Source organism: Orcinus orca, chromosome 1, assembly GCF_937001465.1.
Source record: "Orcinus orca chromosome 1, mOrcOrc1.1, whole genome shotgun sequence".
NCBI classification, from domain to species: domain Eukaryota; kingdom Metazoa; phylum Chordata; class Mammalia; order Artiodactyla; family Delphinidae; genus Orcinus; species Orcinus orca.
Genome location: NC_064559.1, coordinates 101,969,399 through 102,041,487, shown reverse-complemented (window position 1 = coordinate 102,041,487; position 72,089 = coordinate 101,969,399). Strand labels below are relative to the sequence as shown.

The following is a 72,089-nucleotide window of genomic DNA, read 5'->3' as shown; positions in this document are numbered from 1 at the left end:
AACATTGGAAACCCCAGTGTACCTCACAAGTGGGGTCAAATCAGTCAAAAAAGTAATTTCAGATGTGAAAAAATATAATAAGACACTGAGGTTGTTGAGTTTTGCAGTAAGAAGAACGTGTTGTGCACATGGAGAGCAGGCAGCACTTTGCCTGGTAAGGACCGTTTAAACTTCCCTTTATTTGTACTACCCATGAATTCAGAACTACTATAATTTTATGCAGAATATTCCAATAATTTCCCAAAGCTTTTAATGTGTCACATGACATTATAAATATGGTTAAGTTGGAAAAGAAAAGGAACACAGTATATGAAAGTGTAATATACTTTAAGAATCTCCGTATGTGCTGTACTAGGTATGTCTGAGCCTCTTACCTGCTAGAGCAAACATGGTGGTGCCGGTGATGGTGGTGACAGTGATGATGACAGAGACAATGATAATTGGCCACCTTACAAAGTGCCAATTATGTGTCTGGCATCGTGGCAACTGAATTACACACATTCATGTAAATTTTATGCCTAATCAAGTTGGCACTGTAAAGGTGATTTTCCCCACATTTTAGTAAAGGGATTGAACTTCTGAGGAGTTAAATAATTTGTTCCTCAAATCAATGAAGCGATAATTAAGAAGATAACCTGGATTTGAATTTACATACAAGTAATCATCGATATAACTCAAAATTCACATACCACTGGTTGTGAGAGCCTGAAATTTGGATCGAAGAAGGGTAGAAATCAACCAAAATTATGATATGATATGATATTGCTAAAAGCAGGGTTTCAAAGAAAGAAAATACTTTTACTATCACACAAAAGAAGTGTATTTTATTCAAGAAATGGAGGATAAGTAACAATTGCTCATCTGGCAGAAACCACTGCCCAGGTGACAGACACACACAGAAGACACTGAGAGAATCCTCAGAGGGCGCTCAGGAGGAGAGATACTGCCCTTCCCTCTGAGGCTCTGGGATGCTTTTTCGGATACCTCCCAGAGGGAGGCAGCATAGCAGACTCAGATAGGAAACCTCTGACCGTCAGGAATCCCCACACGCACACTGCAGGCTGAAGGGTGGAAAGCTTCTTCTGTATCCATGATAGGCTTTGAAGAGAAGATGAAGATGGAGCTGTGGAACTAGATGAGCTGATTGTCCTTATCCTTTCCAGGGGCAGATAAAACCTGAAGCTGTTACTTGTCCTTGGGTGGGCACTTCTGCTGGCATTGCTGGGGAGGTGGCACAGGAGTGCATTTCTCAGTGCACTTTATAGGTGGGCAAGGGTCTGTACCCTTGGTAGGTGAGCAAGGATCAGGGCACTTAGTTGGGCATACTGGAGGTAGCTTGCACTGCTCCTTGCACTGCTGCTTGCACTGCTGCTCTTGAGAAGACATCTTTCTGGAGTCTTAATATCTGAAAGAAAGTATATGACATCGTTCACCAGAAGGAATTCCTTCAGAGAGAAGACCCAAAGCTTTGACAACTCAAATAGACAGGATCTCGCCAATCTCAAAATATGGGTGTTAATCTCTTTAATACCTTTTAATGAATTTCTGACTTCTCTCTCGTTCTTTAGCAAATCTATTCATCAGCCCAGAGACAACCTTCTCTTCTCATACAACATTTCCAAAGAAAATATCTTTTTTAAAAGAAACCAGCAGTGTTTTCTCTTTTGGTTTCTTTCCTTTTTTGTTTTTTTGAAAACGTCATCTTCAAAAAAGGCCGTCACAAGTTCTAAAATCCTCGCCAAGCTCACAAGCAAGATCTATCACCATTTTTTCTCATGAGGTCCCGACAGCATTACTTATGTGCAAAGCAAAGGGCAATCAGGATGAATGTAAGGGCATCACACCTTCTAAGATTAATGCCTCTGAAATCACAGCAGAGGTCCAAGAGAAAGGCACAGAAAAAGGTAAATACTTTACTCTTTATCCCTTCACGTCAAAATTTCCTTTTAATTTCTTGTTCAATAGAGGAATTCAAACTAGGTGTCAGAAATCTAGTAAATACAATATAACATTGTGCCCAGATTCCAAGTTCCCATCCACTAAGTAACATTATACCCTTGATCATAACTTTGGACCCATCAAATTTGCGGTCTCCAGCATAAACTCAACATTCGGGGGCCCGAGAACAAAGTTGAACTGAAGCATCAGACTCACCAGGTTCTCCAAAGTCAATCGGAACTCGAGTAGCAGGAGGATAGCTGTCGTGCAGTAGAGGCCCTTTTTATTGGGGTTTGCTGCCCCACCCAGGGGGAAGCGGAGCTACCAAAACCGGCCTGGTTCAGTCATTTCCGAACCCAATGCAAATCCATCCATAACTGGCTTGGCAGGGACTCTGAAAACAGGAAATGTCCTGCGCCAGGATCTCCTCACTAGATTATGTTCTCATGACTCACAGAGTCCATGCCTTAGCTCTCCGTTTCAGCAGTTTATGGCAGTGGGAGGATTTTGAAGCTTCTCTAACTTGCAGACAAACGTTCCGTTTCTTGATTGGGGAAGATGACCCTTTTCTATCTTTCACCTTCCTTGACTTCTAAAACTGCCTGCCTAGTTGCACTTGAACTGGTGGCCATTTTAGTGCACATACTGGTTTGAGAAAGGCCTGGCTACCTGGTGACACCGTTCTCTTTATCTCAAGCCCCTCTTATAATGCATTTCCTCTTGATCCATGGCTTGCTAAGTGAAGTCTCTTCTCCTCTTCTAAAATGGACTGAGGGAAGGTTGCGGATCATCTCCGATGACTTCCCACCGTGATACTTAAATACGTTTAGTAAAGTGGTCACCTCTAGGGACCCCCTTTCACTGCTTTGCTCCTTCAAATTAAGAACATCCAGCAGTGACATTCTTATGAACTTTGTAAATCTGTTTCACTTCCGGCCACAAGGAATTCACTAGGAGCGTAGTTTCGTCTACCATAATTCCAAGCAGCTGGCAGATCAGAACCTAGACTTACAATACAAACCAAACCTTCTACTCATACCTCCCAAACGTGACATACCACCTGCTCTTACCTAACTTCTCCCAAAGGACCTCTTTGGATTTCTTCAACTTTTGAAGAAAGCTCAGAGGAGTGTTTAAATATGCTGGCTTCCTGTCCCTTTGAAATTTTTGGAAAACCCTATCTAATATACAATGCCATTCATGTCACTAATTTTATATGTATTTAATAGTTACAAATTATTTAAATACATGTTTTGTTTCACAACAAATCTAGGGGTAAATTCCAGAGAAAGTTGATATCCCTTTGTTAAAAATGCAGTCACTGAAGTTCATTGCCATTCATATACAACTTCTTAATGATTAATAATAAGTTTGTTAAAATTTTAACCTACGTTTTACACTTTCCATTTTGCTCACTAGGAAAGTAGAGCCTATTTCCTGCTCTACTTTCTTCATAGAATTTGTCAGTGTGCTGGAAGGAAGGTTTGGTGGTTGATTTATGGGTCAGCTTCCCTGGCATATGGACCCCGGTTATCTGGTCAAATATTATTCTGCGTGTTTCTGTAAGGATGCTTTTGCATGAGACTATTATTTACATCAGTGACCCGAGTAAAGGCGGTTGCCTTCTATAAGGTGGGAATTCCTCTTCCAATCCATGGACTGCCTCAATATAGCAAGGCTGACCGTCACCGAGGTAAAAGACGATTACCCTGTTGGATGGGCTTCCAGCAGGCTTTCAGCTCTGCAGATTTTGAGTTTGCCAAACTTTGTAATCTCTCAATCTCTCTCAATCTCTCTCTCTCTCTCTCTTTCCCTCTCTCTCTCACTCTCTCTCACTTTCTGTAACATATTTCTGTATGTATATATATATATATATATTTATATATTGAAATATTTAATTTGAATATTCCATCTGACTTATCATGTACATGATTACCTGTGGGCAATTAAAATAAAACATTTCAAAGTTATTATAAAGTGAAGTTAAAGTAAAAAATACTAATGTGACATGACACATCTGATGTGGAATTATGACAAATATAATGAACTTTTTAGAAAATAACTGAAGTTCAGGAAACAGTGCCCTAGCATGTTCTCCAAATACCTTATTTCTACCTTTTCAGAGATTCAGCTGTCAACAGTTCTTCTACAGTTCCTCTCTTCTCTCCAAGACCTGAACACTACACTTTTCTCTGCTGTCCCCTTGGGCACTAAAGCTTCTCGTGATGGGCCATGGCTGGTGAAGGGCCGTGTCTGGTTTAGAAATAAAGTTGCAACTCTCACTTTATATTACTGTGGAATGTGGGAACACATGTTTCATGGAATCAGGATGTCCCTCTCACCTAACATGAACACTTCCCTAGAGTGCCGTCGTGTGCTTAAAATTCCTTTATCAGGAAATAAATCCCTTGTACTCCATAAGTAAATATCAGGTTTCAATTGTGTGAAACCAAAAATAGATATAAGATACCACTTAAGACTCACAGCATCACATATAAGTGATTGAGAGCTGGGTTGGGAGTGGAGAGAAGATCAGAGCACTAAGATCTGAAATCTATATGAAATATGGACTTAGGGCTCATCTGATATACTTGCTTTCTTCTGCTCTTTCCAAACATGTTTTATGGCTTTGAAGACAGTAATACGAAAAGTTTTTCACTGTTTATTCTCGGTCTTCCTTTTCAACCCTCCAGAACCCTCAACCTGCCATATTACCTTCACTGCCCCATATATACAACATAACTGTCCAAGTTGGTGCTTTGACATGTTGCCCGTACATTTAGTAATAATCCTTTCCTATCTTTCATAATTCTACCTGCAGTCTGAAGGAAGAACTGGCCTAGTAACGTGTCTTGGGCAATTAATCAGGAAGCTTCTTAGGAATGTCATTTTATAATAGAAAAGGAGGAAGAAGAGGAGAATGAAGAGGAGAGGAAGAGAAAGAGGAGACACTTGAGACTTGAGAAGAGTCACCAGATAAGCATGTGCCAGAAGAACAGGACCTAACGTTTCCCTCAAGCTCAGCCACATCTTCACTACTATAAATTATTTAAATATTATAATAAATTGGTATAAAAATGAAATTACAGTATATAATATATAATTGAGAAAACATAAAGTTGTTTAAAAATGAACACATCTAATAAACTGCTAAGAAAAATCACTGCTTCTATTTTGCCCTATTTAGTGTTAGGAGTCTTCTATTTTCATAAACCCACAGACATGCATACATGTCTTTCAGGGTACTGATCTGAGATCTTTTATCTTTTGCAACATAGATGCTTCCAGCCATAAGTTGCTCTCTATGCGCTGCATTACATTTTTCCCTAAAGGTCTTCTATGCTTTATTTGCCTTTTCATTCATCCCATCGTATTTTCTATTTCTTTGTTATTTCTTCTTCGAGCCATTGTTTATTTAGGAATCTGTTTCCAAACTCATAGATGTCACAGAAACAGAGACTAGAATGGTGGTCAGCAGGGGCTGAGGGATTCGGCAAAAGAGGAGATGTTGAGCAATGGGTACAAGACTGCATCATACGATGAAGAAGCTCTAGGAGTCTATGGAACATCATGGTGAGTCTAGTTAATAACACTCGGTCGTGTAGTTGAAACTTGCTCAGAAAATAGACCTTAAGCATTCTCATCACACAAACACACACACACACACACACACACACACACACACAAATACACAGACATACACATATTTAAATGGTTAATGTTGAAGTGATTAATGTGTTAATTGACCGATGGTGATAATCACTGCACAAAGTACACATATGTCAAATCATCCCACTATGCACCGTAAATATGTCCAATTTAATTTGTTCATTATACCTCAGAAATACCAGATGGAAAAGATGAAAGAAGAACCATCCTACGAAACAGTAACAAAGTTTGAGAATCTTTGTGTTCCTCCTCCTCCTTGCCTCTCTTAGGCTCTGATACTACTCTCTGAGAGAGCTTCCCTTAACAATTCTTCTCTGCGGGCCTTGTATCCACCTCACAGTGGATAATCCCTTCTTGTCACCTATACTGACCACATCTGAAGTAGGTAGTGTGGAAAGGGGTGAAAGGAGGGCTGGAAAGTCATTACAATTCTTGAAAAATCAGTCTTTTTTGTTTTGGCACATAGTTTATTTAGTTGTCAATTCCCTCAAAAACTTATTAGACACCCGACATAATTCATTCTTCCAATCATTTCTCTGTCCCAGGGACCTCACTCAGGTCCTTTTCTGGAAGTAATTTTCTGGCCTGATTAAATTTCTGCCTTGATCCCTGAACATAATTCAACTACCATGAGGCTCCCTGACACACAGGTGGATAGACTACAACTTCTGTCTCTTTTCTCTCTTGTTACAGTCAACTGAAATTGGACTTCGAGTTCAAAACCACCTCTAATCTCATATCTTACTCTTTAGGGATTACAAGTGTTGAGTTTCCTAATTCAACAAGGTTTTGAATATCTGGTCTGTATTTCTCTCTTTCCATTATTTTTTTTATTTCTGACCTGCCCGCCAGAAATTTTTTTCTCAACGTACATTTATTGAAATTCCCTGGTCAAATCAACAAGTGACCAATATTTGGTCTGCATCTCAGAATATCATGGACAACCATTACTGCAAACATTTTGCCATTGAATAAAATGTATCACCACATTTATGGCTTCCAATATCAGACTCCTTGCCAACCACCTCCAGACTCTAAGCCAATGCCATAATTTTAAGATTTGTTACAGAAGCATCCCACCTCAAAGACTAATTTCTGTGTCAGGTCAAATAACACTAGGTAGAGGAGAGACAACTCCCAAATATCAGTGTTGATTTCTCACTCAGGTACTAGTGTGATAAGGGTTGGGCAGTAATCTGGACATCTTTTTTTTCTTGCAGTTCTGACATCTTGGACTACTTTACTTCTAGGACCACAAGAAGAGATATGCTTAAAGAACACATCCCTTTTCACGGCTTACTGGACCTGTAAGCTACGCACTTAGAAAACAAGCTGCATAGCAACAGTCGTTTTGTAAATCTAGATAAACATTGGAAACCCCAGTGTACCTCACAAGTGGGGTCAAATCAGTCAAAAAAGTAATTTCAGATGTGAAAAAATATAATAAGACACTGAGGTTGTTGAGTTTTGCAGTAAGAAGAACGTGTTGTGCACATGGAGAGCAGGCAGCACTTTGCCTGGTAAGGACCGTTTAAACTTCCCTTTATTTGTACTACCCATGAATTCAGAACTACTATAATTTTATGCAGAATATTCCAATAATTTCCCAAAGCTTTTAATGTGTCACATGACATTATAAATATGGTTAAGTTGGAAAAGAAAAGGAACACAGTATATGAAAGTGTAATATACTTTAAGAATCTCCGTATGTGCTGTACTAGGTATGTCTGAGCCTCTTACCTGCTAGAGCAAACATGGTGGTGCCGGTGATGGTGGTGACAGTGATGATGACAGAGACAATGATAATTGGCCACCTTACAAAGTGCCAATTATGTGTCTGGCATCGTGGCAACTGAATTACACACATTCATGTAAATTTTATGCCTAATCAAGTTGGCACTGTAAAGGTGATTTTCCCCACATTTTAGTAAAGGGATTGAACTTCTGAGGAGTTAAATAATTTGTTCCTCAAATCAATGAAGCGATAATTAAGAAGATAACCTGGATTTGAATTTACATACAAGTAATCATCGATATAACTCAAAATTCACATACCACTGGTTGTGAGAGCCTGAAATTTGGATCGAAGAAGGGTAGAAATCAACCAAAATTATGATATGATATGATATTGCTAAAAGCAGGGTTTCAAAGAAAGAAAATACTTTTACTATCACACAAAAGAAGTGTATTTTATTCAAGAAATGGAGGATAAGTAACAATTGCTCATCTGGCAGAAACCACTGCCCAGGTGACAGACACACACAGAAGACCCTGAGAGAATCCTCAGAGGGCGCTCAGGAGGAGAGATACTGCCCTTCCCTCTGAGGCTCTGGGATGCTTTTTCGGATACCTCCCAGAGGGAGGCAGCATAGCAGACTCAGATAGGAAACCTCTGACCGTCAGGAATCCCCACACGCACACTGCAGGCTGAAGGGTGGAAAGCTTCTTCTGTATCCATGATAGGCTTTGAAGAGAAGATGAAGATGGAGCTGTGGAACTAGATGAGCTGATTGTCCTTATCCTTTCCAGGGGCAGATAAAACCTGAAGCTGTTACTTGTCCTTGGGTGGGCACTTCTGCTGGCATTGCTGGGGAGGTGGCACAGGAGTGCATTTCTCAGTGCACTTTATAGGTGGGCAAGGGTCTGTACCCTTGGTAGGTGAGCAAGGATCAGGGCACTTAGTTGGGCATACTGGAGGTAGCTTGCACTGCTCCTTGCACTGCTGCTTGCACTGCTGCTCTTGAGAAGACATCTTTCTGGAGTCTTAATATCTGAAAGAAAGTATATGACATCGTTCACCAGAAGGAATTCCTTCAGAGAGAAGACCCAAAGCTTTGACAACTCAAATAGACAGGATCTCGCCAATCTCAAAATATGGGTGTTAATCTCTTTAATACCTTTTAATGAATTTCTGACTTCTCTCTCGTTCTTTAGCAAATCTATTCATCAGCCCAGAGACAACCTTCTCTTCTCATACAACATTTCCAAAGAAAATATCTTTTTTAAAAGAAACCAGCAGTGTTTTCTCTTTTGGTTTCTTTCCTTTTTTGTTTTATTGAAAACGTCATCTTCAAAAAAGACCGTCACAAGTTCTAAAATCCTCGCCAAGCTCACAAGCAAGTTCTATCACCATTTTTTCTCATGAGGTCCCGACAGCATTACTTATGTGCAAAGCAAAGGGCAATCAGGATGAATGTAAGGGCATCACACCTTCTAAGATTAATGCCTCTGAAATCACAGCAGAGGTCCAAGAGAAAGGCACAGAAAAAGGTAAATACTTTACTCTTTATCCCTTCACGTCAAAATTTCCTTTTAATTTCTTGTTCAATAGAGGAATTCAAACTAGGTGTCAGAAATCTAGTAAATACAATATAACATTGTGCCCAGATTCCAAGTTCCCATCCACTAAGTAACATTATACCCTTGATCATAACTTTGGACCCATCAAATTTGCGGTCTCCAGCATAAACTCAACATTCGGGGGCCCGAGAACAAAGTTGAACTGAAGCATCAGACTCACCAGGTTCTCCAAAGTCAATCGGAACTCGAGTAGCAGGAGGATAGCTGTCGTGCAGTAGAGGCCCTTTTTATTGGGGTTTGCTGCCCCACCCAGGGGGAAGCGGAGCTACCAAAACCGGCCTGGTTCAGTCATTTCCGAACCCAATGCAAATCCATCCATAACTGGCTTGGCAGGGACTCTGAAAACAGGAAATGTCCTGCGCCAGGATCTCCTCACTAGATTATGTTCTCATGACTCACAGAGTCCATGCCTTAGCTCTCCGTTTCAGCAGTTTATGGCAGTGGGAGGATTTTGAAGCTTCTCTAACTTGCAGACAAACGTTCCGTTTCTTGATTGGGGAAGATGACCCTTTTCTATCTTTCACCTTCCTTGACTTCTAAAACTGCCTGCCTAGTTGCACTTGAACTGGTGGCCATTTTAGTGCACATACTGGTTTGAGAAAGGCCTGGCTACCTGGTGACACCGTTCTCTTTATCTCAAGCCCCTCTTATAATGCATTTCCTCTTGATCCATGGCTTGCTAAGTGAAGTCTCTTCTCCTCTTCTAAAATGGACTGAGGGAAGGTTGCGGATCATCTCCGATGACTTCCCACCGTGATACTTAAATACGTTTAGTAAAGTGGTCACCTCTAGGGACCCCCTTTCACTGCTTTGCTCCTTCAAATTAAGAACATCCAGCAGTGACATTCTTATGAACTTTGTAAATCTGTTTCACTTCCGGCCACAAGGAATTCACTAGGAGCGTAGTTTCGTCTACCATAATTCCAAGCAGCTGGCAGATCAGAACCTAGACTTACAATACAAACCAAGCCTTTTACTCATACCTCCCAAACGTGACATACCACCTGCTCTTACCTAACTTCTCCCAAAGGACCTCTTTGGATTTCTTCAACTTTTGAAGAAAGCTCAGAGGAGTGTTTAAATATGCTGGCTTCCTGTCCCTTTGAAATTTTTGGAAAACCCTATCTAATATACAATGCCATTCATGTCACTAATTTTATATGTATTTAATAGTTACAAATTATTTAAATACATGTTTTGTTTCACAACAAATCTAGGGGTAAATTCCAGAGAAAGTTGATATCCCTTTGTTAAAAATGCAGTCACTGAAGTTCATTGCCATTCATATACAACTTCTTAATGATTAATAATAAGTTTGTTAAAATTTTAACCTACGTTTTACACTTTCCATTTTGCTCACTAGGAAAGTAGAGCCTATTTCCTGCTCTACTTTCTTCATAGAATTTGTCAGTGTGCTGGAAGGAAGGTTTGGTGGTTGATTTATGGGTCAGCTTCCCTGGCATATGGACCCCGGTTATCTGGTCAAATATTATTCTGCGTGTTTCTGTAAGGATGCTTTTGCATGAGACTATTATTTACATCAGTGACCCGAGTAAAGGTGGTTGCCTTCTATAAGGTGGGAATTCCTCTTCCAATCCATGGACTGCCTCAATATAGCAAGGCTGACCGTCACCGAGGTAAAAGACGATTACCCTGTTGGATGGGCTTCCAGCAGGCTTTCAGCTCTGCAGATTTTGAGTTTGCCAAACTTTGTAATCTCTCAATCTCTCTCAATCTCTCTCTCTCTCTCTCTTTCCCTCTCTCTCTCACTCTCTCTCACTTTCTGTAACATATTTCTGTATGTATATATATATATATATTTATATATTGAAATATTTAATTTGAATATTCCATCTGACTTATCATGTACATGATTACCTGTGGGCAATTAAAATAAAACATTTCAAAGTTATTATAAAGTGAAGTTAAAGTAAAAAATACTAATGTGACATGACACATCTGATGTGGAATTATGACAAATATAATGAACTTTTTAGAAAATAACTGAAGTTCAGGAAACAGTGCCCTAGCATGTTCTCCAAATACCTTATTTCTACCTTTTCAGAGATTCAGCTGTCAACAGTTCTTCTACAGTTCCTCTCTTCTCTCCAAGACCTGAACACTACACTTTTCTCTGCTGTCCCCTTGGGCACTAAAGCTTCTCGTGATGGGCCATGGCTGGTGAAGGGCCGTGTCTGGTTTAGAAATAAAGTTGCAACTCTCACTTTATATTACTGTGGAATGTGGGAACACATGTTTCATGGAATCAGGATGTCCCTCTCACCTAACATGAACACTTCCCTAGAGTGCCGTCGTGTGCTTAAAATTCCTTTATCAGGAAATAAATCCCTTGTACTCCATAAGTAAATATCAGGTTTCAATTGTGTGAAACCAAAAATAGATATAAGATACCACTTAAGACTCACAGCATCACATATAAGGGATTGAGAGCTGGGTTGGGAGTGGAGAGAAGATCAGAGCACTAAGATCTGAAATCTATATGAAATATGGACTTAGGGCTCATCTGATATACTTGCTTTCTTCTGCTCTTTCCAAACATGTTTTATGGCTTTGAAGACAGTAATACGAAAAGTTTTTCACTGTTTATTCTCGGTCTTCCTTTTCAACCCTCCAGAACCCTCAACCTGCCATATTACCTTCACTGCCCCATATATACAACATAACTGTCCAAGTTGGTGCTTTGACATGTTGCCCGTACATTTAGTAATAATCCTTTCCTATCTTTCATAATTCTACCTGCAGTCTGAAGGAAGAACTGGCCTAGTAACGTGTCTTGGGCAATTAATCAGGAAGCTTCTTAGGAATGTCATTTTATAATAGAAAAGGAGGAAGAAGAGGAGAATGAAGAGGAGAGGAAGAGAAAGAGGAGACACTTGAGACTTGAGAAGAGTCACCAGATAAGCATGTGCCAGAAGAACAGGACCTAACGTTTCCCTCAAGCTCAGCCACATCTTCACTACTATAAATTATTTAAATATTATAATAAATTGGTATAAAAATGAAATTACAGTATATAATATATAATTGAGAAAACATAAAGTTGTTTAAAAATGAACACATCTAATAAACTGCTAAGAAAAATCACTGCTTCTATTTTGCCCTATTTAGTGTTAGGAGTCTTCTATTTTCATAAACCCACAGACATGCATACATGTCTTTCAGGGTACTGATCTGAGATCTTTTATCTTTTGCAACATAGATGCTTCCAGCCATAAGTTGCTCTCTATGCGCTGCATTACATTTTTCCCTAAAGGTCTTCTATGCTTTATTTGCCTTTTCATTCATCCCATCGTATTTTCTATTTCTTTGTTATTTCTTCTTCGAGCCATTGTTTATTTAGGAATCTGTTTCCAAACTCATAGATGTCACAGAAACAGAGACTAGAATGGTGGTCAGCAGGGGCTGAGGGATTCGGCAAAAGAGGAGATGTTGAGCAATGGGTACAAGACTGCATCATACGATGAAGAAGCTCTAGGAGTCTATGGAACATCATGGTGAGTCTAGTTAATAACACTCGGTCGTGTAGTTGAAACTTGCTCAGAAAATAGACCTTAAGCATTCTCATCACACAAACACACACACACACACACACACACACACACACAAATACACAGACATACACATATTTAAATGGTTAATGTTGAAGTGATTAATGTGTTAATTGACCGATGGTGATAATCACTGCACAAAGTACACATATGTCAAATCATCCCATTATGCACTGTAAATATGTCCAATTTAATTTGTTCATTATACCTCAGAAATACCAGATGGAAAAGATGAAAGAAGAACCATCCTACGAAACAGTAACAAAGTTTGAGAATCTTTGTGTTCCTCCTCCTCCTTGCCTCTCTTAGGCTCTGATACTACTCTCTGAGAGAGCTTCCCTTAACAATTCTTCTCTGCGGGCCTTGTATCCACCTCACAGTGGATAATCCCTTCTTGTCACCTATACTGACCACATCTGAAGTAGGTAGTGTGGAAAGGGGTGAAAGGAGGGCTGGAAAGTCATTACAATTCTTGAAAAATCAGTCTTTTTTGTTTTGGCACATAGTTTATTTAGTTGTCAATTCCCTCAAAAACTTATTAGACACCCGACATAATTCATTCTTCCAATCATTTCTCTGTCCCAGGGACCTCACTCAGGTCCTTTTCTGGAAGTAATTTTCTGGCCTGATTAAATTTCTGCCTTGATCCCTGAACATAATTCAACTACCATGAGGCTCCCTGACACACAGGTGGATAGACTACAACTTCTGTCTCTTTTCTCTCTTGTTACAGTCAACTGAAATTGGACTTCGAGTTCAAAACCACCTCTAATCTCATATCTTACTCTTTAGGGATTACAAGTGTTGAGTTTCCTAATTCAACAAGGTTTTGAATATCTGGTCTGTATTTCTCTCTTTCCATTATTTTTTTTATTTCTGACCTGCCCGCCAGAAATTTTTTTCTCAACGTACATTTATTGAAATTCCCTGGTCAAATCAACAAGTGACCAATATTTGGTCTGCATCTCAGAATATCATGGACAACCATTACTGCAAACATTTTGCCATTGAATAAAATGTATCACCACATTTATGGCTTCCAATATCAGACTCCTTGCCAACCACCTCCAGACTCTAAGCCAATGCCATAATTTTAAGATTTGTTACAGAAGCATCCCACCTCAAAGACTAATTTCTGTGTCAGGTCAAATAACACTAGCTAGAGGAGAGACAACTCCCAAATATCAGTGTTGATTTCTCACTCAGGTACTAGTGTGATAAGGGTTGGGCAGTAATCTGGACATCTTTTTTTTCTTGCAGTTCTGACATCTTGGACTACTTTACTTCTAGGACCACAAGAAGAGATATGCTTAAAGAACACATCCCTTTTCACGGCTTACTGGACCTGTAAGCTACGCACTTAGAAAACAAGCTGCATAGCAACAGTCGTTTTGTAAATCTAGATAAACATTGGAAACCCCAGTGTACCTCACAAGTGGGGTCAAATCAGTCAAAAAAGTAATTTCAGATGTGAAAAAATATAATAAGACACTGAGGTTGTTGAGTTTTGCAGTAAGAAGAACGTGTTGTGCACATGGAGAGCAGGCAGCACTTTGCCTGGTAAGGACCGTTTAAACTTCCCTTTATTTGTACTACCCATGAATTCAGAACTACTATAATTTTATGCAGAATATTCCAATAATTTCCCAAAGCTTTTAATGTGTCACATGACATTATAAATATGGTTAAGTTGGAAAAGAAAAGGAACACAGTATATGAAAGTGTAATATACTTTAAGAATCTCCGTATGTGCTGTACTAGGTATGTCTGAGCCTCTTACCTGCTAGAGCAAACATGGTGGTGCCGGTGATGGTGGTGACAGTGATGATGACAGAGACAATGATAATTGGCCACCTTACAAAGTGCCAATTATGTGTCTGGCATCGTGGCAACTGAATTACACACATTCGTGTAAATTTTATGCCTAATCAAGTTGGCACTGTAAAGGTGATTTTCCCCACATTTTAGTAAAGGGATTGAACTTCTGAGGAGTTAAATAATTTGTTCCTCAAATCAATGAAGCGATAATTAAGAAGATAACCTGGATTTGAATTTACATACAAGTAATCATCGATATAACTCAAAATTCACATACCACTGGTTGTGAGAGCCTGAAATTTGGATCGAAGAAGGGTAGAAATCAACCAAAATTATGATATGATATGATATTGCTAAAAGCAGGGTTTCAAAGAAAGAAAATACTTTTACTATCACACAAAAGAAGTGTATTTTATTCAAGAAATGGAGGATAAGTAACAATTGCTCATCTGGCAGAAACCACTGCCCAGGTGACAGACACACACAGAAGACACTGAGAGAATCCTCAGAGGGCGCTCAGGAGGAGAGATACTGCCCTTCCCTCTGAGGCTCTGGGATGCTTTTTCGGATACCTCCCAGAGGGAGGCAGCATAGCAGACTCAGATAGGAAACCTCTGACCGTCAGGAATCCCCACACGCACACTGCAGGCTGAAGGGTGGAAAGCTTCTTCTGTATCCATGATAGGCTTTGAAGAGAAGATGAAGATGGAGCTGTGGAACTAGATGAGCTGATTGTCCTTATCCTTTCCAGGGGCAGATAAAACCTGAAGCTGTTACTTGTCCTTGGGTGGGCACTTCTGCTGGCATTGCTGGGGAGGTGGCACAGGAGTGCATTTCTCAGTGCACTTTATAGGTGGGCAAGGGTCTGTACCCTTGGTAGGTGAGCAAGGATCAGGGCACTTAGTTGGGCATACTGGAGGTAGCTTGCACTGCTCCTTGCACTGCTGCTTGCACTGCTGCTCTTGAGAAGACATCTTTCTGGAGTCTTAATATCTGAAAGAAAGTATATGACATCGTTCACCAGAAGGAATTCCTTCAGAGAGAAGACCCAAAGCTTTGACAACTCAAATAGACAGGATCTCGCCAATCTCAAAATATGGGTGTTAATCTCTTTAATACCTTTTAATGAATTTCTGACTTCTCTCTCGTTCTTTAGCAAATCTATTCATCAGCCCAGAGACAACCGTCTCTTCTCATACAACATTTCCAAAGAAAATATCTTTTTTAAAAGAAACCAGCAGTGTTTTCTCTTTTGGTTTCTTTCCTTTTTTGTTTTATTGAAAACGTCATCTTCAAAAAAGACCGTCACAAGTTCTAAAATCCTCGCCAAGCTCACAAGCAAGTTCTATCACCATTTTTTCTCATGAGGTCCCGACAGCATTACTTATGTGCAAAGCAAAGGGCAATCAGGATGAATGTAAGGGCATCACACCTTCTAAGATTAATGCCTCTGAAATCACAGCAGAGGTCCAAGAGAAAGGCACAGAAAAAGGTAAATACTTTACTCTTTATCCCTTCACGTCAAAATTTCCTTTTAATTTCTTGTTCAATAGAGGAATTCAAACTAGGTGTCAGAAATCTAGTAAATACAATATAACATTGTGCCCAGATTCCAAGTTCCCATCCACTAAGTAACATTATACCCTTGATCATAACTTTGGACCCATCAAATTTGCGGTCTCCAGCATAAACTCAACATTCGGGGGCCCGAGAACAAAGTTGAACTGAAGCATCAGACTCACCAGGTTCTCCAAAGTCAATCGGAACTCGAGTAGCAGGAGGATAGCTGTCGTGCAGTAGAGGCCCTTTTTATTGGGGTTTGCTGCCCCACCCAGGGGGAAGCGGAGCTACCAAAACCGGCCTGGTTCAGTCATTTCCGAACCCAATGCAAATCCATCCATAACTGGCTTGGCAGGGACTCTGAAAACAGGAAATGTCCTGCGCCAGGATCTCCTCACTAGATTATGTTCTCATGACTCACAGAGTCCATGCCTTAGCTCTCCGTTTCAGCAGTTTATGGCAGTGGGAGGATTTTGAAGCTTCTCTAACTTGCAGACAAACGTTCCGTTTCTTGATTGGGGAAGATGACCCTTTTCTATCTTTCACCTTCCTTGACTTCTAAAACTGCCTGCCTAGTTGCACTTGAACTGGTGGCCATTTTAGTGCACATACTGGTTTGAGAAAGGCCTGGCTACCTGGTGACACCGTTCTCTTTATCTCAAGCCCCTCTTATAATGCATTTCCTCTTGATCCATGGCTTGCTAAGTGAAGTCTCTTCTCCTCTTCTAAAATGGACTGAGGGAAGGTTGCGGATCATCTCCGATGACTTCCCACCGTGATACTTAAATACGTTTAGTAAAGTGGTCACCTCTAGGGACCCCCTTTCACTGCTTTGCTCCTTCAAATTAAGAACATCCAGCAGTGACATTCTTATGAACTTTGTAAATCTGTTTCACTTCCGGCCACAAGGAATTCACTAGGAGCGTAGTTTCGTCTACCATAATTCCAAGCAGCTGGCAGATCAGAACCTAGACTTACAATACAAACCAAGCCTTTTACTCATACCTCCCAAACGTGACATACCACCTGCTCTTACCTAACTTCTCCCAAAGGACCTCTTTGGATTTCTTCAACTTTTGAAGAAAGCTCAGAGGAGTGTTTAAATATGCTGGCTTCCTGTCCCTTTGAAATTTTTGGAAAACCCTATCTAATATACAATGCCATTCATGTCACTAATTTTATATGTATTTAATAGTTACAAATTATTTAAATACATGTTTTGTTTCACAACAAATCTAGGGGTAAATTCCAGAGAAAGTTGATATCCCTTTGTTAAAAATGCAGTCACTGAAGTTCATTGCCATTCATATACAACTTCTTAATGATTAATAATAAGTTTGTTAAAATTTTAACCTACGTTTTACACTTTCCATTTTGCTCACTAGGAAAGTAGAGCCTATTTCCTGCTCTACTTTCTTCATAGAATTTGTCAGTGTGCTGGAAGGAAGGTTTGGTGGTTGATTTATGGGTCAGCTTCCCTGGCATATGGACCCCGGTTATCTGGTCAAATATTATTCTGCGTGTTTCTGTAAGGATGCTTTTGCATGAGACTATTATTTACATCAGTGACCCGAGTAAAGGCGGTTGCCTTCTATAAGGTGGGAATTCCTCTTCCAATCCATGGACTGCCTCAATATAGCAAGGCTGACCGTCACCGAGGTAAAAGACGATTACCCTGTTGGATGGGCTTCCAGCAGGCTTTCAGCTCTGCAGATTTTGAGTTTGCCAAACTTTGTAATCTCTCAATCTCTCTCAATCTCTCTCTCTCTCTCTCTTTCCCTCTCTCTCTCACTCTCTCTCACTTTCTGTAACATATTTCTGTATGTATATATATATATATATATTTATATATTGAAATATTTAATTTGAATATTCCATCTGACTTATCATGTACATGATTACCTGTGGGCAATTAAAATAAAACATTTCAAAGTTATTATAAAGTGAAGTTAAAGTAAAAAATACTAATGTGACATGACACATCTGATGTGGAATTATGACAAATATAATGAACTTTTTAGAAAATAACTGAAGTTCAGGAAACAGTGCCCTAGCATGTTCTCCAAATACCTTATTTCTACCTTTTCAGAGATTCAGCTGTCAACAGTTCTTCTACAGTTCCTCTCTTCTCTCCAAGACCTGAACACTACACTTTTCTCTGCTGTCCCCTTGGGCACTAAAGCTTCTCGTGATGGGCCATGGCTGGTGAAGGGCCGTGTCTGGTTTAGAAATAAAGTTGCAACTCTCACTTTATATTACTGTGGAATGTGGGAACACATGTTTCATGGAATCAGGATGTCCCTCTCACCTAACATGAACACTTCCCTAGAGTGCCGTCGTGTGCTTAAAATTCCTTTATCAGGAAATAAATCCCTTGTACTCCATAAGTAAATATCAGGTTTCAATTGTGTGAAACCAAAAATAGATATAAGATACCACTTAAGACTCACAGCATCACATATAAGTGATTGAGAGCTGGGTTGGGAGTGGAGAGAAGATCAGAGCACTAAGATCTGAAATCTATATGAAATATGGACTTAGGGCTCATCTGATATACTTGCTTTCTTCTGCTCTTTCCAAACATGTTTTATGGCTTTGAAGACAGTAATACGAAAAGTTTTTCACTGTTTATTCTCGGTCTTCCTTTTCAACCCTCCAGAACCCTCAACCTGCCATATTACCTTCACTGCCCCATATATACAACATAACTGTCCAAGTTGGTGCTTTGACATGTTGCCCGTACATTTAGTAATAATCCTTTCCTATCTTTCATAATTCTACCTGCAGTCTGAAGGAAGAACTGGCCTAGTAACGTGTCTTGGGCAATTAATCAGGAAGCTTCTTAGGAATGTCATTTTATAATAGAAAAGGAGGAAGAAGAGGAGAATGAAGAGGAGAGGAAGAGAAAGAGGAGACACTTGAGACTTGAGAAGAGTCACCAGATAAGCATGTGCCAGAAGAACAGGACCTAACGTTTCCCTCAAGCTCAGCCACATCTTCACTACTATAAATTATTTAAATATTATAATAAATTGGTATAAAAATGAAATTACAGTATATAATATATAATTGAGAAAACATAAAGTTGTTTAAAAATGAACACATCTAATAAACTGCTAAGAAAAATCACTGCTTCTATTTTGCCCTATTTAGTGTTAGGAGTCTTCTATTTTCATAAACCCACAGACATGCATACATGTCTTTCAGGGTACTGATCTGAGATCTTTTATCTTTTGCAACATAGATGCTTCCAGCCATAAGTTGCTCTCTATGCGCTGCATTACATTTTTCCCTAAAGGTCTTCTATGCTTTATTTGCCTTTTCATTCATCCCATCGTATTTTCTATTTCTTTGTTATTTCTTCTTCGAGCCATTGTTTATTTAGGAATCTGTTTCCAAACTCATAGATGTCACAGAAACAGAGACTAGAATGGTGGTCAGCAGGGGCTGAGGGATTCGGCAAAAGAGGAGATGTTGAGCAATGGGTACAAGACTGCATCATACGATGAAGAAGCTCTAGGAGTCTATGGAACATCATGGTGAGTCTAGTTAATAACACTCGGTCGTGTAGTTGAAACTTGCTCAGAAAATAGACCTTAAGCATTCTCATCACACAAACACACACACACACACACACACACACACACACACACACAAATACACAGACATACACATATTTAAATGGTTAATGTTGAAGTGATTAATGTGTTAATTGACCGATGGTGATAATCACTGCACAAAGTACACATATGTCAAATCATCCCACTATGCACCGTAAATATGTCCAATTTAATTTGTTCATTATACCTCAGAAATACCAGATGGAAAAGATGAAAGAAGAACCATCCTACGAAACAGTAACAAAGTTTGAGAATCTTTGTGTTCCTCCTCCTCCTTGCCTCTCTTAGGCTCTGATACTACTCTCTGAGAGAGCTTCCCTTAACAATTCTTCTCTGCGGGCCTTGTATCCACCTCACAGTGGATAATCCCTTCTTGTCACCTATACTGACCACATCTGAAGTAGGTAGTGTGGAAAGGGGTGAAAGGAGGGCTGGAAAGTCATTACAATTCTTGAAAAATCAGTCTTTTTTGTTTTGGCACATAGTTTATTTAGTTGTCAATTCCCTCAAAAACTTATTAGACACCCGACATAATTCATTCTTCCAATCATTTCTCTGTCCCAGGGACCTCACTCAGGTCCTTTTCTGGAAGTAATTTTCTGGCCTGATTAAATTTCTGCCTTGATCCCTGAACATAATTCAACTACCATGAGGCTCCCTGACACACAGGTGGATAGACTACAACTTCTGTCTCTTTTCTCTCTTGTTACAGTCAACTGAAATTGGACTTCGAGTTCAAAACCACCTCTAATCTCATATCTTACTCTTTAGGGATTACAAGTGTTGAGTTTCCTAATTCAACAAGGTTTTGAATATCTGGTCTGTATTTCTCTCTTTCCATTATTTTTTTTATTTCTGACCTGCCCGCCAGAAATTTTTTTCTCAACGTACATTTATTGAAATTCCCTGGTCAAATCAACAAGTGACCAATATTTGGTCTGCATCTCAGAATATCATGGACAACCATTACTGCAAACATTTTGCCATTGAATAAAATGTATCACCACATTTATGGCTTCCAATATCAGACTCCTTGCCAACCACCTCCAGACTCTAAGCCAATGCCATAATTTTAAGATTTGTTACAGAAGCATCCCACCTCAAAGACTAATTTCTGTGTCAGGTCAAATAACACTAGCTAGAGGAGAGACAACTCCCAAATATCAGTGTTGATTTCTCACTCAGGTACTAGTGTGATAAGGGTTGGGCAGTAATCTGGACATCTTTTTTTTCTTGCAGTTCTGACATCTTGGACTACTTTACTTCTAGGACCACAAGAAGAGATATGCTTAAAGAACACATCCCTTTTCACGGCTTACTGGACCTGTAAGCTACGCACTTAGAAAACAAGCTGCATAGCAACAGTCGTTTTGTAAATCTAGATAAACATTGGAAACCCCAGTGTACCTCACAAGTGGGGTCAAATCAGTCAAAAAAGTAATTTCAGATGTGAAAAAATATAATAAGACACTGAGGTTGTTGAGTTTTGCAGTAAGAAGAACGTGTTGTGCACATGGAGAGCAGGCAGCACTTTGCCTGGTAAGGACCGTTTAAACTTCCCTTTATTTGTACTACCCATGAATTCAGAACTACTATAATTTTATGCAGAATATTCCAATAATTTCCCAAAGCTTTTAATGTGTCACATGACATTATAAATATGGTTAAGTTGGAAAAGAAAAGGAACACAGTATATGAAAGTGTAATATACTTTAAGAATCTCCGTATGTGCTGTACTAGGTATGTCTGAGCCTCTTACCTGCTAGAGCAAACATGGTGGTGCCGGTGATGGTGGTGACAGTGATGATGACAGAGACAATGATAATTGGCCACCTTACAAAGTGCCAATTATGTGTCTGGCATCGTGGCAACTGAATTACACACATTCATGTAAATTTTATGCCTAATCAAGTTGGCACTGTAAAGGTGATTTTCCCCACATTTTAGTAAAGGGATTGAACTTCTGAGGAGTTAAATAATTTGTTCCTCAAATCAATGAAGCGATAATTAAGAAGATAACCTGGATTTGAATTTACATACAAGTAATCATCGATATAACTCAAAATTCACATACCACTGGTTGTGAGAGCCTGAAATTTGGATCGAAGAAGGGTAGAAATCAACCAAAATTATGATATGATATGATATTGCTAAAAGCAGGGTTTCAAAGAAAGAAAATACTTTTACTATCACACAAAAGAAGTGTATTTTATTCAAGAAATGGAGGATAAGTAACAATTGCTCATCTGGCAGAAACCACTGCCCAGGTGACAGACACACACAGAAGACACTGAGAGAATCCTCAGAGGGCGCTCAGGAGGAGAGATACTGCCCTTCCCTCTGAGGCTCTGGGATGCTTTTTCGGATACCTCCCAGAGGGAGGCAGCATAGCAGACTCAGATAGGAAACCTCTGACCGTCAGGAATCCCCACACGCACACTGCAGGCTGAAGGGTGGAAAGCTTCTTCTGTATCCATGATAGGCTTTGAAGAGAAGATGAAGATGGAGCTGTGGAACTAGATGAGCTGATTGTCCTTATCCTTTCCAGGGGCAGATAAAACCTGAAGCTGTTACTTGTCCTTGGGTGGGCACTTCTGCTGGCATTGCTGGGGAGGTGGCACAGGAGTGCATTTCTCAGTGCACTTTATAGGTGGGCAAGGGTCTGTACCCTTGGTAGGTGAGCAAGGATCAGGGCACTTAGTTGGGCATACTGGAGGTAGCTTGCACTGCTCCTTGCACTGCTGCTTGCACTGCTGCTCTTGAGAAGACATCTTTCTGGAGTCTTAATATCTGAAAGAAAGTATATGACCACGTTCACCAGAAGGAATTCCTTCAGAGAGAAGACCCAAAGCTTTGACAACTCAAATAGACAGGATCTCGCCAATCTCAAAATATGGGTGTTAATCTCTTTAATACCTTTTAATGAATTTCTGACTTCTCTCTCGTTCTTTAGCAAATCTATTCATCAGCCCAGAGACAACCTTCTCTTCTCATACAACATTTCCAAAGAAAATATCTTTTTTAAAAGAAACCAGCAGTGTTTTCTCTTTTGGTTTCTTTCCTTTTTTGTTTTATTGAAAACGTCATCTTCAAAAAAGACCGTCACAAGTTCTAAAATCCTCGCCAAGCTCACAAGCAAGTTCTATCACCATTTTTTCTCATGAGGTCCCGACAGCATTACTTATGTGCAAAGCAAAGGGCAATCAGGATGAATGTAAGGGCATCACACCTTCTAAGATTAATGCCTCTGAAATCACAGCAGAGGTCCAAGAGAAAGGCACAGAAAAAGGTAAATACTTTACTCTTTATCCCTTCACGTCAAAATTTCCTTTTAATTTCTTGTTCAATAGAGGAATTCAAACTAGGTGTCAGAAATCTAGTAAATACAATATAACATTGTGCCCAGATTCCAAGTTCCCATCCACTAAGTAACATTATACCCTTGATCATAACTTTGGACCCATCAAATTTGCGGTCTCCAGCATAAACTCAACATTCGGGGGCCCGAGAACAAAGTTGAACTGAAGCATCAGACTCACCAGGTTCTCCAAAGTCAATCGGAACTCGAGTAGCAGGAGGATAGCTGTCGTGCAGTAGAGGCCCTTTTTATTGGGGTTTGCTGCCCCACCCAGGGGGAAGCGGAGCTACCAAAACCGGCCTGGTTCAGTCATTTCCGAACCCAATGCAAATCCATCCATAACTGGCTTGGCAGGGACTCTGAAAACAGGAAATGTCCTGCGCCAGGATCTCCTCACTAGATTATGTTCTCATGACTCACAGAGTCCATGCCTTAGCTCTCCGTTTCAGCAGTTTATGGCAGTGGGAGGATTTTGAAGCTTCTCTAACTTGCAGACAAACGTTCCGTTTCTTGATTGGGGAAGATGACCCTTTTCTATCTTTCACCTTCCTTGACTTCTAAAACTGCCTGCCTAGTTGCACTTGAACTGGTGGCCATTTTAGTGCACATACTGGTTTGAGAAAGGCCTGGCTACCTGGTGACACCGTTCTCTTTATCTCAAGCCCCTCTTATAATGCATTTCCTCTTGATCCATGGCTTGCTAAGTGAAGTCTCTTCTCCTCTTCTAAAATGGACTGAGGGAAGGTTGCGGATCATCTCCGATGACTTCCCACCGTGATACTTAAATACGTTTAGTAAAGTGGTCACCTCTAGGGACCCCCTTTCACTGCTTTGCTCCTTCAAATTAAGAACATCCAGCAGTGACATTCTTATGAACTTTGTAAATCTGTTTCACTTCCGGCCACAAGGAATTCACTAGGAGCGTAGTTTCGTCTACCATAATTCCAAGCAGCTGGCAGATCAGAACCTAGACTTACAATACAAACCAAGCCTTTTACTCATACCTCCCAAACGTGACATACCACCTGCTCTTACCTAACTTCTCCCAAAGGACCTCTTTGGATTTCTTCAACTTTTGAAGAAAGCTCAGAGGAGTGTTTAAATATGCTGGCTTCCTGTCCCTTTGAAATTTTTGGAAAACCCTATCTAATATACAATGCCATTCATGTCACTAATTTTATATGTATTTAATAGTTACAAATTATTTAAATACATGTTTTGTTTCACAACAAATCTAGGGGTAAATTCCAGAGAAAGTTGATATCCCTTTGTTAAAAATGCAGTCACTGAAGTTCATTGCCATTCATATACAACTTCTTAATGATTAATAATAAGTTTGTTAAAATTTTAACCTACGTTTTACACTTTCCATTTTGCTCACTAGGAAAGTAGAGCCTATTTCCTGCTCTACTTTCTTCATAGAATTTGTCAGTGTGCTGGAAGGAAGGTTTGGTGGTTGATTTATGGGTCAGCTTCCCTGGCATATGGACCCCGGTTATCTGGTCAAATATTATTCTGCGTGTTTCTGTAAGGATGCTTTTGCATGAGACTATTATTTACATCAGTGACCCGAGTAAAGGCGGTTGCCTTCTATAAGGTGGGAATTCCTCTTCCAATCCATGGACTGCCTCAATATAGCAAGGCTGACCGTCACCGAGGTAAAAGACGATTACCCTGTTGGATGGGCTTCCAGCAGGCTTTCAGCTCTGCAGATTTTGAGTTTGCCAAACTTTGTAATCTCTCAATCTCTCTCAATCTCTCTCTCTCTCTCTCTTTCCCTCTCTCTCTCACTCTCTCTCACTTTCTGTAACATATTTCTGTATGTATATATATATATATATATATATTTATATATTGAAATATTTAATTTGAATATTCCATCTGACTTATCATGTACATGATTACCTGTGGGCAATTAAAATAAAACATTTCAAAGTTATTATAAAGTGAAGTTAAAGTAAAAAATACTAATGTGACATGACACATCTGATGTGGAATTATGACAAATATAATGAACTTTTTAGAAAATAACTGAAGTTCAGGAAACAGTGCCCTAGCATGTTCTCCAAATACCTTATTTCTACCTTTTCAGAGATTCAGCTGTCAACAGTTCTTCTACAGTTCCTCTCTTCTCTCCAAGACCTGAACACTACACTTTTCTCTGCTGTCCCCTTGGGCACTAAAGCTTCTCGTGATGGGCCATGGCTGGTGAAGGGCCGTGTCTGGTTTAGAAATAAAGTTGCAACTCTCACTTTATATTACTGTGGAATGTGGGAACACATGTTTCATGGAATCAGGATGTCCCTCTCACCTAACATGAACACTTCCCTAGAGTGCCGTCGTGTGCTTAAAATTCCTTTATCAGGAAATAAATCCCTTGTACTCCATAAGTAAATATCAGGTTTCAATTGTGTGAAACCAAAAATAGATATAAGATACCACTTAAGACTCACAGCATCACATATAAGGGATTGAGAGCTGGGTTGGGAGTGGAGAGAAGATCAGAGCACTAAGATCTGAAATCTATATGAAATATGGACTTAGGGCTCATCTGATATACTTGCTTTCTTCTGCTCTTTCCAAACATGTTTTATGGCTTTGAAGACAGTAATACGAAAAGTTTTTCACTGTTTATTCTCGGTCTTCCTTTTCAACCCTCCAGAACCCTCAACCTGCCATATTACCTTCACTGCCCCATATATACAACATAACTGTCCAAGTTGGTGCTTTGACATGTTGCCCGTACATTTAGTAATAATCCTTTCCTATCTTTCATAATTCTACCTGCAGTCTGAAGGAAGAACTGGCCTAGTAACGTGTCTTGGGCAATTAATCAGGAAGCTTCTTAGGAATGTCATTTTATAATAGAAAAGGAGGAAGAAGAGGAGAATGAAGAGGAGAGGAAGAGAAAGAGGAGACACTTGAGACTTGAGAAGAGTCACCAGATAAGCATGTGCCAGAAGAACAGGACCTAACGTTTCCCTCAAGCTCAGCCACATCTTCACTACTATAAATTATTTAAATATTATAATAAATTGGTATAAAAATGAAATTACAGTATATAATATATAATTGAGAAAACATAAAGTTGTTTAAAAATGAACACATCTAATAAACTGCTAAGAAAAATCACTGCTTCTATTTTGCCCTATTTAGTGTTAGGAGTCTTCTATTTTCATAAACCCACAGACATGCATACATGTCTTTCAGGGTACTGATCTGAGATCTTTTATCTTTTGCAACATAGATGCTTCCAGCCATAAGTTGCTCTCTATGCGCTGCATTACATTTTTCCCTAAAGGTCTTCTATGCTTTATTTGCCTTTTCATTCATCCCATCGTATTTTCTATTTCTTTGTTATTTCTTCTTCGAGCCATTGTTTATTTAGGAATCTGTTTCCAAACTCATAGATGTCACAGAAACAGAGACTAGAATGGTGGTCAGCAGGGGCTGAGGGATTCGGCAAAAGAGGAGATGTTGAGCAATGGGTACAAGACTGCATCATACGATGAAGAAGCTCTAGGAGTCTATGGAACATCATGGTGAGTCTAGTTAATAACACTCGGTCGTGTAGTTGAAACTTGCTCAGAAAATAGACCTTAAGCATTCTCATCACACAAACACACACACACACACACACACACACACACACACACACAAATACACAGATATACACATATTTAAATGGTTAATGTTGAAGTGATTAATGTGTTAATTGACCGATGGTGATAATCACTGCACAAAGTACACATATGTCAAATCATCCCATTATGCACTGTAAATATGTCCAAGTTAATTTGTTCATTATACCTCAGAAATACCAGATGGAAAAGATGAAAGAAGAACCATCCTATGAAACAGTAACAAAGTTTGAGAATCTTTGTGTTCCTCCTCCTCCTTGCCTCTCTTAGGCTCTGATACTACTCTCTGAGAGAGCTTCCCTTAACAATTCTTCTCTGCGGGCCTTGTATCCACCTCACAGTGGATAATCCCTTCTTGTCACCTATACTGACCACATCTGAAGTAGGTAGTGTGGAAAGGGGGGAAAGGAGGGCTGGAAAGTCATTACAATTCTTGAAAAATCAGTCTTTTGTTTTGGCACATAGTTTATTTAGTTGTCAATTCCCTCAAAAACTTATTAGACACCCGACATAATTCATTCTTCCAATCATTTCTCTGTCCCAGGGACCTCACTCAGGTCCTTTTCTGGAAGTAATTTTCTGGCCTGATTAAATTTCTGCCTTGATCCCTGAACATAATTCAACTACCATGAGGCTCCCTGACACACAGGTGGATAGACTACAACTTCTGTCTCTTTTCTCTCTTGTCACAGTCAACTGAAATTGGACTTCGAGTTCAAAACCACCTCTAATCTCATATCTTACTCTTTAGGGATTACAAGTGTTGAGTTTCCTAATTCAACAAGGTTTTGAATATCTGGTCTGTATTTCTCTCTTTCCATTATTTTTTTTATTTCTGACCTGCCCGCCAGAAATTTTTTTCTCAACGTACATTTATTGAAATTCCCTGGTCAAATCAACAAGTGACCAATATTTGGTCTGCATCTCAGAATACCATGGACAACCATTACTGCAAACATTTTGCCATTGAATAAAATGTATCACCACATTTATGGCTTCCAATATCAGACTCCTTGCCAACCACCTCCAGACTCTAAGCCAATGCCATAATTTTAAGATTTGTTACAGAAGCATCCCACCTCAAAGACTAATTTCTGTGTCAGGTCAAATAACACTAGGTAGAGGAGAGACAACTCCCAAATATCAGTGTTGATTTCTCACTCAGGTACTAGTGTGATAAGGGTTGGGCAGTAATCTGGACATCTTTTTTTTCTTGCAGTTCTGACATCTTGGACTACTTTACTTCTAGGACCACAAGAAGAGATATGCTTAAAGAACACATCCCTTTTCACGGCTTACTGGACCTGTAAGCTACACACTTAGAAAACAAGCTGCATAGCAACAGTCATTTTGTAAATCTAGATAAACATTGGAAACCCCAGTGTACCTCACAAGTGGGGTCAAATCAGTCAAAAAAGTAATTTCAGATGTGAAAAAATATAATAAGACACTGAGGTTGTTGAGTTTTGCAGTAAGAAGAACGTGTTGTGCACATGGAGAGCAGGCAGCACTTTGCTTGGTAAGGACCGTTTAAACTTCCCTTTATTTGTACTACCCATGAATTCAGAACTACTATAATTTTATGCAGAATATTCCAATAATTTCCCAAAGCTTTTAATGTGTCACATGACATTATAAATATGGTTAAGTTGGAAAAGAAAAGGAACACAGTATATGAAAGTGTAATATACTTTAAGAATCTCCGTATGTGCTGTACTAGGTATGTCTGAGCCTCTTTCCTGCTAGAGCAAACATGGTGGTGGTGGTGATGGTGGTGACAGTGATGATGACAGAGACAATGATAATTGGCCACCTTACAAAGTGCCAATTATGTGTCTGGCATCGTGGCAACTGAATTACACACATTCATGTAAATTTTATGCCTAATCAAGTTGGCACTGTAAAGGTGATTTTCCCCACATTTTAGTAAAGGGATTGAACTTCTGAGGAGTTAAATAATTTGTTCCTCAAATCAATGAAGCGATAATTAAGAAGATAACCTGGATTTGAATTTACATACAAGTAATCATCGATATAACTCAAAATTCACATACCACTGGTTGTGAGAGCCTGAAATTTGGATCGAAGAAGGGTAGAAATCAACCAAAATTATGATATGATATGATATTGCTAAAAGCAGGGTTTCAAAGAAAGAAAATACTTTTACTATCACACAAAAGAAGTGTATTTTATTCAAGAAATGGAGGATAAGTAACAATTGCTCATCTGGCAGAAACCACTGCCCAGGTGACAGACACACACAGAAGACCCTGAGAGAATCCTCAGAGGGCGCTCAGGAGGAGAGATACTGCCCTTCCCTCTGAGGCTCTGGGATGCTTTTTCGGATACCTCCCAGAGGGAGGCAGCATAGCAGACTCAGATAGGAAACCTCTGACCGTCAGGAATCCCCACACGCACACTGCAGGCTGAAAGGTGGAAGCTTCTTCTGTATCCATGATAGGCTTTGAAGAGAAGATGAAGATGGAGCTGTGGAACTAGATGAGCTGATTGTCCTTATCCTTTCCAGAGGCAGATAAAACCTGAAGCTGTTACTTGTCCTTGGGTGGGCACTTCTGCTGGCATTGCTGGGGAGGTGGCACAGGAGTGCATTTCTCAGTGCACTTTATAGGTGGGCAAGGGTCTGTACCCTTGGTAGGTGAGCAAGGATCAGGGCACTTAGTTGGGCATACTGGAGGTAGCTTGCACTGCTCCTTGCACTGCTGCTTGCACTGCTGCTCTTGAGAAGACATCTTTCTGGAGTCTTAATATCTGAAAGAAAGTATATGACCACGTTCACCAGAAGGAATTCCTTCAGAGAGAAGACCCAAAGCTTTGACAACTCAAATAGACAGGATCTCTCCAATCTCAAAATATGGGTGTTAATCTCTTTAATACCTTTTAATGAATTTCTGACTTCTCTCTCGTTCTTTAGCAAATCTATTCATCAGCCCAGAGACAACCTTCTCTTCTCATACAACATTTCCAAAGAAAATATCTTTTTTAAAAGAAACCAGCAGTGTTTTCTCTTTTGGTTTCTTTCCTTTTTTGTTTTATTGAAAACGTCATCTTCAAAAAAGGCCGTCACAAGTTCTAAAATCCTCGCCAAGCTCACAAGCAAGTTCTATCACCATTTTTTCTCATGAGGTCCCGACAGCATTACTTATGTGCAAAGCAAAGGGCAATCAGGATGAATGTAAGGGCATCACACCTTCTAAGATTAATGCCTCTGAAATCACAGCAGAGGTCCAAGAGAAAGGCACAGAAAAAGGTAAATACTTTACTCTTTATCCCTTCACGTCAAAATTTCCTTTTAATTTCTTGTTCAATAGAGGAATTCAAACTAGGTGTCAGAAATCTAGTAAATACAATATAACATTGTGCCCAGATTCCAAGTTCCCATCCACTAAGTAACATTATGCCCTTGATCATAACTTTGGACCCATCAAATTTGCGGTCTCCAGCATAAACTCAACTTTCGGGGGCCCGAGAACAAAGTTGAACTGAAGCATCAGACTCACCAGGTTCTCCAAAGTCAATCGGAACTCGAGTAGCAGGAGGATAGCTGTCGTGCAGTAGAGGCCCTTTTTATTGGGGTTTGCTGCCCCACCCAGGGGGAAGCGGAGCTACCAAAACCGGCCTGGTTCAGTCATTTCCGAACCCAATGCAAATCCATCCATAACTGGCTTGGCAGGGACTCTGAAAACAGGAAATGTCCTGCGCCAGGATCTCCTCACTAGATTATGTTCTCATGACTCACAGAGTCCATGCCTTAGCTCTCCGTTTCAGCAGTTTATGGCAGTGGGAGGATTTTGAAGCTTCTCTAACTTGCAGACAAACGTTCCGTTTCTTGATTGGGGAAGATGACCCTTTTCTATCTTTCACCTTCCTTGACTTCTAAAACTGCCTGCCTAGTTGCACTTGAACTGGTGGCCATTTTAGTGCACATACTGGTTTGAGAAAGGCCTGGCTACCTGGTGACACCGTTCTCTTTATCTCAAGCCCCTCTTATAATGCATTACCTCTTGATCCATGGCTTGCTAAGTGAAGTCTCTTCTCCTCTTCTAAAATGGACTGAGGGAAGGTTGCGGATCATCTCCGATGACTTCCCACCGTGATACTTAAATACGTTTAGTAAAGTGGTCACCTCTAGGGACCCCCTTTCACTGCTTTGCTCCTTCAAATTAAGAACATCCAGCAGTGACATTCTTATGAACTTTGTAAATCTGTTTCACTTCCGGCCACAAGGAATTCACTAGGAGCGTAGTTTCGTCTACCATAATTCCAAGCAGCTGGCAGATCAGAACCTAGACTTACAATACAAACCAAGCCTTTTACTCATACCTCCCAAACGTGACATACCACCTGCTCTTACCTAACTTCTCCCAAAGGACCTCTTTGGATTTCTTCAACTTTTGAAGAAAGCTCAGAGGAGTGTTTAAATATGCTGGCTTCCTGTCCCTTTGAAATTTTTGGAAAACCCTATCTAATATACAATGCCATTCATGTCACTAATTTTATATGTATTTAATAGTTACAAATTATTTAAATACATGTTTTGTTTCACAACAAATCTAGGGGTAAATTCCAGAGAAAGTTGATATCCCTTTGTTAAAAATGCAGTCACTGAAGTTCATTGCCTATCATATACAACTTCTTAATGATTAATAATAAGTTTGTTAAAATTTTAACCTACGTTTTACACTTTCCATTTTGCTCACTAGGAAAGTAGAGCCTATTTCCTGCTCTACTTTCTTCATAGAATTTGTCAGTGTGCTGGAAGGAAGGTTTGGTGGTTGATTTATGGGTCAGCTTCCCTGGCATATGGACCCCGGTTATCTGGTCAAATATTATTCTGCGTGTTTCTGTAAGGATGCTTTTGCATGAGACTATTATTTACATCAGTGACCCGAGTAAAGGCAGTTGCCTTCTATAAGGTGGGAATTCCTCTTCCAATCCATGGACTGCCTCAATATAGCAAGGCTGACCGTCACCGAGGTAAAAGACGATTACCCTGTTGGATGGGCTTCCAGCAGGCTTTCAGCTCTGCAGATTTTGAGTTTGCCAAACTTTGTAATCTCTCAATCTCTCTCAATCTCTCTCTCTCTCTCTCTTTCCCTCTCTCTCTCACTCTCTCTCACTTTCTGTAACATATTTCTGTATGTATATATATATATATATATATATATTTATATATTGAAATATTTAATTTGAATATTCCATCTGACTTATCATGTACATGATTACCTGTGGGCAATTAAAATAAAACATTTCAAAGTTATTATAAAGTGAAGTTAAAGTAAAAAATACTAATGTGACATGACACATCTGATGTGGAATTATGACAAATATAATGAACTTTTTAGAAAATAACTGAAGTTCAGGAAACAGTGCCCTAGCATGTTCTCCAAATATCTTATTTCTGCCTTTTCAGAGATTCAGCTGTCAACAGTTCTTCTACAGTTCCTCTCTTCTCTCCAAGACCTGAACACTACACTTTTCTCTGCTGTCCCCTTGGGCACTAAAGCTTCTCGTGATGGGCCATGGCTGGTGAAGGGCCGTGTCTGGTTTAGAAATAAAGTTGCAACTCTCACTTTATATTACTGTGGAATGTGGGAACACATGTTTCATGGAATCAGGATGTCCCTCTCACCTAACATGAACACTTCCCTAGAGTGCCGTCGTGTGCTTAAAATTCCTTTATCAGGAAATAAATCCCTTGTACTCCATAAGTAAATATCAGGTTTCAATTGTGTGAAACCAAAAATAGATATAAGATACCACTTAAGACTCACAGCATCACATATAAGGGATTGAGAGCTGGGTTGGGAGTGGAGAGAAGATCAGAGCACTAAGATCTGAAATCTATATGAAATATGGACTTAGGGCTCATCTGATATACTTGCTTTCTTCTGCTCTTTCCAAACATGTTTTATGGCTTTGAAGACAGTAATACGAAAAGTTTTTCACTGTTTATTCTCGGTCTTCCTTTTCAACCCTCCAGAACCCTCAACCTGCCATATTACCTTCACTGCCCCATATATACAACATAACTGTCCAAGTTGGTGCTTTGACATGTTGCCCGTACATTTAGTAATAATCCTTTCCTATCTTTCATAATTCTACCTGCAGTCTGAAGGAAGAACTGGCCTAGTAACGTGTCTTGGGCAATTAATCAGGAAGCTTCTTAGGAATGTCATTTTATAATAGAAAAGGAGGAAGAAGAGGAGAACGAAGAGGAGAGGAAGAGAAAGAGGAGACACTTGAGACTTGAGAAGAGTCACCAGATAAGCATGTGCCAGAAGAACAGGACCTAACGTTTCCCTCAAGCTCAGCCACATCTTCACTACTATAAATTATTTAAATATTATAATAAATTGGTATAAAAATGAAATTACAGTATATAATATATAATTGAGAAAACATAAAGTTGTTTAAAAATGAACACATCTAATAAACTGCTAAGAAAAATCACTGCTTCTATTTTGCCCTATTTAGTGTTAGGAGTCTTCTATTTTCATAAACCCACAGACATGCATACATGTCTTTCAGGGTACTGATCTGAGATCTTTTATCTTTTGCAACATAGATGCTTCCAGCCATAAGTTGCTCTCTATGCGCTGCATTACATTTTTCCCTAAAGGTCTTCTATGCTTTATTTGCCTTTTCATTCATCCCATCGTATTTTCTATTTCTTTGTTATTTCTTCTTCGAGCCATTGTTTATTTAGGAATCTGTTTCCAAACTCATAGATGTCACAGAAACAGAGACTAGAATGGTGGTCAGCAGGGGCTGAGGGATTCGGCAAAAGAGGAGATGTTGAGCAATGGGTACAAGACTGCATCATACGATGAAGAAGCTCTAGGAGTCTATGGAACATCATGGTGAGTCTAGTTAATAACACTCGGTCGTGTAGTTGAAACTTGCTCAGAAAATAGACCTTAAGCATTCTCATCACACAAACACACACACACACACACACAAACACACACACACACAAACACAAACACACAGATATACACATATTTAAATGGTTAATGTTGAAGTGATTAATGTGTTAATTGACCGATGGTGATAATCACTGCACAAAGTACACATATGTCAAATCATCCCATTATGCACTGTAAATATGTCCAATTTAATTTGTTCATTATACCTCAGAAATACCAGATGGAAAAGATGAAAGAAGAACCATCCTATGAAACAGTAACAAAGTTTGAGAATCTTTGTGTTCCTCCTCCTCCTTGCCTCTCTTAGGCTCTGATACTACTCTCTGAGAGAGCTTCCCTTAACAATTCTTCTCTGCGGGCCTTGTATCCACCTCACAGTGGATAATCCCTTCTTGTCACCTATACTGACCACATCTGAAGTAGGTAGTGTGGAAAGGGGGGAAAGGAGGGCTGGAAAGTCATTACAATTCTTGAAAAATCAGTCTTTTTTGTTTTGGCACATAGTTTATTTAGTTGTCAATTCCCTCAAAAACTTATTAGACACCCGACATAATTCATTCTTCCAATCATTTCTCTGTCCCAGGGACCTCACTCAGGTCCTTTTCTGGAAGTAATTTTCTGGCCTGATTAAATTTCTGCCTTGATCCCTGAACATAATTCAACTACCATGAGGCTCCCTGACACACAGGTGGATAGACTACAACTTCTGTCTCTTTTCTCTCTTGTTACAGTCAACTGAAATTGGACTTCGAGTTCAAAACCACCTCTAATCTCATATCTTACTCTTTAGGGATTACAAGTGTTGAGTTTCCTAATTCAACAAGGTTTTGAATATCTGGTCTGTATTTCTCTCTTTCCATTATTTTTTTTATTTCTGACCTGCCCGCCAGAAATTTTTTTCTCAACGTACATTTATTGAAATTCCCTGGTCAAATCAACAAGTGACCAATATTTGGTCTGCATCTCAGAATACCATGGACAACCATTACTGCAAACATTTTGCCATTGAATAAAATGTATCACCACATTTATGGCTTCCAATATCAGACTCCTTGCCAACCACCTCCAGACTCTAAGCCAATGCCATAATTTTAAGATTTGTTACAGAAGCATCCCACCTCAAAGACTAATTTCTGTGTCAGGTCAAATAACACTAGCTAGAGGAGAGACAACTCCCAAATATCAGTGTTGATTTCTCACTCAGGTACTAGTGTGATAAGGGTTGGGCAGTAATCTGGACATCTTTTTTTTCTTGCAGTTCTGACATCTTGGACTACTTTATTTCTAGGACCACAAGAAGAGATATGCTTAAAGAACACATCCCTTTTCACGGCTTACTGGACCTGTAAGCTACGCACTTAGAAAACAAGCTGCATAGCAACAGTCATTTTGTAAATCTAGATAAACATTGGAAACCCCAGTGTACCTCACAAGTGGGGTCAAATCAGTCAAAAAAGTAATTTCAGATGTGAAAAAATATAATAAGACACTGAGGTTGTTGAGTTTTGCAGTAAGAAGAACGTGTTGTGCACATGGAGAGCAGGCAGCACTTTGCCTGGTAAGGACCGTTTAAACTTCCCTTTATTTGTACTACCCATGAATTCAGAACTACTATAATTTTATGCAGAATATTCCAATAATTTCCCAAAGCTTTTAATGTGTCACATGACATTATAAATATGGTTAAGTTGGAAAAGAAAAGGAACACAGTATATGAAAGTGTAATATACTTTAAGAATCTCCGTATGTGCTGTACTAGGTATGTCTGAGCCTCTTTCCTGCTAGAGCAAACATGGTGGTGGTGGTGATGGTGGTGACAGTGATGATGACAGAGACAATGATAATTGGCCACCTTACAAAGTGCCGATTATGTGTCTGGCATCGTGGCAACTGAATTACACACATTCATGTAAATTTTATGCCTAATCAAGTTGGCACTGTAAAGGTGATTTTCCCCGCATTTTAGTAAAGGGATTGAACTTCTGAGGAGTTAAATAATTTGTTCCTCAAATCAATGAAGCGATAATTAAGAAAATAACCTGGATTTGAATTTACATACAAGTAATCATCGATATAACTCAAAATTCACATAACACTGGTTGTGAGAGCCTGAAATTTGGATCGAAGAAGGGTAGAAATCAACCAAAATTATGATATGATATGATATTGCTAAAAGCAGGGTTTCAAAGAAAGAAAATACTTTTACTATCACACAAAAGAAGTGTATTTTATTCAAGAAATGGAGGATAAGTAACAATTGCTCATCTGGCAGAAACCACTGCCCAGGTGACAGACACACACAGAAGACCCTGAGAGAATCCTCAGAGGGCGCTCAGGAGGAGAGATACTGCCCTTCCCTCTGAGGCTCTGGGATGCTTTTTCGGATACCTCCCAGAGGGAGGCAGCATAGCAGACTCAGATAGGAAACCTCTGACCGTCAGGAATCCCCACACGCACACTGCAGGCTGAAGGGTGGAAAGCTTCTTCTGTATCCATGATAGGCTTTGAAGAGAAGATGAAGATGGAGCTGTGGAACTAGATGAGCTGATTGTCCTTATCCTTTCCAGGGGCAGATAAAACCTGAAGCTGTTACTTGTCCTTGGGTGGGCACTTCTGCTGGCATTGCTGGGGAGGTGGCACAGGAGTGCATTTCTCAGTGCACTTTATAGGTAGGCAAGGGTCTGTACCCTTGGTAGGTGAGCAAGGATCAGGGCTCTTAGTTGGGCATACTGGAGGTAGCTTACACTGCTCCTTGCACTGCTGCTTGCACTGCTGCTCTTGAGAAGACGTCTTTCTGGAGTCTTAATATCTGAAAGAAAGTATATGACCATGTTTACCAGAAGGAATTCCTTCAGAGAGAAGACCCAAAGCTTTGACAACTCAAATAGACAGGATCTCTCCAATCTCAAAATATGGGTGTTAATCTCTTTAATACCTTTTAATGAATTTCTGACTTCTCTCTCGTTCTTTAGCAAATCTATTCATCAGCCCAGAGACAACCTTCTCTTCTCATACAACATTTCCAAAGAAAATATCTTTTTTAAAAGAAACCAGCAGTGTTTTCTCTTTTGGTTTCTTTCCTTTTTTGTTTTATTGAAAACGTCATCTTCAAAAAAGGCCGTCACAAGTTCTAAAATCCTCGCCAAGCTCACAAGCAAGTTCTATCACCATTTTTTCTCATGAGGTCCCGACAGCATTACTTATGTGCAAAGCAAAGGGCAATCAGGATGAATGTAAGGGCATCACACCTTCTAAGATTAATGCCTCTGAAATCACAGCAGAGGTCCAAGAGAAAGGCACAGAAAAAGGTAAATACTTTACTCTTTATCCCTTCACGTCAAAATTTCCTTTTAATTTCTTGTTCAATAGAGGAATTCAAACTAGGTGTCAGAAATCTAGTAAATACAATATAACATTGTGCCCAGATTCCAAGTTCCCATCCATTAAGTAACATTATACCCTTGATCATAACTTTGGACCCATCAAATTTGCGGTCTCCAGCATAAACTCAACATTCGGGGGCCCGAGAACAAAGTTGAACTGAAGCATCAGACTCACCAGGTTCTCCAAAGTCAATCGGAACTCGAGTAGCAGGAGGATAGCTGTCGTGCAGTAGAGGCCCTTTTTATTGGGGTTTGCTGCCCCACCCAGGGGGAAGCGGAGCTACCAAAACCGGCCTGGTTCAGTCATTTCCGAACCCAATGCAAATCCATCCATAACTGGCTTGGCAGGGACTCTGAAAACAGGAAATGTCCTGCGCCAGGATCTCCTCACTAGATTATGTTCTCATGACTCACAGAGTCCATGCCTTAGCTCTCTGTTTCAGCAGTTTATGGCAGTGGGAGGATTTTGAAGCTTCTCTAACTTGCAGACAAACGTTCCGTTTCTTGATTGGGGAAGATGACCCTTTTCTATCTTTCACCTTCCTTGACTTCTAAAACTGCCTGCCTAGTTGCACTTGAACTGGTGGCCATTTTAGTGCACATACTGGTTTGAGAAAGGCCTGGCTACCTGGTGACACCGTTCTCTTTATCTCAAGCCCCTCTTATAATGCATTTCCTCTTGATCCATGGCTTGCTAAGTGAAGTCTCTTCTCCTCTTCTAAAATGGACTGAGGGAAGGTTGCGGATCATCTCCGATGACTTCCCACCGTGATACTTAAATACGTTTAGTAAAGTGGTCACCTCTAGGGACCCCCTTTCACTGCTTTGCTCCTTCAAATTAAGAACATCCAGCAGTGACATTCTTATGAACTTTGTAAATCTGTTTCACTTCCGGCCACAAGGAATTCACTAGGAGCGTAGTTTCGTCTACCATAATTCCAAGCAGCTGGCAGATCAGAACCTAGACTTACAATACAAACCAAGCCTTTTACTCATACCTCCCAAACGTGACATACCACCTGCTCTTACCTAACTTCTCCCAAAGGACCTCTTTGGATTTCTTCAACTTTTGAAGAAAGCTCAGAGGAGTGTTTAAATATGCTGGCTTCCTGTCCCTTTGAAATTTTTGGAAAACCCTATCTAATATACAATGCCATTCATGTCACTAATTTTATATGTATTTAATAGTTACAAATTATTTAAATACATGTTTTGTTTCACAACAAATCTAGGGGTAAATTCCAGAGAAAGTTGATATCCCTTTGTTAAAAATGCAGTCACTGAAGTTCATTGCCTATCATATACAACTTCTTAATGATTAATAATAAGTTTGTTAAAATTTTAACCTACGTTTTACACTTTCCATTTTGCTCACTAGGAAAGTAGAGCCTATTTCCTGCTCTACTTTCTTCATAGAATTTGTCAGTGTGCTGGAAGGAAGGTTTGGTGGTTGATTTATGGGTCAGCTTCCCTGGCATATGGACCCCGGTTATCTGGTCAAATATTATTCTGCGTGTTTCTGTAAGGATGCTTTTGCATGAGACTATTATTTACATCAGTGACCCGAGTAAAGGCAGTTGCCTTCTATAAGGTGGGAATTCCTCTTCCAATCCATGGACTGCCTCAATATAGCAAGGCTGACCGTCACCGAGGTAAAAGACGATTACCCTGTTGGATGGGCTTCCAGCAGGCTTTCAGCTCTGCAGATTTTGAGTTTGCCAAACTTTGTAATCTCTCAATCTCTCTCAATCTCTCTCTCTCTCTCTCTTTCCCTCTCTCTCTCACTCTCTCTCACTTTCTGTAACATATTTCTGTATGTATATATATATATATATATATTTATATATTGAAATATTTAATTTGAATATTCCATCTGACTTATCATGTACATGATTACCTGTGGGCAATTAAAATAAAACATTTCAAAGTTATTATAAAGTGAAGTTAAAGTAAAAAATACTAATGTGACATGACACATCTGATGTGGAATTATGACAAATATAATGAACTTTTTAGAAAATAACTGAAGTTCAGGAAACAGTGCCCTAGCATGTTCTCCAAATACCTTATTTCTACCTTTTCAGAGATTCAGCTGTCAACAGTTCTTCTACAGTTCCTCTCTTCTCTCCAAGACCTGAACACTACACTTTTCTCTGCTGTCCCCTTGGGCACTAAAGCTTCTCGTGATGGGCCATGGCTGGTGAAGGGCCGTGTCTGGTTTAGAAATAAAGTTGCAACTCTCACTTTATATTACTGTGGAATGTGGGAACACATGTTTCATGGAATCAGGATGTCCCTCTCACCTAACATGAACACTTCCCTAGAGTGCCGTCGTGTGCTTAAAATTCCTTTATCAGGAAATAAATCCCTTGTACTCCATAAGTAAATATCAGGTTTCAATTGTGTGAAACCAAAAATAGATATAAGATACCACTTAAGACTCACAGCATCACATATAAGGGATTGAGAGCTGGGTTGGGAGTGGAGAGAAGATCAGAGCACTAAGATCTGAAATCTATATGAAATATGGACTTAGGGCTCATCTGATATACTTGCTTTCTTCTGCTCTTTCCAAACATGTTTTATGGCTTTGAAGACAGTAATACGAAAAGTTTTTCACTGTTTATTCTCGGTCTTCCTTTTCAACCCTCCAGAACCCTCAACCTGCCATATTACCTTCACTGCCCCATATATACAACATAACTGTCCAAGTTGGTGCTTTGACATGTTGCCCGTACATTTAGTAATAATCCTTTCCTATCTTTCATAATTCTACCTGCAGTCTGAAGGAAGAACTGGCCTAGTAACGTGTCTTGGGCAATTAATCAGGAAGCTTCTTAGGAATGTCATTTTATAATAGAAAAGGAGGAAGAAGAGGAGAATGAAGAGGAGAGGAAGAGAAAGAGGAGACACTTGAGACTTGAGAAGAGTCACCAGATAAGCATGTGCCAGAAGAACAGGACCTAACGTTTCCCTCAAGCTCAGCCACATCTTCACTACTATAAATTATTTAAATATTATAATAAATTGGTATAAAAATGAAATTACAGTATATAATATATAATTGAGAAAACATAAAGTTGTTTAAAAATGAACACATCTAATAAACTGCTAAGAAAAATCACTGCTTCTATTTTGCCCTATTTAGTGTTAGGAGTCTTCTATTTTCATAAACCCACAGACATGCATACATGTCTTTCAGGGTACTGATCTGAGATCTTTTATCTTTTGCAACATAGATGCTTCCAGCCATAAGTTGCTCTCTATGCGCTGCATTACATTTTTCCCTAAAGGTCTTCTATGCTTTATTTGCCTTTTCATTCATCCCATCGTATTTTCTATTTCTTTGTTATTTCTTCTTCGAGCCATTGTTTATTTAGGAATCTGTTTCCAAACTCATAGATGTCACAGAAACAGAGACTAGAATGGTGGTCAGCAGGGGCTGAGGGATTCGGCAAAAGAGGAGATGTTGAGCAATGGGTACAAGACTGCATCATACGATGAAGAAGCTCTAGGAGTCTATGGAACATCATGGTGAGTCTAGTTAATAACACTCGGTCGTGTAGTTGAAACTTGCTCAGAAAATAGACCTTAAGCATTCTCATCACACAAACACACACACACACACACACAAACACACACACACACAAACACAAACACACAGATATACACATATTTAAATGGTTAATGTTGAAGTGATTAATGTGTTAATTGACCGATGGTGATAATCACTGCACAAAGTACACATATGTCAAATCATCCCATTATGCACTGTAAATATGTCCAATTTAATTTGTTCATTATACCTCAGAAATACCAGATGGAAAAGATGAAAGAAGAACCATCCTATGAAACAGTAACAAAGTTTGAGAATCTTTGTGTTCCTCCTCCTCCTTGCCTCTCTTAGGCTCTGATACTACTCTCTGAGAGAGCTTCCCTTAACAATTCTTCTCTGCGGGCCTTGTATCCACCTCACAGTGGATAATCCCTTCTTGTCACCTATACTGACCACATCTGAAGTAGGTAGTGTGGAAAGGGGGGAAAGGAGGGCTGGAAAGTCATTACAATTCTTGAAAAATCAGTCTTTTTTGTTTTGGCACATAGTTTATTTAGTTGTCAATTCCCTCAAAAACTTATTAGACACCCGACATAATTCATTCTTCCAATCATTTCTCTGTCCCAGGGACCTCACTCAGGTCCTTTTCTGGAAGTAATTTTCTGGCCTGATTAAATTTCTGCCTTGATCCCTGAACATAATTCAACTACCATGAGGCTCCCTGACACACAGGTGGATAGACTACAACTTCTGTCTCTTTTCTCTCTTGTTACAGTCAACTGAAATTGGACTTCGAGTTCAAAACCACCTCTAATCTCATATCTTACTCTTTAGGGATTACAAGTGTTGAGTTTCCTAATTCAACAAGGTTTTGAATATCTGGTCTGTATTTCTCTCTTTCCATTATTTTTTTTATTTCTGACCTGCCCGCCAGAAATTTTTTTCTCAACGTACATTTATTGAAATTCCCTGGTCAAATCAACAAGTGACCAATATTTGGTCTGCATCTCAGAATACCATGGACAACCATTACTGCAAACATTTTGCCATTGAATAAAATGTATCACCACATTTATGGCTTCCAATATCAGACTCCTTGCCAACCACCTCCAGACTCTAAGCCAATGCCATAATTTTAAGATTTGTTACAGAAGCATCCCACCTCAAAGACTAATTTCTGTGTCAGGTCAAATAACACTAGCTAGAGGAGAGACAACTCCCAAATATCAGTGTTGATTTCTCACTCAGGTACTAGTGTGATAAGGGTTGGGCAGTAATCTGGACATCTTTTTTTTCTTGCAGTTCTGACATCTTGGACTACTTTATTTCTAGGACCACAAGAAGAGATATGCTTAAAGAACACATCCCTTTTCACGGCTTACTGGACCTGTAAGCTACGCACTTAGAAAACAAGCTGCATAGCAACAGTCATTTTGTAAATCTAGATAAACATTGGAAACCCCAGTGTACCTCACAAGTGGGGTCAAATCAGTCAAAAAAGTAATTTCAGATGTGAAAAAATATAATAAGACACTGAGGTTGTTGAGTTTTGCAGTAAGAAGAACGTGTTGTGCACATGGAGAGCAGGCAGCACTTTGCCTGGTAAGGACCGTTTAAACTTCCCTTTATTTGTACTACCCATGAATTCAGAACTACTATAATTTTATGCAGAATATTCCAATAATTTCCCAAAGCTTTTAATGTGTCACATGACATTATAAATATGGTTAAGTTGGAAAAGAAAAGGAACACAGTATATGAAAGTGTAATATACTTTAAGAATCTCCGTATGTGCTGTACTAGGTATGTCTGAGCCTCTTTCCTGCTAGAGCAAACATGGTGGTGGTGGTGATGGTGGTGACAGTGATGATGACAGAGACAATGATAATTGGCCACCTTACAAAGTGCCGATTATGTGTCTGGCATCGTGGCAACTGAATTACACACATTCATGTAAATTTTATGCCTAATCAAGTTGGCACTGTAAAGGTGATTTTCCCCGCATTTTAGTAAAGGGATTGAACTTCTGAGGAGTTAAATAATTTGTTCCTCAAATCAATGAAGCGATAATTAAGAAAATAACCTGGATTTGAATTTACATACAAGTAATCATCGATATAACTCAAAATTCACATAACACTGGTTGTGAGAGCCTGAAATTTGGATCGAAGAAGGGTAGAAATCAACCAAAATTATGATATGATATGATATTGCTAAAAGCAGGGTTTCAAAGAAAGAAAATACTTTTACTATCACACAAAAGAAGTGTATTTTATTCAAGAAATGGAGGATAAGTAACAATTGCTCATCTGGCAGAAACCACTGCCCAGGTGACAGACACACACAGAAGACCCTGAGAGAATCCTCAGAGGGCGCTCAGGAGGAGAGATACTGCCCTTCCCTCTGAGGCTCTGGGATGCTTTTTCGGATACCTCCCAGAGGGAGGCAGCATAGCAGACTCAGATAGGAAACCTCTGACCGTCAGGAATCCCCACACGCACACTGCAGGCTGAAGGGTGGAAAGCTTCTTCTGTATCCATGATAGGCTTTGAAGAGAAGATGAAGATGGAGCTGTGGAACTAGATGAGCTGATTGTCCTTATCCTTTCCAGGGGCAGATAAAACCTGAAGCTGTTACTTGTCCTTGGGTGGGCACTTCTGCTGGCATTGCTGGGGAGGTGGCACAGGAGTGCATTTCTCAGTGCACTTTATAGGTAGGCAAGGGTCTGTACCCTTGGTAGGTGAACAAGGATCAGGGCTCTTAGTTGGGCATACTGGAGGTAGCTTACACTGCTCCTTGCACTGCTGCTTGCACTGCTGCTCTTGAGAAGACGTCTTTCTGGAGTCTTAATATCTGAAAGAAAGTATATGACCATGTTTACCAGAAGGAATTCCTTCAGAGAGAAGACCCAAAGCTTTGACAACTCAAATAGACAGGATCTCTCCAATCTCAAAATATGGGTGTTAATCTCTTTAATACCTTTTAATGAATTTCTGACTTCTCTCTCGTTCTTTAGCAAATCTATTCATCAGCCCAGAGACAACCTTCTCTTCTCATACAACATTTCCAAAGAAAATATCTTTTTTAAAAGAAACCAGCAGTGTTTTCTCTTTTGGTTTCTTTCCTTTTTTGTTTTATTGAAAACGTCATCTTCAAAAAAGGCCGTCACAAGTTCTAAAATCCTCGCCAAGCTCACAAGCAAGTTCTATCACCATTTTTTCTCATGAGGTCCCGACAGCATTACTTATGTGCAAAGCAAAGGGCAATCAGGATGAATGTAAGGGCATCACACCTTCTAAGATTAATGCCTCTGAAATCACAGCAGAGGTCCAAGAGAAAGGCACAGAAAAAGGTAAATACTTTACTCTTTATCCCTTCACGTCAAAATTTCCTTTTAATTTCTTGTTCAATAGAGGAATTCAAACTAGGTGTCAGAAATCTAGTAAATACAATATAACATTGTGCCCAGATTCCAAGTTCCCATCCATTAAGTAACATTATACCCTTGATCATAACTTTGGACCCATCAAATTTGCGGTCTCCAGCATAAACTCAACATTCGGGGGCCCGAGAACAAAGTTGAACTGAAGCATCAGACTCACCAGGTTCTCCAAAGTCAATCGGAACTCGAGTAGCAGGAGGATAGCTGTCGTGCAGTAGAGGCCCTTTTTATTGGGGTTTGCTGCCCCACCCAGGGGGAAGCGGAGCTACCAAAACCGGCCTGGTTCAGTCATTTCCGAACCCAATGCAAATCCATCCATAACTGGCTTGGCAGGGACTCTGAAAACAGGAAATGTCCTGCGCCAGGATCTCCTCACTAGATTATGTTCTCATGACTCACAGAGTCCATGCCTTAGCTCTCTGTTTCAGCAGTTTATGGCAGTGGGAGGATTTTGAAGCTTCTCTAACTTGCAGACAAACGTTCCGTTTCTTGATTGGGGAAGATGACCCTTTTCTATCTTTCACCTTCCTTGACTTCTAAAACTGCCTGCCTAGTTGCACTTGAACTGGTGGCCATTTTAGTGCACATACTGGTTTGAGAAAGGCCTGGCTACCTGGTGACACCGTTCTCTTTATCTCAAGCCCCTCTTATAATGCATTTCCTCTTGATCCATGGCTTGCTAAGTGAAGTCTCTTCTCCTCTTCTAAAATGGACTGAGGGAAGGTTGCGGATCATCTCCGATGACTTCCCACCGTGATACTTAAATACGTTTAGTAAAGTGGTCACCTCTAGGGACCCCCTTTCACTGCTTTGCTCCTTCAAATTAAGAACATCCAGCAGTGACATTCTTATGAACTTTGTAAATCTGTTTCACTTCCGGCCACAAGGAATTCACTAGGAGCGTAGTTTCGTCTACCATAATTCCAAGCAGCTGGCAGATCAGAACCTAGACTTACAATACAAACCAAGCCTTTTACTCATACCTCCCAAACGTGACATACCACCTGCTCTTACCTAACTTCTCCCAAAGGACCTCTTTGGATTTCTTCAACTTTTGAAGAAAGCTCAGAGGAGTGTTTAAATATGCTGGCTTCCTGTCCCTTTGAAATTTTTGGAAAACCCTATCTAATATACAATGCCATTCATGTCACTAATTTTATATGTATTTAATAGTTACAAATTATTTAAATACATGTTTTGTTTCACAACAAATCTAGGGGTAAATTCCAGAGAAAGTTGATATCCCTTTGTTAAAAATGCAGTCACTGAAGTTCATTGCCTATCATATACAACTTCTTAATGATTAATAATAAGTTTGTTAAAATTTTAACCTACGTTTTACACTTTCCATTTTGCTCACTAGGAAAGTAGAGCCTATTTCCTGCTCTACTTTCTTCATAGAATTTGTCAGTGTGCTGGAAGGAAGGTTTGGTGGTTGATTTATGGGTCAGCTTCCCTGGCATATGGACCCCGGTTATCTGGTCAAATATTATTCTGCGTGTTTCTGTAAGGATGCTTTTGCATGAGACTATTATTTACATCAGTGACCCGAGTAAAGGCAGTTGCCTTCTATAAGGTGGGAATTCCTCTTCCAATCCATGGACTGCCTCAATATAGCAAGGCTGACCGTCACCGAGGTAAAAGACGATTACCCTGTTGGATGGGCTTCCAGCAGGCTTTCAGCTCTGCAGATTTTGAGTTTGCCAAACTTTGTAATCTCTCAATCTCTCTCAATCTCTCTCTCTCTCTCTCTTTCCCTCTCTCTCTCACTCTCTCTCACTTTCTGTAACATATTTCTGTATGTATATATATATATATATATATATTTATATATTGAAATATTTAATTTGAATATTCCATCTGACTTATCATGTACATGATTACCTGTGGGCAATTAAAATAAAACATTTCAAAGTTATTATAAAGTGAAGTTAAAGTAAAAAATACTAATGTGACATGACACATCTGATGTGGAATTATGACAAATATAATGAAATTTTTAGAAAATAACTGAAGTTCAGGAAACAGTGCCCTAGCATGTTCTCCAAATACCTTATTTCTACCTTTTCAGAGATTCAGCTGTCAACAGTTCTTCTACAGTTCCTCTCTTCTCTCCAAGACCTGAACACTACACTTTTCTCTGCTGTCCCCTTGGGCACTAAAGCTTCTCGTGATGGGCCATGGCTGGTGAAGGGCCGTGTCTGGTTTAGAAATAAAGTTGCAACTCTCACTTTATATTACTGTGGAATGTGGGAACACATGTTTCATGGAATCAGGATGTCCCTCTCACCTAACATGAACACTTCCCTAGAGTGCCGTCGTGTGCTTAAAATTCCTTTATCAGGAAATAAATCCCTTGTACTCCATAAGTAAATATCAGGTTTCAATTGTGTGAAACCAAAAATAGATATAAGATACCACTTAAGACTCACAGCATCACATATAAGGGATTGAGAGCTGGGTTGGGAGTGGAGAGAAGATCAGAGCACTAAGATCTGAAATCTATATGAAATATGGACTTAGGGCTCATCTGATATACTTGCTTTCTTCTGCTCTTTCCAAACATGTTTTATGGCTTTGAAGACAGTAATACGAAAAGTTTTTCACTGTTTATTCTCGGTCTTCCTTTTCAACCCTCCAGAACCCTCAACCTGCCATATTACCTTCACTGCCCCATATATACAACATAACTGTCCAAGTTGGTGCTTTGACATGTTGCCCGTACATTTAGTAATAATCCTTTCCTATCTTTCATAATTCTACCTGCAGTCTGAAGGAAGAACTGGCCTAGTAACGTGTCTTGGGCAATTAATCAGGAAGCTTCTTAGGAATGTCATTTTATAATAGAAAAGGAGGAAGAAGAGGAGAATGAAGAGGAGAGGAAGAGAAAGAGGAGACACTTGAGACTTGAGAAGAGTCACCAGATAAGCATGTGCCAGAAGAACAGGACCTAACGTTTCCCTCAAGCTCAGCCACATCTTCACTACTATAAATTATTTAAATATTATAATAAATTGGTATAAAAATGAAATTACAGTATATAATATATAATTGAGAAAACATAAAGTTGTTTAAAAATGAACACATCTAATAAACTGCTAAGAAAAATCACTGCTTCTATTTTGCCCTATTTAGTGTTAGGAGTCTTCTATTTTCATAAACCCACAGACATGCATACATGTCTTTCAGGGTACTGATCTGAGATCTTTTATCTTTTGCAACATAGATGCTTCCAGCCATAAGTTGCTCTCTATGCGCTGCATTACATTTTTCCCTAAAGGTCTTCTATGCTTTATTTGCCTTTTCATTCATCCCATCGTATTTTCTATTTCTTTGTTATTTCTTCTTCGAGCCATTGTTTATTTAGGAATCTGTTTCCAAACTCATAGATGTCACAGAAACAGAGACTAGAATGGTGGTCAGCAGGGGCTGAGGGATTCGGCAAAAGAGGAGATGTTGAGCAATGGGTACAAGACTGCATCATACGATGAAGAAGCTCTAGGAGTCTATGGAACATCATGGTGAGTCTAGTTAATAACACTCGGTCGTGTAGTTGAAACTTGCTCAGAAAATAGACCTTAAGCATTCTCATCACACAAACACACACACACACACACACAAACACACACACACACAAACACAAACACACAGATATACACATATTTAAATGGTTAATGTTGAAGTGATTAATGTGTTAATTGACCGATGGTGATAATCACTGCACAAAGTACACATATGTCAAATCATCCCATTATGCACTGTAAATATGTCCAATTTAATTTGTTCATTATACCTCAGAAATACCAGATGGAAAAGATGAAAGAAGAACCATCCTATGAAACAGTAACAAAGTTTGAGAATCTTTGTGTTCCTCCTCCTCCTTGCCTCTCTTAGGCTCTGATACTACTCTCTGAGAGAGCTTCCCTTAACAATTCTTCTCTGCGGGCCTTGTATCCACCTCACAGTGGATAATCCCTTCTTGTCACCTATACTGACCACATCTGAAGTAGGTAGTGTGGAAAGGGGGGAAAGGAGGGCTGGAAAGTCATTACAATTCTTGAAAAATCAGTCTTTTTTGTTTTGGCACATAGTTTATTTAGTTGTCAATTCCCTCAAAAACTTATTAGACACCCGACATAATTCATTCTTCCAATCATTTCTCTGTCCCAGGGACCTCACTCAGGTCCTTTTCTGGAAGTAATTTTCTGGCCTGATTAAATTTCTGCCTTGATCCCTGAACATAATTCAACTACCATGAGGCTCCCTGACACACAGGTGGATAGACTACAACTTCTGTCTCTTTTCTCTCTTGTTACAGTCAACTGAAATTGGACTTCGAGTTCAAAACCACCTCTAATCTCATATCTTACTCTTTAGGGATTACAAGTGTTGAGTTTCCTAATTCAACAAGGTTTTGAATATCTGGTCTGTATTTCTCTCTTTCCATTATTTTTTTTATTTCTGACCTGCCCGCCAGAAATTTTTTTCTCAACGTACATTTATTGAAATTCCCTGGTCAAATCAACAAGTGACCAATATTTGGTCTGCATCTCAGAATACCATGGACAACCATTACTGCAAACATTTTGCCATTGAATAAAATGTATCACCACATTTATGGCTTCCAATATCAGACTCCTTGCCAACCACCTCCAGACTCTAAGCCAATGCCATAATTTTAAGATTTGTTACAGAAGCATCCCACCTCAAAGACTAATTTCTGTGTCAGGTCAAATAACACTAGCTAGAGGAGAGACAACTCCCAAATATCAGTGTTGATTTCTCACTCAGGTACTAGTGTGATAAGGGTTGGGCAGTAATCTGGACATCTTTTTTTTCTTGCAGTTCTGACATCTTGGACTACTTTATTTCTAGGACCACAAGAAGAGATATGCTTAAAGAACACATCCCTTTTCACGGCTTACTGGACCTGTAAGCTACGCACTTAGAAAACAAGCTGCATAGCAACAGTCATTTTGTAAATCTAGATAAACATTGGAAACCCCAGTGTACCTCACAAGTGGGGTCAAATCAGTCAAAAAAGTAATTTCAGATGTGAAAAAATATAATAAGACACTGAGGTTGTTGAGTTTTGCAGTAAGAAGAACGTGTTGTGCACATGGAGAGCAGGCAGCACTTTGCCTGGTAAGGACCGTTTAAACTTCCCTTTATTTGTACTACCCATGAATTCAGAACTACTATAATTTTATGCAGAATATTCCAATAATTTCCCAAAGCTTTTAATGTGTCACATGACATTATAAATATGGTTAAGTTGGAAAAGAAAAGGAACACAGTATATGAAAGTGTAATATACTTTAAGAATCTCCGTATGTGCTGTACTAGGTATGTCTGAGCCTCTTTCCTGCTAGAGCAAACATGGTGGTGGTGGTGATGGTGGTGACAGTGATGATGACAGAGACAATGATAATTGGCCACCTTACAAAGTGCCGATTATGTGTCTGGCATCGTGGCAACTGAATTACACACATTCATGTAAATTTTATGCCTAATCAAGTTGGCACTGTAAAGGTGATTTTCCCCGCATTTTAGTAAAGGGATTGAACTTCTGAGGAGTTAAATAATTTGTTCCTCAAATCAATGAAGCGATAATTAAGAAAATAACCTGGATTTGAATTTACATACAAGTAATCATCGATATAACTCAAAATTCACATACCACTGGTTGTGAGAGCCTGAAATTTGGATCGAAGAAGGGTAGAAATCAACCAAAATTATGATATGATATGATATTGCTAAAAGCAGGGTTTCAAAGAAAGAAAATACTTTTACTATCACACAAAAGAAGTGTATTTTATTCAAGAAATGGAGGATAAGTAACAATTGCTCATCTGGCAGAAACCACTGCCCAGGTGACAGACACACACAGAAGACCCTGAGAGAATCCTCAGAGGGCGCTCAGGAGGAGAGATACTGCCCTTCCCTCTGAGGCTCTGGGATGCTTTTTCGGATACCTCCCAGAGGGAAGCAGCATAGCAGTCTCAGATAGGAAACCTCTGACCATCAGGAATCCCCACACGCACACTGCAGGCTGAAGAGTGGAAAGCTTCTTCTGTATCCATGATAGGCTTTGAAGAGAAGATGAAGATGGAGCTGTGGAACTAGATGAGCTGATTGTCCTTATCCTTTCCAGGGGCATATAAAACCTGAAGCTGTTACTTGTCCTTGGGTGGGCACTTCTGCTGGCATTGCTGGGGAGGTGGCACAGGAGTGCATTTCTCAGTGCACTTTATAGGTGGGCAAGGGTCTGTACCCTTGGTAGGTGAGCAAGGATCAGGGCACTTAGTTGGGCATACTGGAGGTAGCTTACACTGCTCCTTGCACTGCTGCTTGCACTGCTGCTCTTGAGAAGACATCTTTCTGGAGTCTTAATATCTGAAAGAAAGTATATGACCATGTTTACCAGAAGGAATTCCTTCAGAGAGAAGACCCAAAGCTTTGACAACTCAAATAGACAGGATCTCTCCAATCTCAAAATATGGGTGTTAATCTCTTTAATACCTTTTAATGAATTTCTGACTTCTCTCTCGTTCTTTAGCAAATCTATTCATCAGCCCAGAGACAACCTTCTCTTCTCATACAACATTTCCAAAGAAAATATCTTTTTTAAAAGAAACCAGCAGTGTTTTCTCTTTTGGTTTCTTTCCTTTTTTGTTTTATTGAAAACGTCATCTTCAAAAAAGGCCGTCACAAGTTCTAAAATCCTCGCCAAGCTCACAAGCAAGTTCTATCACCATTTTTTCTCATGAGGTCCCGACAGCATTACTTATGTGCAAAGCAAAGGGCAATCAGGATGAATGTAAGGGCATCACACCTTCTAAGATTAATGCCTCTGAAATCACAGCAGAGGTCCAAGAGAAAGGCACAGAAAAAGGTAAATACTTTACTCTTTATCCCTTCACGTCAAAATTTCCTTTTAATTTCTTGTTCAATAGAGGAATTCAAACTAGGTGTCAGAAATCTAGTAAATACAATATAACATTGTGCCCAGATTCCAAGTTCCCATCCACTAAGTAACATTATGCCCTTGATCATAACTTTGGACCCATCAAATTTGCGGTCTCCAGCATAAACTCAACATTCGGGGGCCCGAGAACAAAGTTGAACTGAAGCATCAGACTCACCAGGTTCTCCAAAGTCAATCGGAACTCGAGTAGCAGGAGGATAGCTGTCGTGCAGTAGAGGCCCTTTTTATTGGGGTTTGCTGCCCCACCCAGGGGGAAGCGGAGCTACCAAAACCGGCCTGGTTCAGTCATTTCCGAACCCAATGCAAATCCATCCATAACTGGCTTGGCAGGGACTCTGAAAACAGGAAATGTCCTGCGCCAGGATCTCCTCACTAGATTATGTTCTCATGACTCACAGAGTCCATGCCTTAGCTCTCTGTTTCAGCAGTTTATGGCAGTGGGAGGATTTTGAAGCTTCTCTAACTTGCAGACAAACGTTCCGTTTCTTGATTGGGGAAGATGACCCTTTTCTATCTTTCACCTTCCTTGACTTCTAAAACTGCCTGCCTAGTTGCACTTGAACTGGTGGCCATTTTAGTGCACATACTGGTTTGAGAAAGGCCTGGCTACCTGGTGACACCGTTCTCTTTATCTCAAGCCCCTCTTATAATGCATTTCCTCTTGATCCATGGCTTGCTAAGTGAAGTCTCTTCTCCTCTTCTAAAATGGACTGAGGGAAGGTTGCGGATCATCTCCGATGACTTCCCACCGTGATACTTAAATACGTTTAGTAAAGTGGTCACCTCTAGGGACCCCCTTTCACTGCTTTGCTCCTTCAAATTAAGAACATCCAGCAGTGACATTCTTATGAACTTTGTAAATCTGTTTCACTTCCGGCCACAAGGAATTCACTAGGAGCGTAGTTTCGTCTACCATAATTCCAAGCAGCTGGCAGATCAGAACCTAGACTTACAATACAAACCAAGCCTTTTACTCATACCTCCCAAACGTGACATACCACCTGCTCTTACCTAACTTCTCCCAAAGGACCTCTTTGGATTTCTTCAACTTTTGAAGAAAGCTCAGAGGAGTGTTTAAATATGCTGGCTTCCTGTCCCTTTGAAATTTTTGGAAAACCCTATCTAATATACAATGCCATTCATGTCACTAATTTTATATGTATTTAATAGTTACAAATTATTTAAATACATGTTTTGTTTCACAACAAATCTAGGGGTAAATTCCAGAGAAAGTTGATATCCCTTTGTTAAAAATGCAGTCACTGAAGTTCATTGCCTATCATATACAACTTCTTAATGATTAATAATAAGTTTGTTAAAATTTTAACCTACGTTTTACACTTTCCATTTTGCTCACTAGGAAAGTAGAGCCTATTTCCTGCTCTACTTTCTTCATAGAATTTGTCAGTGTGCTGGAAGGAAGGTTTGGTGGTTGATTTATGGGTCAGCTTCCCTGGCATATGGACCCCGGTTATCTGGTCAAATATTATTCTGCGTGTTTCTGTAAGGATGCTTTTGCATGAGACTATTATTTACATCAGTGACCCGAGTAAAGGCAGTTGCCTTCTATAAGGTGGGAATTCCTCTTCCAATCCATGGACTGCCTCAATATAGCAAGGCTGACCGTCACCGAGGTAAAAGACGATTACCCTGTTGGATGGGCTTCCAGCAGGCTTTCAGCTCTGCAGATTTTGAGTTTGCCAAACTTTGTAATCTCTCAATCTCTCTCAATCTCTCTCTCTCTCTCTCTTTCCCTCTCTCTCTCACTCTCTCTCACTTTCTGTAACATATTTCTGTATGTATATATATATATATATATATATTTATATATTGAAATATTTAATTTGAATATTCCATCTGACTTATCATGTACATGATTACCTGTGGGCAATTAAAATAAAACATTTCAAAGTTATTATAAAGTGAAGTTAAAGTAAAAAATACTAATGTGACATGACACATCTGATGTGGAATTATAACAAATATAATGAAATCTTTAGAAAATAACTGAAGTTCAGGAAACAGTGCCCTAGCATGTTCTCCAAATACCTTATTTCTACCTTTTCAGAGATTCAGCTGTCAACAGTTCTTCTACAGTTCCTCTCTTCTCTCCAAGACCTGAACACTACACTTTTCTCTGCTGTCCCCTTGGGCACTAAAGCTTCTCGTGATGGGCCATGGCTGGTGAAGGGCCGTGTCTGGTTTAGAAATAAAGTTGCAACTCTCACTTTATATTACTGTGGAATGTGGGAACACATGTTTCATGGAATCAGGATGTCCCTCTCACCTAACATGAACACTTCCCTAGAGTGCCGTCGTGTGCTTAAAATTCCTTTATCAGGAAATAAATCCCTTGTACTCCATAAGTAAATATCAGGTTTCAATTGTGTGAAACCAAAAATAGATATAAGATACCACTTAAGACTCACAGCATCACATATAAGGGATTGAGAGCTGGGTTGGGAGTGGAGAGAAGATCAGAGCACTAAGATCTGAAATCTATATGAAATATGGACTTAGGGCTCATCTGATATACTTGCTTTCTTCTGCTCTTTCCAAACATGTTTTATGGCTTTGAAGACAGTAATACGAAAAGTTTTTCACTGTTTATTCTCGGTCTTCCTTTTCAACCCTCCAGAACCCTCAACCTGCCATATTACCTTCACTGCCCCATATATACAACATAACTGTCCAAGTTGGTGCTTTGACATGTTGCCCGTACATTTAGTAATAATCCTTTCCTATCTTTCATAATTCTACCTGCAGTCTGAAGGAAGAACTGGCCTAGTAACGTGTCTTGGGCAATTAATCAGGAAGCTTCTTAGGAATGTCATTTTATAATAGAAAAGGAGGAAGAAGAGGAGAATGAAGAGGAGAGGAAGAGAAAGAGGAGACACTTGAGACTTGAGAAGAGTCACCAGATAAGCATGTGCCAGAAGAACAGGACCTAACGTTTCCCTCAAGCTCAGCCACATCTTCACTACTATAAATTATTTAAATATTATAATAAATTGGTATAAAAATGAAATTACAGTATATAATATATAATTGAGAAAACATAAAGTTGTTTAAAAATGAACACATCTAATAAACTGCTAAGAAAAATCACTGCTTCTATTTTGCCCTATTTAGTGTTAGGAGTCTTCTATTTTCATAAACCCACAGACATGCATACATGTCTTTCAGGGTACTGATCTGAGATCTTTTATCTTTTGCAACATAGATGCTTCCAGCCATAAGTTGCTCTCTATGCGCTGCATTACATTTTTCCCTAAAGGTCTTCTATGCTTTATTTGCCTTTTCATTCATCCCATCGTATTTTCTATTTCTTTGTTATTTCTTCTTCGAGCCATTGTTTATTTAGGAATCTGTTTCCAAACTCATAGATGTCACAGAAACAGAGACTAGAATGGTGGTCAGCAGGGGCTGAGGGATTCGGCAAAAGAGGAGATGTTGAGCAATGGGTACAAGACTGCATCATACGATGAAGAAGCTCTAGGAGTCTATGGAACATCATGGTGAGTCTAGTTAATAACACTCGGTCGTGTAGTTGAAACTTGCTCAGAAAATAGACCTTAAGCATTCTCATCACACAAACACACACACACACACACACAAACACACACACACACAAACACAAACACACAGATATACACATATTTAAATGGTTAATGTTGAAGTGATTAATGTGTTAATTGACCGATGGTGATAATCACTGCACAAAGTACACATATGTCAAATCATCCCATTATGCACTGTAAATATGTCCAATTTAATTTGTTCATTATACCTCAGAAATACCAGATGGAAAAGATGAAAGAAGAACCATCCTATGAAACAGTAACAAAGTTTGAGAATCTTTGTGTTCCTCCTCCTCCTTGCCTCTCTTAGGCTCTGATACTACTCTCTGAGAGAGCTTCCCTTAACAATTCTTCTCTGCGGGCCTTGTATCCACCTCACAGTGGATAATCCCTTCTTGTCACCTATACTGACCACATCTGAAGTAGGTAGTGTGGAAAGGGGTGAAAGGAGGGCTGGAAAGTCGTTACAATTCTTGAAAAATCAGTCTTTTTTGTTTTGGCACATAGTTTATTTAGTTGTCAATTCCCTCAAAAACTTATTAGACACCCGACATAATTCATTCTTCCAATCATTTCTCTGTCCCAGGGACCTCACTCAGGTCCTTTTCTGGAAGTAATTTTCTGGCCTGATTAAATTTCTGCCTTGATCCCTGAACATAATTCAACTACCATGAGGCTCCCTGACACACAGGTGGATAGACTACAACTTCTGTCTCTTTTCTCTCTTGTTACAGTCAACTGAAATTGGACTTCGAGTTCAAAACCACCTCTAATCTCATATCTTACTCTTTAGGGATTACAAGTGTTGAGTTTCCTAATTCAACAAGGTTTTGAATATCTGGTCTGTATTTCTCTCTTTCCATTATTTTTTTTATTTCTGACCTGCCCGCCAGAAATTTTTTTCTCAACGTACATTTATTGAAATTCCCTGGTCAAATCAACAAGTGACCAATATTTGGTCTGCATCTCAGAATACCATGGACAACCATTACTGCAAACATTTTGCCATTGAATAAAATGTATCACCACATTTATGGCTTCCAATATCAGACTCCTTGCCAACCACCTCCAGACTCTAAGCCAATGCCATAATTTTAAGATTTGTTACAGAAGCATCCCACCTCAAAGACTAATTTCTGTGTCAGGTCAAATAACACTAGCTAGAGGAGAGACAACTCCCAAATATCAGTGTTGATTTCTCACTCAGGTACTAGTGTGATAAGGGTTGGGCAGTAATCTGGACATCTTTTTTTTCTTGCAGTTCTGACATCTTGGACTACTTTATTTCTAGGACCACAAGAAGAGATATGCTTAAAGAACACATCCCTTTTCACGGCTTACTGGACCTGTAAGCTACGCACTTAGAAAACAAGCTGCATAGCAACAGTCATTTTGTAAATCTAGATAAACATTGGAAACCCCAGTGTACCTCACAAGTGGGGTCAAATCAGTCAAAAAAGTAATTTCAGATGTGAAAAAATATAATAAGACACTGAGGTTGTTGAGTTTTGCAGTAAGAAGAACGTGTTGTGCACATGGAGAGCAGGCAGCACTTTGCCTGGTAAGGACCGTTTAAACTTCCCTTTATTTGTACTACCCATGAATTCAGAACTACTATAATTTTATGCAGAATATTCCAATAATTTCCCAAAGCTTTTAATGTGTCACATGACATTATAAATATGGTTAAGTTGGAAAAGAAAAGGAACACAGTATATGAAAGTGTAATATACTTTAAGAATCTCCGTATGTGCTGTACTAGGTATGTCTGAGCCTCTTTCCTGCTAGAGCAAACATGGTGGTGGTGGTGATGGTGGTGACAGTGATGATGACAGAGACAATGATAATTGGCCACCTTACAAAGTGCCGATTATGTGTCTGGCATCGTGGCAACTGAATTACACACATTCATGTAAATTTTATGCCTAATCAAGTTGGCACTGTAAAGGTGATTTTCCCCGCATTTTAGTAAAGGGATTGAACTTCTGAGGAGTTAAATAATTTGTTCCTCAAATCAATGAAGCGATAATTAAGAAAATAACCTGGATTTGAATTTACATACAAGTAATCATCGATATAACTCAAAATTCACATACCACTGGTTGTGAGAGCCTGAAATTTGGATCGAAGAAGGGTAGAAATCAACCAAAATTATGATATGATATGATATTGCTAAAAGCAGGGTTTCAAAGAAAGAAAATACTTTTACTATCACACAAAAGAAGTGTATTTTATTCAAGAAATGGAGGATAAGTAACAATTGCTCATCTGGCAGAAACCACTGCCCAGGTGACAGACACACACAGAAGACCCTGAGAGAATCCTCAGAGGGCGCTCAGGAGGAGAGATACTGCCCTTCCCTCTGAGGCTCTGGGATGCTTTTTCGGATACCTCCCAGAGGGAAGCAGCATAGCAGTCTCAGATAGGAAACCTCTGACCATCAGGAATCCCCACACGCACACTGCAGGCTGAAGAGTGGAAAGCTTCTTCTGTATCCATGATAGGCTTTGAAGAGAAGATGAAGATGGAGCTGTGGAACTAGATGAGCTGATTGTCCTTATCCTTTCCAGGGGCATATAAAACCTGAAGCTGTTACTTGTCCTTGGGTGGGCACTTCTGCTGGCATTGCTGGGGAGGTGGCACAGGAGTGCATTTCTCAGTGCACTTTATAGGTGGGCAAGGGTCTGTACCCTTGGTAGGTGAGCAAGGATCAGGGCACTTAGTTGGGCATACTGGAGGTAGCTTACACTGCTCCTTGCACTGCTGCTTGCACTGCTGCTCTTGAGAAGACATCTTTCTGGAGTCTTAATATCTGAAAGAAAGTATATGACCATGTTTACCAGAAGGAATTCCTTCAGAGAGAAGACCCAAAGCTTTGACAACTCAAATAGACAGGATCTCTCCAATCTCAAAATATGGGTGTTAATCTCTTTAATACCTTTTAATGAATTTCTGACTTCTCTCTCGTTCTTTAGCAAATCTATTCATCAGCCCAGAGACAACCTTCTCTTCTCATACAACATTTCCAAAGAAAATATCTTTTTTAAAAGAAACCAGCAGTGTTTTCTCTTTTGGTTTCTTTCCTTTTTTGTTTTATTGAAAACGTCATCTTCAAAAAAGGCCGTCACAAGTTCTAAAATCCTCGCCAAGCTCACAAGCAAGTTCTATCACCATTTTTTCTCATGAGGTCCCGACAGCATTACTTATGTGCAAAGCAAAGGGCAATCAGGATGAATGTAAGGGCATCACACCTTCTAAGATTAATGCCTCTGAAATCACAGCAGAGGTCCAAGAGAAAGGCACAGAAAAAGGTAAATACTTTACTCTTTATCCCTTCACGTCAAAATTTCCTTTTAATTTCTTGTTCAATAGAGGAATTCAAACTAGGTGTCAGAAATCTAGTAAATACAATATAACATTGTGCCCAGATTCCAAGTTCCCATCCACTAAGTAACATTATACCCTTGATCATAACTTTGGACCCATCAAATTTGCGGTCTCCAGCATAAACTCAACATTCGGGGGCCCGAGAACAAAGTTGAACTGAAGCATCAGACTCACCAGGTTCTCCAAAGTCAATCGGAACTCGAGTAGCAGGAGGATAGCTGTCGTGCAGTAGAGGCCCTTTTTATTGGGGTTTGCTGCCCCACCCAGGGGGAAGCGGAGCTACCAAAACCGGCCTGGTTCAGTCATTTCCGAACCCAATGCAAATCCATTCATAACTGGCTTGGCAGGGACTCTGAAAACAGGAAATGTCCTGCGCCAGGATCTCCTCACTAGATTATGTTCTCATGACTCACAGAGTCCATGCCTTAGCTCTCCGTTTCAGCAGTTTATGGCAGTGGGAGGATCTTGAAGCTTCTCTAACTTGCAGACAAACGTTCCATTTCTTGATTGGGGAAGATGACCCTTTTCTATCTTTCACCTTCCTTGACTTCTAAAACTGCCTGCCTAGTTGCACTTGAACTGGTGGCCATTTTATTGTGCATACTGGTTTGAGAAAGGCCTGGCTACCTGGTGACACCATTCTCTTTATCTCAAGCCCCTCTTATAATGCATTTCCTCTTGATCCATGGCTTGCTAAGTGAAGTCTCTTCTCCTCTTCTAAAATGGACTGAGGGAAGGTTGCGGATCATCTCCGATGACTTCCCACCGTGATACTTAAATACGTTTAGTAAAGTGGTCACCTCTAGGGACCCCCTTTCACTGCTTTGCTCCTTCAGATTAAGAACATCCAGCAGTGACATTCTTATGAACTTTGTAAATCTGTTTCACTTCCGGCCACAAGGAATTCACTAGGAGCGTAGTTTCGTCTACCATAATTCCAATCAGCTGGCAGATCAGAACCTAGACTTACAATACAAACCAAGCCTTTTACTCATACCTCCCAAACGTGACATACCACCTGCTCTTACCTAACTTCTCCCAAAGGACCTCTTTGGATTTCTTCAACTTTTGACGAAAGCTCAGAGGAGTGTTTAAATATTCTGGCTTCCTGTCCCTTTGAAATTTTTGGAAAACCCTATCTAATATGCAATGCCATTCAAGTCACTAATTTTGTATGTATTTAAGAGTTACGAATTATTTAAATACACGTTTTGTTTCACATCAAATCTCGGGGTAAATTCCAGAGAAAGTTGATATCCTATTATTAAAAATGCAGTCACTGAAGTTCATTGCCATTCATATACAACTTCTTAATGATTAATAATAAGTTTGTTAAAATTTTAACCTACGTTTTAAAATTTCCATTTTGCTCACTGTGGAACATATGTCAAATAAGCCTATTTCCTGCTCTACTTTCTTTTTTTTTTTTTTTTTTTGCGGTTCGCGGGCCTCTCACTGTTGTGGCCTCTCCCGTTGCGGAGCACAGGCTCCGGTCGCGCAGGCCCAGCGGCCATGGCTCACGGGCCCAGCCGCTCCGCGGCATGCGGAATCTTCCCAGACCGGGACACGAACCCGTGTCCCCTGCATCGGCAGGTGGACTCTCAACCACTGCGCCACCAGGGAAGCCCCCCTGCTCTACTTTCTTCATAGAATTTGTCAGTGTGCTGGAAGGAAGGTTTGGTGGTTAATTTATGGGTCAGCTTCCCTGGCATATGGTCCCCGGTTATCTGGTCAAACATTATTCTGGGTTTTTCTGAAATGATGCTTTTGCACGAGAGTGTTATTTACATCAGTGGCCTGAGTAAAGGCGGTTGTCTTCTATAAGGTGGGAATTCCTCTTCCAATCCACTGACTGCCTCAATAGAACAAGGCTGACCGTCACCGAGGTAAAAGACGATTACCCTGTTGGATGGGCTTCCAGCAGGCTTTCAGCTCTGCAGATTATGAGTTTGCCAAACATTGTAATCTCTCTATCTCTCTCAATCTCTCTCTCTCTCTCTCTTTCCCTCTCTCTCTCACTCTCTCTCACATTCTGTACCACATTTCTGTATGTATATACATATATATATATATTTATTTATGCATTGCAATATTTAATTTGAATATTTCATCTGGCTTATCATGTACACGATTACCTGTGGTCAATTAAATTAAAACATTTCAAAGTTATTATAAAGTGAAGTTACAGTAAAAAATACTAATCTTACATGACACATCTGATGTGGAATTATGACAAATATAATGAACTTTTAGAAAATAACTGAAGTTCAGGAACCAGTGCCCTAGCTTGTTCTCCAAATATCTTATTTCTACCTTTTCAGAGATTCAGCTGTCAAGAGTTCTTCTACAGTTCCTCTCTTCTCTCCAAGACCTGAACACTACACTTTTCTCTGCTGTCCCCTTGGGCACTGAAGCTTCTCGTGATGGGCCGTGGCTGGTGAAGGGTCCTGTCTGGTTTAGAAATAAAGTTGCAACTCTCACTTTATATTTCTGTGGAATGTGGGAACACACGTTTCATGGAATCAGGATGTCCCTCTCACCTGACATGAACACTTCCCTAGAGTGCCGTCGTGTGCTTAAAATTCCTTTATCAGGAAATAAATCCCTTGTATTCCATAAGTAAATATCAGGTTTCAATTGTGTGAAACCAAAAATAGATATAAGATACCTCTTAAGACACACAGCATCACATATAAGTGATTGAGAGTGGGGTTGGGAGTGGAGAGAAGATCAGAGCACTAAGGTCTGAAATCTATATGAAATATGGACTTAGGGCTCATCTGATATACTTGCTTTCTTCTGCTCTTCCCAAACATGTTTTATGGCTTTGAAAACAGTAATACGAAAAGTTTTTCACTGTTTATTCTCGGTCTTCCTTTTCAACCCTCCAGAACCCTCAACCTGCCATATTACCTTCACTGCCCCATATATACAACATAACTGTCCAAGTTGGTGCTTTGACATGTTGCCCATGCATTTAGTAATAATCCTTTCATATCTTTCATAATTCTACCTGCAGTCTGAAGGAAGAACAGGCCTAAAACGGGTCTTGGGCAATTAATCAGGAAGCTTCTTAGGAATGTCATTTTATAATGGAAAAGGAGGATGAAGAGGAGAATGAAGAGGAGAGGAGGAGAAAGAGGAGTCACTTGAGACTTGAGAAGAGTCACCAGATAAGCATGTGCCAGAAGAACAGGACCTAACGTTTCTCTCAAGCTCAGCCACATCTTCACATCTATAAACTATTTAAATATTATAATAAATTGCTATAAAAATGAAATTACAGTATATAATATATAATTGAGAAAACATAAAGTTGTTCAAAAATGAAAACATCTAATAAACTGCCAAGAAAAATCACTGCTTATATTTTGGTCTATTTAGTGTTAGGTGTTTTCTATTTTCATAAACCCACAGACATGCATACATGTCTTTCAGGGTACTGATCTGAGATCTTTTATCTTTTGCAACATAGATGCTTCCAGCCATAAATTGCTCACAATGCGTTGCATTACATTTTTCCCTAAAGGTCTTCTATGCTTTATTTGCCTTTTCATTCATCCCATAGTATTTTCTATTTCTTTGTTATTTCTTCTTCGAGCCATTGTTTAATTAGGAATCTGTTTCCAAACTCATAGATGTCACAGAAACAGAGACTAGAATGGTGGTCAGGAGGAGCTGAGGGGTTCGGCAAAATAGGAGATGTTGGGCAATGGGTACAAGCCTGCATCATACAATGAAGAAGCTCTGGGAGTCTATGGAACATCATGGTGAGTCTAGTTAATAACACTCGGTTGTGTAGTTGAAACTTGCTCAGAAAATTGACCTTAAGCATTCTCATCACACACACACACACACACACAAATACACAGACATACACATATTTAAATGGTTAATGTTGAAGTGATTAATGTGTTAATTGACCGATGGTGATAATCACTGCACAAAGTACACATATGTCAAATCATCCCATTATGCACTGTAAATATGTCCAATTTAATTTGTTCATTATACCTCAGAAATACCAGATGGAAAAGATGAAAGAAGAACCATCCTACGAAACAGTAACAAAGTTTGAGAATCTTTGTGTTCCTTCTCCTCCTTGCCTCTCTTAGGCTCTGATATTATTCTCTGAGAGAGCTTCCCTTAACAATTCTTCTCTGCGGGCCTTGTATGCACCTCACAGTGGATAATCCCTTCTCGTCACCTATACTAACCACATCTGAAGTAGGTAGTGTGGAAAGTGGGGAAAGGAGGGCTGGAAAGTCGTTACAATTCTTGAAAAATCAGTCTTTTTTGTTTTGGCACATAGTTTATTTAGTTGTCAATTCCCTCAAAAACTTATTAGACACCCGACATAATTCATTCTTCCAACCATTTCTCTGTCCCAGGGACCTCACTCAGGTCCTTTTCTGGAAGTAATTTTCTGGCCTGATTAAATTTCTGCCTCGATCCCTGAACATAATTCAACTACCATGAGGCTCCCTGACACACAGGTGGATAGACTACAACTTCTGTCTCTTTTCTCTCTTGTTACAGTCAACTGAAATTGGACTTCGAGTTCAAAACCACCTCTAATCTCATATCTTACTCTTTAGGGATTACAAGTGTTGAGTTTCCTAATTCAACAAGGTTTTGAATATCTGGTCTGTATTTTTCTCTTTCCATTTTTTTTTTATTTCTGACCTGCCCGCCAGAAATTTTTTTCTCAACGTACATTTATTGAAATTCCCTGGTCAAATCAACAAGTGACCAATATTTGGTCTGCATCTCAGAATACCATGGACAACCATTACTGCAAACATTTTGCCATTGAATAAAATGTATCACCACATTTATGGCTTCCAATATCAGACTCCTTGCCAACCACCTCCAGACTCTAAGCCAATGCCATAATTTTAAGATTTGTTACAGAAGCATCCCACCTCAAAGACTAATTTCTGTGTCAGGTCAAATAACACTAGCTAGAGGAGAGACAACTCCCAAATATCAGTGTTGATTTCTCACTCAGGTACTAGTGTGATAAGGGTTGGGCAGTAATCTGGACATCTTTTTTTTCTTGCAGTTCTGACATCTTGGACTACTTTACTTCTAGGACCACAAGAAGAGATATGCTTAAAGAACACATCCCTTTTCACGGCTTACTGGACCTGTAAGCTACGCACTTAGAAAACAAGCTGCATAGCAACAGTCATTTTGTAAATCTAGATAAACATTGGAAACCCCAGTGTACCTCACATGTGGGGTCAAATCAGTCAAAAAAGTAATTTCAGACGTGAAAAAATATAATAAGACACTGAGGTTGTTGAGTTTTGCAGTAAGAAGAACGTGTTGTGCACATGGAGAGCAGGCAGCACTTTGCTTGGTAAGGACCGTTTAAACTTCCCTTTATTTGTACTACCCATGAATTCAGAACTACTATAATTTTATGCAGAATGTTCCAATAATTTCCCAAAGTTTTTAATGTGTCACATGATGTTATAAATATGGTTAAGTTGGAAAAGAAAAGGAACACAGACTATGAAAGTGTAATATACTTTAAGAATCTCCGTATGTGCTGTACTAGGTATGTCTGAGCCTCTTTCCTGCTAGAGCAAACATGGTGGTGGTGGTGATGGTGGTGACAGTGATGATGACAGAGACAATGATAATTGGCCACCTTACAAAGTGCCGATTATGTGTCTGGCATCGTGGCAACTGAATTACACACATTCATGTAAATTTTATGCCTAATCAAGTTGGCACTGTAAAGGTGATTTTCCCCACATTTTAGTAAAGGGATTGAACTTCTGAGGAGTTAAATAATTTGTTCCTCAAATCAATGAAGCGATAATTAAGAAGATAACCTGGATTTGAATTTACATACAAGTAATCATCGGTATAACTCAAAATTCACATAACACTGGTTGTGAGAGCCTGAAATTTGGATCGAAGAAGGGTAGAAATCAACCAAAATTATGATATGATATTGCTAAAAGCAGGGTTTCAAAGAAAGAAAATACTTTTACTATCACAAAAAAGAAGTGTATTTTATTCAAGAAATGGAGGATAAGTAACAATTGCTCATCTGGCAGAAACCACTGCCCAGGTGACAGACACACACAGAAGACCCTGAGAGAATCCTCAGAGGGCGCTCAGGAGGAGAGATACTGCCCTTCCCTCTGAGGCTCTGGGATGCTTTTTCGGATACCTCCCAGAGGGAAGCAGCATAGCAGACTCAGATAGGAAACCTCTGACCATCAGGAATCCCCACACGCACACTGCAGGCTGAAGAGTGGAAAGCTTCTTCTGTATCCATGATAGGCTTTGAAGAGAAGATGAAGATGGAGCTGTGGAACTAGATGAGCTGATTGTCCTTATCCTTTCCAGAGGCAGATAAAATCTGAAGCTGTTACTTGTCCTTAGGTGGGCACTTCTGCTGGCATTGCTGGGGAGGTGGCACAGGAGTGCATTTCTCAGTGCACTTTATAGGTGGGCAAGCGTCTGTACCCTTGGTAGGTGAGCAAGGATCAGGGCATTTAGTTGGGCATACTGGAGGTAGCTTGCACTGCTCCTTGCACTGCTGCTTGCACTGCTGCTCTTGAGAAGACATCTTTCTGGAGTCTTAATATCTGAAAGAAAGTATATGACCATGTTCACCAGAAGGAATTCCTTCAGAGAGAAGACCCAAAGCTTTGACAACTCAAATAGACAGGATCTCTCCAATCTCAAAATATGGGTGTTAATCTCTTTAATACCTTTTAATGAATTTCTGACTTCTCTCTCGTTCTTTAGCAAATCTATTCATCAGCCCAGAGACAACCTTCTCTTCTCATACAACATTTCCAAAGAAAATATCTTTTTTAAAAGAAACCAGCAGTGTTTTCTCTTTTGGTTTCTTTCCTTTTTTGTTTTATTGAAAACGTCATCTTCAAAAAAGACCGTCACAAGTTCTAAAATCCTCGCCAAGCTCACAAGCAAGTTCTATCACAATTTTTTCTCATGAGGTCCCGACAGCATTACTTATGTGCAAAGCAAAGGGCAATCAGGATGAATGTAAGGGCATCACACCTTCTAAGATTAATGCCTCTGAAATCACAGCAGAGGTCCAAGAGAAAGGCACAGAAAAAGGTAAATACTTTACTCTTTATCCCTTCACGTCAAAATTTCCTTTTAATTTCTTGTTCAATAGAGGAATTCAAACTAGGTGTCAGAAATCTAGTAAATACAATATAACATTGTGCCCAGATTCCAAGTTCCCATCCACTAAGTAACATTATACCCTTGATCATAACTTTGGACCCATCAAATTTGTGGTCTCCAGCATAAACTCAACATTCGGGGGCCCGAGAACAAAGTTGAACTGAAGCATCAGACTCACCAGGTTCTCCAAAGTCAATCGGAACTCGAGTAGCAGGAGGATAGCTGTCGTGCAGTAGAGGCCCTTTTTATTGGGGTTTGCTGCCCCACCCAGGGGGAAGCGGAGCTACCAAAACCGGCCTGGTTCAGTCATTTCCAAACCCAATGCAAATCCATCCATAACTGGCTTGGCAGGGACTCTGAAAACAGGAAATGTCCTGCGCCAGGATCTCCTCACTGGATTATGTTCTCATGACTCACAGAGTCCCTGCCTTAGCTCTCCGTTTCAGTGGTTTATGGCAGTGGGAGGATTTTGAAGCTTCTCTAACTTGCAGACAAACGTTCCGTTTCTTGATTGGGGAAGATGACCCTTTTCTATCTTTCACCTTCCTTGACTTCTAAAACTGCCTGCCTAGTTGCACTTGAACTGGTGGCCATTTTATTGTACATACTGGTTTGAGAAAGGCCTGGCTACCTGGTGACACCATTCTCTTTATCTCAAGCCCCTCTTATAATGCATTTCCTCTTGATCCATGGCTTGCTAAGTGAAGTCTCTTCTCTTCTAAAACGGGAGGGAAGGTTGCGGATCATCTCCGATGACTTCCCGCCGTGATACATAAATACGTTTAGTAAAGTGGTCACCTCTAGGGACCCCCTTTCACTGCTTTGCTGCTTCAAATTAAGAACATCCAGCACTCACATTCCTATTAACTTTGTAAATCTGTTTCACTTCCGGCCACAAGGAATTCACTAGGAGCGTAGCATCACCTACCATAATTCCAATCAGCTGGCAGATCAGAACCTAGACTTACAATACAAACCAAGTCTTTTACTCATACCTCCCAAACGTGACATACCACCTGCTGTTACCTAACTTTTCCCAAAGGACCTCTTTGGATTTCTTCAACTTTTGACGAAAGCTCAGAGGAGTGTTTAAATATTCTGGCTTCCTGTCCCTTTGAAATTTTTGGAAAACCCTATCTAATATGCAATGCAATTCAAGTCACTAATTTTGTATGTATTTAAGAGTTACGAATTATTTAAATACACGTTTTGTTTCACATCAAATCTCGGGGTAAATTCCAGAGAAAGTTGATATCCCTTTATTAAAATGCAGTCACTGAAGTTCATTGCCATTCATATACAACTTCTTAATGATTAATAATAAGTTTGTTAAAATTTTAACCTACGTTTTACATTTTCCATTTTGCTCACTGTGGAACGTATGTCAAATAAGCCTATTTCCTGCTCTACTTTCTTCATAGAATTTGTCAGTGTGCTGGAAGGAAGGTTTGGTGGTTAATTTATGGGTCAGCTTCCCTGGCATATGGTCCCCGGTTAACTGGTCAACCATTATCTGGGTGTTTCTGTAAGGATGCTTTTGCAAGAGAGTATTATTTACATCAGTGGCCTGAGTAAAGGCGGTTGCCTTCTATAAGCTGGGAATTCTTCTTCCAATCAACTGACCTCCTCAATAGAACAAGGCTGACCGTCACCGAGGTAAAAGACGATTACCCTGTTGGATGGGCTTCCAGCAGGCTTTCAGCTCTGCAGATTTTGAGTTTGCCAAACTTTGTAATCTCTCTATCTCTCTCAATCTCTCTCTCTCCTTCTCTGTTTCTCTCTCTCTCACACTGTCTCTCACTTTCTGTAACACATTTCTCTCTCTCTCTCTCTCTCTCCCTCTCTCTCTCTATATATATATATATATATATATTTTACATTGCAATATTTAATTTGAATATTTCATCTGGCTTATCATGTACAAGATTACGTATGGTCAATTAAATTAAAACATTTTAAAGTTATTATAAAGTAAAGTTAAAGTAAAAAATACTACTGTTACATGACACCTCTGATGTGGAATTATGACAAATATAATGAACTTTTAGAAAATAACTGAAGTTCAGGAAACAGTGCCCTAGCATGTTCTCCAAATACCTTATTTCTACCTTTTCAGAGATTCAGCTGTCAAGAGTTCTTCTACAGTTCCTCTCTTCTCTCCTGGACCAGAGCACTACTCTTTTCTCTGCTGTCCCCTTGGGCACTGAAGCTTCTCGTGATGGGCCGTGGCTGGTGAAGGGCCCTGTCTGGTTTAGAAATAAAGTTGCAACTCTCACTTTATATTACTGTGGAATGTGGGAACACATGTTTTCTGGAATTAGGATGTCCCTCTCACCTGTCATGAACACTTCCCTAGAGTGCCGTCGTGTGCTTAAAATTCCTTTATCAGGAAATAAATCCCTTGTACTCCATAAGTAAATATCAGGTTTCAATTGTGTGAAACCAAAAATAGATATAAGATACCACTTAAGACTCACAGCATCACATATAAGTGACTGAGAGTGGGGTTGGGAGTGGAGAGAAGATCAGAGCACTAAGATCTGAAATCTATATGAAATATGGACTTAGGGCTCATCTGATATACTTGCTTTCTTCTGCTCTTTCCAAACATGTTTTATGGCTTTGAAGACAGTAATACGAAAAGTTTTTCACTGTTTATTCTCGGTCTTCCTTTTCAACCCTCCAGAACCCTCAACCTGCCATATTACCTTCACTGCCCCATATATACAACATAACTGTCCAAGTTGGTGCTTTGACATGTTGCCCGTACATTTAGTAATAATCCTTTCCTATCTTTCATAATTCTACCTGCAGTCTGAAGGAAGAACTGGCCTAGTAACGTGTCTTGGGCAATTAATCAGGAAGCTTCTTAGGAATGTCATTTTATAATAGAAAAGGAGGAAGAAGAGGAGAACGAAGAGGAGAGGAAGAGAAAGAGGAGACACTTGAGACTTGAGAAGAGTCACCAGATAAGCATGTGCCAGAAGAACAGGATCTAACGTTTCCCTCAAGCTCAGCCACATCTTCACTACTATAAATTATTTAAATATTATAATAAATTGGTATAAAAATGAAATTACAGTATATAATATATAATTGAGAAAACATAAAGTTGTTTAAAAATGAACACATCTAATAAACTGCTAAGAAAAATCACTGCTTCTATTTTGCCCTATTTAGTGTTAGGAGTCTTCTATTTTCATAAACCCACAGACATGCATACATATCTTTCAGGGTACTGATCTGAGATCTTTTATCTTTTGCAACATAGATGCTTCCAGCCATAAGTTGCTCTCTATGCGCTGCATTACATTTTTCCCTAAAGGTCTTCTATGCTTTATTTGCCTTTTCATTCATCCCATAGTATTTTCTATTTCTTTGTTATTTCTTCTTCGAGCCATTGTTTATTTAGGAATCTGTTTCCAAACTCATAGATGTCACAGAAACAGAGACTAGAATGGTGGTCAGCAGGGGCTGAGGGATTCGGCAAAAGAGGAGATGTTGAGCAATGGGTACAAGACTGCATCATACGATGAAGAAGCTCTAGGAGTCTATGGAACATCATGGTGAGTCTAGTTAATAACACTCGGTCGTGTAGTTGAAACTTGCTCAGAAAATAGACCTTAAGCATTCTCATCACACAAACACACACACACACACACACAAACACACACACACACAAACACAAACACACAGATATACACATATTTAAATGGTTAATGTTGAAGTGATTAATGTGTTAATTGACCGATGGTGATAATCACTGCACAAAGTACACATATGTCAAATCATCCCATTATGCACTGTAAATATGTCCAATTTAATTTGTTCATTATACCTCAGAAATACCAGATGGAAAAGATGAAAGAAGAACCATCCTACGAAACAGTAACAAAGTTTGAGAATCTTTGTGTTCCTCCTCCTCCTTGCCTCTCTTAGGCTCTGATACTACTCTCTGAGAGAGCTTCCCTTAACAATTCTTCTCTGCGGGCCTTGTATCCACCTCACAGTGGATAATCCCTTCTTGTCACCTATACTGACCACATCTGAAGTAGGTAGTGTGGAAAGGGGGGAAAGGAGGGCTGGAAAGTCATTACAATTCTTGAAAAATCAGTCTTTTGTTTTGGCACATAGTTTATTTAGTTGTCAGTTCCCTCAAAAACTTATTAGACACCCGACATAATTCATTCTTCCAATCATTTCTCTGTCCCAGGGACCTCACTCAGGTCCTTTTCTGGAAGTAATTTTCTGGCCTGATTAAATTTCTGCCTTGATCCCTGAACATAATTCAACTACCATGAGGCTCCCTGACACACAGGTGGATAGACTACAACTTCTGTCTCTTTTCTCTCTTGTTACAGTCAACTGAAATTGGACTTCGAGTTCAAAACCACCTCTAATCTCATATCTTACTCTTTAGGGATTACAAGTGTTGAGTTTCCTAATTCAACAAGGTTTTGAATATCTGGTCTGTATTTCTCTCTTTCCATTATTTTTTTTATTTCTGACCTGCCCGCCAGAAATTTTTTTCTCAACGTACATTTATTGAAATTCCCTGGTCAAATCAACAAGTGACCAATATTTGGTCTGCATCTCAGAATACCATGGACAACCATTACTGCAAACATTTTGCCATTGAATAAAATGTATCACCACATTTATGGCTTCCAATATCAGACTCCTTGCCAACCACCTCCAGACTCTAAGCCAATGCCATAATTTTAAGATTTGTTACAGAAGCATCCCACCTCAAAGACTAATTTCTGTGTCAGGTCAAATAACACTAGCTAGAGGAGAGACAACTCCCAAATATCAGTGTTGATTTCTCACTCAGGTACTAGTGTGATAAGGGTTGGGCAGTAATCTGGACATCTTTTTTTTCTTGCAGTTCTGACATCTTGGACTACTTTATTTCTAGGACCACAAGAAGAGATATGCTTAAAGAACACATCCCTTTTCACGGCTTACTGGACCTGTAAGCTACGCACTTAGAAAACAAGCTGCATAGCAACAGTCATTTTGTAAATCTAGATAAACATTGGAAACCCCAGTGTACCTCACAAGTGGGGTCAAATCAGTCAAAAAAGTAATTTCAGATGTGAAAAAATATAATAAGACACTGAGGTTGTTGAGTTTTGCAGTAAGAAGAACGTGTTGTGCACATGGAGAGCAGGCAGCACTTTGCCTGGTAAGGACCGTTTAAACTTCCCTTTATTTGTACTACCCATGAATTCAGAACTACTATAATTTTATGCAGAATATTCCAATAATTTCCCAAAGCTTTTAATGTGTCACATGACATTATAAATATGGTTAAGTTGGAAAAGAAAAGGAACACAGACTATGAAAGTGTAATATACTTTAAGAATCTCCGTATGTGCTGTACTAGGTATGTCTGAGCCTCTTTCCTGCTAGAGCAAACATGGTGGTGGTGGTGATGGTGGTGACAGTGATGATGACAGAGACAATGATAATTGGCCACCTTACAAAGTGCCGATTATGTGTCTGGCATCGTGGCAACTGAATTACACACATTCATGTAAATTTTATGCCTAATCAAGTTGGCACTGTAAAGGTGATTTTCCCCACATTTTAGTAAAGGGATTGAACTTCTGAGGAGTTAAATAATTTGTTCCTCAAATCAATGAAGCGATAATTAAGAAAATAACCTGGATTTGAATTTACATACAAGTAATCATCGATATAACTCAAAATTCACATACCACTGGTTGTGAGAGCCTGAAATTTGGATCGAAGAAGGGTAGAAATCAACCAAAATTATGATATGATATGATATTGCTAAAAGCAGGGTTTCAAAGAAAGAAAATACTTTTACTATCACACAAAAGAAGTGTATTTTATTCAAGAAATGGAGGATAAGTAACAATTGCTCATCTGGCAGAAACCACTGCCCAGGTGACAGACACACACAGAAGACCCTGAGAGAATCCTCAGAGGGCGCTCAGGAGGAGAGATACTGCCCTTCCCTCTGAGGCTCTGGGATGCTTTTTCGGATACCTCCCAGAGGGAGGCAGCATAGCAGACTCAGATAGGAAACCTCTGACCATCAGGAATCCCCACACGCACACTGCAGGCTGAAGGGTGGAAAGCTTCTTCTGTATCCATGATAGGCTTTGAAGAGAAGATGAAGATGGAGCTGTGGAACTAGATGAGCTGATTGTCCTTATCCTTTCCAGGGGCAGATAAAACCTGAAGCTGTTACTTGTCCTTGGGTGGGCACTTCTGCTGGCATTGCTGGGGAGGTGGCACAGGAGTGCATTTCTCAGTGCACTTTATAGGTGGGCAAGGGTCTGTACCCTTGGTAGGTGAGCAAGGATCAGGGCTCTTAGTTGGGCATACTGGAGGTAGCTTACACTGCTCCTTGCACTGCTGCTTGCACTGCTGCTCTTGAGAAGACATCTTTCTGGAGTCTTAATATCTGAAAGAAAGTATATGACCATGTTTACCAGAAGGAATTCCTTCAGAGAGAAGACCCAAAGCTTTGACAACTCAAATAGACAGGATCTCTCCAATCTCAAAATATGGGTGTTAATCTCTTTAATACCTTTTAATGAATTTCTGACTTCTCTCTCGTTCTTTAGCAAATCTATTCATCAGCCCAGAGACAACCTTCTCTTCTCATACAACATTTCCAAAGAAAATATCTTTTTTAAAAGAAACCAGCAGTGTTTTCTCTTTTGGTTTCTTTCCTTTTTTGTTTTATTGAAAACGTCATCTTCAAAAAAGGCCGTCACAAGTTCTAAAATCCTCGCCAAGCTCACAAGCAAGTTCTATCACCATTTTTTCTCATGAGGTCCCGACAGCATTACTTATGTGCAAAGCAAAGGGCAATCAGGATGAATGTAAGGGCATCACACCTTCTAAGATTAATGCCTCTGAAATCACAGCAGAGGTCCAAGAGAAAGGCACAGAAAAAGGTAAATACTTTACTCTTTATCCCTTCACGTCAAAATTTCCTTTTAATTTCTTGTTCAATAGAGGAATTCAAACTAGGTGTCAGAAATCTAGTAAATACAATATAACATTGTGCCCAGATTCCAAGTTCCCATCCACTAAGTAACATTATACC

The 72,089-nt window shown here is 39.6% G+C and overlaps 1 long non-coding RNA gene across 1 annotated transcript; it reads right to left on the bottom strand.

Moving 5' to 3' along the window:
- Window positions 1–63,819: 63,819 nt before the first annotated feature.
- On the bottom strand, window positions 63,820–71,338 carry LOC125962623 (uncharacterized). The gene is made up of 2 exons (XR_007474059.1): window positions 71,210–71,338; window positions 63,820–64,199 (listed from the first exon to the last, which is right to left on the bottom strand). It is a non-coding gene; the product is annotated as an uncharacterized LOC125962623 (long non-coding RNA).
- Window positions 71,339–72,089: the final 751 nt, after the last annotated feature.